Raw genomic sequence first — 70,145 nt, 5'->3', positions numbered from 1 at the left:
CCTGCGTGGGTGGCGCGGGAGTCCTTGCGTCGGCTTGGCGCTGGCGAGGAGGATTCGGTCGTGCCCCTGGGGCCGTCCTTGCTGTTGACTGCAGCAGCACGAACGTGAGGAGCTCTGGGAGGGCTGGCATACCTGGGGTCCCTTGCCTGTTCGGCTGCGACTCGGCACAGATCAGCCACCCGCTTCGTCTGGCTGCGCAGCTCTTCTCCATCGAGGAGGCTCAGTTCTTCCGCAGCGACTTCGGCTGCGAGCATGTTCTTGTCGGGGGTGTTGTAGACGGGTAGCTCCGTGGATGGAGCCGGCGCGTCCGCGCCATCACGGTCGATTTCGGCGCCTAGGCCGCCTCCTCTCCGGCGAATCATGCCGGCTCGGCTGGGGTTGTTTCCGCCTGGCGTGAAGCCATGGGCGCGCTCGTACTCGCGCCGGGTGATCTCCAGTTGGCGCTTGGCAGTATCCAGCTCGTCGGCCTGCTTGAGGAGGAGTTGGCGATGCGCCTCCAGATCCGCCTTGACGGCAGTGGGATCGCCGCCTGCGGTGAGCGGAGAGCTCAGCTTGGCCCGGACTTCTTCCAGCCGGGATGGTGGCGCGGGCTGCTTTGGGCCCGAGCCGGACGCGTGGGGGTCGACGTTGCGCTCGAGGTTGGGGCCGCGAACGCGCGTGGACTTGGTGGGCTGCTCCTCGCCAACCGTCATGACTTGCACGACGCAGGGGCTAGCGAGGGCGCTGCTGGCGCCGGCTCCTGGGGGAGGGCTTGCACAGCGCAACACCTGCCGCGGGTAGCGCGGCGGTGCGACGGTTGCGACGTAGACGTCGTGGCCGCCGAAGGAGATGACGCTGCCACCGGCAGGAAAGGGCCTGTCGGCGAAGCAGCCAGCGTTGTCGCTGACGCAGTCGAGGGAGCCGAATCTCCAGATCAAGCCTGAAGCGACTCGCTTGCCGGTGGTGATGGTGAGGCCCGTCCGGATGAAGACACCGGCCGCAGACGCTGAAGGCCCCACGGTGGGCGCCAAATGTCGTGGTATCGTCACGGCATATGCAATAGGATGGCTAAAGAGAGTGGTTCCTAGATGGTCTCGCGGCGATATCCGGATGCGGGTATGGGGACGAGCGACATGGCGACGTACCCAGGTTCGAGGCCCTCCTGTGGAGGTAACACCTCTACTCCTGCTATGAGTGTATATGATGATGTCACAGTACAATGGTGCTCCTAGAGCTATATTCGGCTTGCCCTGGGAGGCTAAGGTAGACGAAGGTCTCTCTCACAGGGCAGCGCTAAGACTAGAATGAATGAGAAGTGATCGATCCCTTGCATGAGAGGGGGTAGTGCAGCTTATATAAGCGCTGGCACTTTACATAGAAGTCCCTATGACCTACTGGCTGGCCGGCTCCGGCTTCTCGCTCCTTCCCGAGGCGCCGTTGTCAGGAGCCGTTGGGCGTGCAAGCCCTGTCTTGTCGCCTGCCGGAAGTCAGCGGTATGGAGAGGAGGTGTCCCTGTCGCCATCATGACCTGTAGCCGTACGGCGCCATGATGCCTTGTCCGGCGGAGGCACTGTTGCTCTACAGTGCCCTGCCCTTTGCGGAAGGTGAGATCATCGTGGACTTTAGGAGCCGGACCACCTTTCCAATTCCTTCTCCTGCAAGCCTCACCAACCCGGACCATGTCAGGAAGATACAAACCAAGCCGGATATGACAAAGTGAAGCCGGCCCAGCCACAACGCAGTCGGCTGCGGCCAGACCAGCGTGGACTTTGAACCAGCTGGCTCTCAAGGCAGCCGGCCACGGCTCCAGCCGGCTGCTCCTCAGCCGGCCTTTACCGCGGACCGACAGGCCTTGAGCCGGTTGTTCTTAGTCCTTTGCCCTACCCGGGGTCTTCTCCCCGACAATCCGGCATCCCCGGTAGCTGGACATAAAATGAGACGGTATTTAGTTTTGGGAGACGCGACTGAAAAGCGTTTTTCTTTATTTTTTATTGGCCATGACGCGACCTAAGATGCTCTTGCTCTCCACTGTAACTAGTCTTATGTGTGAACGTGCACGTTTTACATAGCCAGCTCCTTTCGTAAAATGCAAGCTGCCACGATTAAAAGATGAACCGGATGTTAGCACATTCTTCTATAGAAATAGAAATTATGTCATGGCACCATACAAAAATATTAATGAATAATTCATGATCATGACTCTTTTTTTTGCGGACTTGCGTGTCAATTGAATAGATAGAAAGAGCAGAAAACCAAAACTGATCCCGGGTGCATATGCACCCGGTATGTATAAAACATATTTCAAAAACATAAAAAATTTAGGAAAAAAATTTAGCATGTAGAGGGACATGTTCTATGTGTGCACATAAAGTTTCACATAAAACCAACAATTTTTATACCCTGTGTAAAAAAGACAAATAATGCCTCGAGAAATAGACTATTTTAGCACCAAAAATTTGTCTTTTTTGCACAGGGTACAAAACATCTTGATTTTTGCTGAGACAACTTTGTGAGCATGTAACATGTCAAGGTATACATGCGGCATTTTTATTTATATTTTTTTGACATTTGTAAATATATTTAATATGTATTTTAAATAAAGGGTGCATATGCACCCGGGTGCAGAAACACCCTGCCCAACCACACTGAAACTGTGCAGTTACAGGTCTGGGATCAATGGCGGGCTACCGACCATTGACTTTACTGCATAACAAAATCGTGTGGTTTCATGAGTGGCAACTGGTAAAATGAGCTTTATTTCCTTCCGAGCACCTCGATGCTAATATGGTACGTCATTATTTGGCTAGCTGGATGTGGAGAATGTTTCCAACAAACGTATGAAGATTAATGTACACATAAATTATGCAAATATTTTAGGGCGGAGTCTATGTTTTCCATATTGTTTGTGTGCATATTTTAATGGCCTGTTGCATTCAAAGGATTTTTGTGGGATTTCAAACCCTTTGGATAATTTCTAAGGAATTACCTAATTAGTAGTATTATGGATTTTATGATTTTCTCCCATGTGCTGCTTCCTGCTCAATTTCTTTTGAGTTTAATCTCTTGGAAACTCATATGGCTCTTGAGTTCCTACGTATTATCTGCAATCTTGTTTTTTTCTTCTATGTTCTGTAAACCTACGAATCAAAGAAAGGCCATAAACACTATGGAAACGGCGTTTCATAAGGTGTCCCGTGTCCGCGAAATGCTTATAATCTGAAAAAAGCTGAACATTCGATATGTATACAGTAGTATATAATACTAATGGTAGTAATAATGAATTACCACAGAGTATATGGTACTAAAGGATTTGACTGCCTACAAACTAGTAACGGTGCGAATCGAACGGCAAATTACATTATTTTTGATGACCTGTCCTCTCCCCTTCCTTCCTCCTTGAAGTACCGTAAGAATGCCCTTTTACTCTGGTAAAATAAAGCAGGGAAAGCAACTTTACTCTTTCTCTCTCTCCCCTCTCTGTCTCTCTCCCCGGGCAGCCCAAACAGCAGCTCGAGCCGCAATGGCGCCTCCCAGCGGCGATGCTTCTCCGGCTGGTCCCGCCGCACTGGACCTGGCCGTCGTGCACATTCTCGAAGCTTCCAGTCTCCCTCCGCTTCCCGAACGGTAACCAATATGCCCTCCTTGGTTCCGATTCCTCGATCAATTCCTTGTATCAAGGCTTTAGGCGAGCGGATCTTTTTGGGTTTCTTGATGCAGCGGCGGCAATGCGGCCCCAAGGAAGGAGGAGTGCGAGAAGAATAAGGATAGGAAGGAGAAGGGTGGGGCACCGAGGATCACCGGTTGGGGGCTTCGCGAGTACAGCAAGATAGGTCAGATGACGCGCCATGATTATTGGTCGCGTATATTTACTAATTAACGGGCGTGGTTCATCGTGCACATCTAGCTTGGCTGTTGGTGGAAACTGTTTCTGGAAGGAACCATTTCTGGATTTGATCTGTAGCTTGATGTTCTTCATAGAGGATGTTTGTGAGTGCGTCTTCAATCTTGGTGAACAGTGCTTTTGGTCTGTCTATGCTGTATTAGGTTGGCAACTTCGTTGAGTTTCCAATCTGTTGAGGGATTTTCCGTGCTAATATTTCTGTGCTTACCATCAATTTACTCCAATTGGGCTAGAAGGTGCAGGGGATGGATGAGGGATTCACAACTTAGTTATAGGTGGGTTGGATGCTTCCCTGAGGATTTGGTCTGAAACTTAGGAAATTTATGTCAGATTTTCAGTATACATCGTTACTTAGCTTGATGCCATGTTGGCATATATAGCATGGTATGTTGGGTGATATAGGCAACGATTGTTACATAACATGTACAAGCATATCTCAGTGTTCACCGCTCATTACGGTTAATTTAGTTCACTCAGGTGATAGGTCAGAGGAAGTTGTGTTGGTAGAAAATTTGTGAGGTCATACATGTATGCTATACCTTGTCTGGGATGTTCTCTGTCATCTTTTATTGCAAGACGATGCATTTTTGTCATAAATGTAAAAAGTTGCTAACCATACTTTGATTTAGTCAGAAACATACACCTGGTACTTTGGTCTACTGATTCTTTGGCTTGATTTTGCAGTTTGTGAGAAAGTTGAAGCCAAAGGAAGAACAACATACAATGAGGTATCCTCCAAACTATGTATACTTCACTGTTTGGCCATAATAAATCACTTTCTAGTGCCACGTTAATATTAATGGAGTATTATCTCATGTCATTGTGCTCTGGATTCCTTCGTATAACCTGTAATCGTTCAGCCAAGATGAAAATGAACTCCACACTGAGGCCATATAAGCTCAGGAGATCTTTCCTGAGCTTATGAGGCGCAAAGAGCAAAACAGTAATCATCCTGCCACTTAAATACTGAAAGCCACATAAGAAAGTACTTCCATTACATTGCTGCCATGCCACTTTTTGATGATACATAACAAGCCTTCCAAAGATTAATGTTTAAGAAGAGATTTTTTCTCCCCCCCTTGGGTTTTCATCTATTACAGGTTGCAGATGAAATTTATTCTGAGCTGAAGTCCATGGAACATATTGGTCAAGGGGTTTGTTCCTCTTATTTTGTATAATATGGACCTCTTTCTTCCCCTTTGGGAAAACTTTTGTGCTAAACGAGAATATGCTTGTCTTTGTAGTTTGATGAGAAAAATATTAGGAGGAGAGTGTATGATGCTTTCAATGTTCTCATTGCACTTCGAGTTATTGCCAAAGAAAAAAAGGAGATAAAGTGGATGGGCCTTTCGAATTACAGAATCGAGAAGATGAAGAAGTTGGAGGTCAGTAGTTGTGCTTAATTTGCAGGTCAGGTGAACATTACCCTTTATGTGATTATGACTTAAGTGCTACCATATTCTGTTTCAAAGGAAGTTCGCAGAGAACTCACAAATAGGGTTAGGAACAAGAAGAGACTCCTCCAGGAAATTGAAAAACAGGTAAAGTTTGTTGCAGTTATCCAGCAAGTTTTCTTTGGTTTTCTGTTCTTGCCTGTTATGACCCGATGACTTTTCTTGTTCATTTGAAGTTTGATGACCTCCAACATATCAAGTCGCGTAATCAGACACTACAGCGCTCAGCAGAGAATGCTAATGGCATCCGCCTTCCTTTCGTATTGGTCAAGGTATTTTTTTCGTTACTCTGCAACCATGGGAGAGTGCTTAACCCAATTACTGCAACTAAGCTGTAACATTTGGCTTTATTTTATTGCCCTTGTATGCTTGATTAATTTGGGTTGTCTCAGATGGCTTGTTTTAAATATTGTTTTTGTTAATCAACCAGCATTCCCATGTTTATAACTGCCAAGCTAACGTAGCAATGTGGATTACTTTAAGTACTAGTGAGTAGTGACTACTTTAGATAGTATAGAATTCCTATGCCATGCTTGGAGTGTCTTTCAGTTAGATATGTAATGGCATTAAAATGCCGTCTTACAGAAAGAAACAAGCAAAAGAAATCTGTACAAGTGAAATTGATGCCATTTATCTTTAAACAGACATCTCGAAAAGCAACGGTGGAAATTGAGATTTCAGAAGACTCAAAGTTTGTCCGTTTCGAATTCAATGGGTATGTCCCTGGTAACTACTATCTTTTCATACTTCTCTCCAGATTAGCAGGTCTAGCTCCTAACCTAAAGTCTGCAACTCTGTTTTCAGTGCACCATTCACATTGCATGATGATCTCTCAATCCTTGAAGGGGTCAGGCGTAAGAAAGAACTGGCATTGGCACCCCTCATTAGAGATTGAAGCATCTGATAAATCAAGTGACGTGTCAGAACTGGCACAGCCAGATTCTTTTGCACAGCTATGTATAGCTATATATATTCTTATGAAAACTTGACCTAGTTTATAGGGCAATCTCTCAGGCTTGAGATTTTAACCTGCAATTTTGTCTCCTTTTTATGCCTAGCAGGTTATTAGGTCTACGGTAGGTGATTCGTATGTGCTGCTATGTATAAACGTTGATAACGGCTTTTTGGTTCTGAAGCTTGCACACAAGCTGCGTTAATTATCCAGATACTTTTTTTTTCCTTGTCAAGTCATTTATTTTTCTAGCAACAGTTAATATGTGAGTGATGCTGAGTGCTCATTTCAGCGCTGCTTCCATGATCAGTCTCATGAAGGCATATGGCCATTGCTTCAACCTCCCCCTGTGCATTTAGGTAAATCAGTAGGAAGATTTTCATGTGTGCTTCCTCAAGACCTTGAGAGGCTCTTGATGTCATGTTGTTGTAGAAGTAGGGTGTTGCATGTTGTATCATCTTGAAGCATTAACACAGTGCCCATTCCCCAAAAAGGAGATGGAAAAGATTATCGCCATTCCATACTTCCTTCTTTGATCTAGCTCACCAGACAATTATGGGAGCTGAAAGAAATGCCTTTTGTCAAGCTGCATTACCTTGTAGGATGAAGTCCTGCATCCATGAAATATTTGGTCCGTGAGCTTCATGAACTGTTTTTTTTGTATGTGTGAGGGGCGAACGGATAAACAGTACTACTCATATTATCTTTACTTTATTTATTTAAGTAGTCAACAATTTCATTGTCCTCTTAACTTTATTTGATTAGCATGGATGATGATAGTTCCTTGGAACTTGGAAGTATTCTCATATCGAAGTCGTTGACGAAGAAAGCTTCATCTGGTTGATATCAGTGTTGCAAGTGGTTCACGATTTCGGGTACTAATTGGACGCCGGAAGTATGTAAATCTTTTCAAGTGTGCACTCCGAGTGGCATCATATTCTGAGGTTAAATCTTTTGGTTCGCTAAAATTTTCATCTTTCTTGCTTTTTTTTGTTTTGGTCTGGTGGTCACTCTTGCAACGCAGAGTGCAAAGCTGGTACACGAGCCCCAAGCCATTTGACCAGGCGATGCTCCAGTTTTTGTGCGTGGTCTTATAGCCAGCGATAGCAACTTGCTCTGCTTTATGGAAGTTTTGTTACCGCTGAAAAAGATCGCTCTATCACTGCCCGAACACAGCTTGCGCATGGCATTTCTTCAGGCCTATTGTTCTGCCTCAGTGAAACTTACTAAGGTAAGTGTCTCTGACGAGCTCGAGGATGGTGGCCATGGCGTGGATGCGGAGGCAGAGGTGGAGTGGCAGCAGCAGAGGTGGTGACACCGGCGTCTACGCTGTACACGCCCGTCCCCAGGGGCAGACGCATGAAGATGGTGACGCCGTGACGGTAGGGCCGGCACGCAAGAGCTCCCGGCTCCAAGGCCCGGACGCGTTGCCACCAGTCCTACAGCAGGCACAGAGCATGGCGGCGACGAAGAACCTCAAGGATGCAGGTGTGGAGATCAGCTGTTATAAAAGCGACAAGCAAATAACGAAAAACGATAAAGGTAAACGCAGCGGAGACATAAGATTTAACGTGAAAAACCCCTTCCAATACAGAAGGGGAAAAAACAACGGGCGTCAGCCATCAAACCTTCACTATATGGGGGAGTGTTTACAAACGCCGTGGGTTATCTTGTGATCTGATCAACCCTAGCCGGCGGCTTATAAGATGTATATATAGGCGATGCAACGATCCGTACCGTACCGCGGGGGCCTGTCGGCCCCCGCACCCCCCTTCGCAGGCGTCCCTGCAGGGCACGGCGTATGGGCTAACTTCAGACTCCGCTATGCTTCGGCCCAAGCCTACCGGCGACGGGCCTCGCTCCGCTCGTCAGAAATTAGTCTCTCTTTAGTATATGAATTTGGATCACAATACAACAGTGGCTACAAGAAAGGATCAACATACGCTGGAGGAGACGATCGGCAGGATTTCGCACCCTCCATGGCGCAGTTAGGGTATCTCCAACGCGGCGACCCATCCCGCGCCCGCGCGTTCATATGGGTTAAATTGGACAAAAACCCGGTCCAGCGCGCGAACTCATCCTAAAAACGGATGGCCGCGCCGTCCGGGGGGATCCAATGCCAGCCCAAATCTGGGCCGCGTTTGCGTGACCGCGGACTCCTATCGCTGGCCGCTCGCGTCCTCCCTTGTCCTCCCCCGGCCCGCCTGTCTGCCTCCCAAAACACAGCCCACTCGCACACATCTCCCACCGCTCCGCCACCACCACAGGACCAGCGATTTGGGAGCGATGTCGATGGCGGCCACCGTCGTCGAGACGCCGGCAAGCGGTGTGGAAGCATAGGAATGGCTGGCACTCATTCTTCGGAATGGCTGGCTCGCACAATGACATCAATGTGCTGCAGCGCTCTCCGGTGTTTGATAGGATAGCGTACGATCAGTCCCCTGATGTGGATTTTGAGATCAATGGCCACCACTACAACAAGGGGTACTACCTTGCTGATGGTATCTATCCACGTTGGGCTACACTCGTGAAGACAATCCGGCGTCCCAACTCAGAGCAGGAGACAAGGTTTGCCAAAGAGCAAGAGGCAGCCCGAAAAGATGTCGAGCGGGCGTCCTCCAAGCTCGTTAGAGCATGGAGTGTGCAAACTCTGTGGGAGGTGATGAACGCTTGTGCAATCATGCATAACATGATTGTTGAGGTAGAGCGGGATGATTCACTGTTTGATAATGAGTGGGATGGCCAGGGAGAGTTGGCTACTCCTCAAGGTGGTCCGGCATCATTCCAGGATATCCTCCATGTGCACCATGAAATTCGGGATCTAGCTGTACACAACCAGCTCCACGCTGATTTGGTCGAGCACATGTGGCAGCATGTTGGCAGCAATGCTGCAAACAACAATAAAGAAAATCCCGAAGAAAATAATACCTAGAGCATTTGTATCATTTTACATTTTTTTGAATAATACTTTGTCATTGAATACGTGGATAATAAACTTATGTAATAAATCTTGAGCATTTAAACTCATTTATATATTTTTTTATGATTATTTATGCTTTTATAGTGAATTTAGAGGCAAATAGCTATTATGGCGCCGCGACCCAAATCGTTGGGCGCACCGCGCGACTCAAACGGACACGCGAACGTAGGGCTCCGTTCGCGTGTCCACGCGATCACCCAACCGACCAAAGTAGATGGCTCAGCGCGTCTATTTGGATCGCAACGTTGGAAATACCCTTATGCCCTGTTTGGTTGCACAGAATTGGCCTTGAAATTAAGGAATCTAGAATTGGGCCTCAAATTCCCCTGTTTGGATGTGCCCAGAATCAGGGCCTGGAAACGGAGCTCCAATTCCACGCGACCCACCCGCGCGAGCGAACCGAGCGTCCCCAGTTTCCGAGCTCTTGACCTCGGAAACTCGCTGAATTCGCGAAGCGGTAGCAGAGCCCTTCTTCCCGACCGCAGTCATCGAGCGACGGAGAGGCTCCCCTCCCGGCGGCGACAGGTACCTCCTCCCGCCCTCCCTCTTCCCTGCGTCTCCCTCCGCCCGCCGTCTTCTTTTCCGGGGCCTCCCTCTTTCCCGTCCTCCCCTTCCCTCCTTCACCCCTTCCCCCTGGCCGCCCCTCCCTGCCATGACCCAACCCTAACCCTAGAACCGCGGCTCGGGAGATGGTTTAACGGCGGCGGGAGGTGGTTCAACAGCGGCGGAAGGTGGGCGAACGACGGGACTAGGGGAGCCCGGTGCCCTCCCCTCTCCTCTGGTTCCGCCACAACTTGTCATATTCATCTGGTTTGTAATTTTGGATTTGCAGATTCTGTGGAGAATAAGAAGTTGTGAGTCCAATTGAAGGTTTGAAATTCGTTTTATATATTGTATATACTCAGATATGTACTTGGGCAATATGCAAATGTGTTGTTCATCATGTGAATGCTTACATGTTAATATGATATGCAATTATGATGAATGTTTGATTTAAAGTAGTGTATGCTATGCATAATTAGATTTCGAATTTTGTGTGCAATGTAGCATCATCATGTCTCACCAAGAGTTGGTTGACTACATTACCGAAGAGAATAAAAGAAGAAAAAGAAAAAGGATAGTATTTACGAAGATGTATTTCGAGGTTTCTATGGTTGCTTTAGCTTATGCTAGTACTCTAAGGGCACCGAGGGACCTCGGAGCCTTCAATGACTATGAGCAGAAGGTTGCACATAGGAAGTATGTATTGGGAAGAACATACAATGGGTCGGAGACAAGATGCTATGATGAGCTACGGTTAACCAAAAGAAATTTTCATAATCTTTATGCTATGTTGCGTGAGAAGTGTGGTCTCAAAGATACCACATTTGTCACAGTAGAAGAAAATGTTGCTATGTTCTTACAAGTTGTTGGCCATGGAACTAAAATGAGAATGATTGGTTATGAGCGGTCTTTAGAGACCACCAGTAGGCACTTCGAATCTGTGTTAGCTGCCATCTTATCTCTAACTGGGGAGTTCATCAAGCTCCCCGAGCCTTCCGTGACCCCTCCGGATGATTACAAATGGAAGTGGTTTCCCGATGCACTTGGCGCTCTAGATGGGTGTCATATTGATGTGTTTGTTAGGGCGGCTGACAAAGGGAGGTATAGGGACCGGAAAAAAGACATCAGCACTAACATGTTAGGTGTGGTTGATTGGAACATGTAGGCAAACAAGGATGCAGCTCCCTACAGGAACAAAGAAGTGAAGAATTGGCAAGCTATCTCTACTATATATTCAAAAGACCATGCCACAGGTGCAGGTGCAAAGACGGGAGGTGAGTGTGCTCAGGTTGGATCCTCATTCAGTTGCTCAAGTTGAGGAGGATGATGAAGAAACTCCCGAGGCGCCTAAGAAGAGGCCACGTACTGCTGATGCGATCATGAGCATGGTGGGAGAGCTGCGATGTACTTTTGAAGATGCGTTGAAGACAACTGTTGCACTTCCGCCACCAAAGGTGACTCCTCCATCTGAAATCCTTGCTGAACTAAAGAAGATACCAACTATGGAAGGTACTGATCTGTTGGTAGCTTATGGGAAGCTCACCGCCAATGAGCGCACGTTTGAATCACTCATGGCACTACCCATGGAGATGAGGAAGCCATGGCTCTTGACCTTGCCTTGATGATTGCTACCGTGTGTGGTTGTTCTTATGTACTGCTCCATGATCTTGTGGTGAACTTTGTTGTTTATGGATTGTCCACTCGTTCTCCTATTTGTAAGATATAATCTACTTACTTTGTGCTATTTGTAAGACATAAACTACCACTTTGTGCTATGTCAGACATATTTATTATCCATGTTTTACAAATTGTTGCAAGTACTTGACACTCTTTTCTATCAAATGGAAGTATTTTCTGGATTATTTAATTCTTATTATGTGCAAAATAATATTTGAAGCGTTCTGATATATACATGTCTATTTTAAGTCATATTACATAGTTAATATTGTTCAAAGTCAAAAAAAACTGTCAATTCCACACAATGTACAACCAAACATGATTTAGAATTCCATTGTAACCTTGATTCTACATGTGAATACCACACACATCCAAACAGCCAATATGGTATTCCATTGAAATGGTTGATTTGGTATTCCATTGCCAATTCAATTCGGAGGCGAATTCTGTGCAACCAAACAGAGCATTAGGATGTTAGGATGGCCCGGACCAGAGCTGACCTCCCTCTTCCTGCTGTTATCGTGTGTGTGTGTGTTACCGAGTCGTTGGGGCGCTTGGTATGAGGACAGCGTGTCCATGTATGAACCTTTTTCATTCTGATCTAGGCAGTGGCCCTTGTGTGTGTTGGTTATGTGTGTAAGACTTATACTCTGCCGTTGTGTGGTTTCATTAAGTTAAAGCCGGGCTCCACTTAAGCCTACCGTCTAAAAAAGTGTCTCTGACGGCTCGCAGTTCAACTGCAGCACTGCCAATACTCATCCTGTCCGACAGTGATTGCTTCGCGAAGGAGAAACCGATCCATACCACGGAGGATAAGCGAAGAGGAGAACCGGGTTGGCGGCCCGCAAGATGTTACCTGGTAAGGCTGACGCCGCAAACCGAAGCAAGCTCAGGCCATCTCTGAACATCTCGTCAGTTGGAGCCTTCCCAATGATCATTTCAAGGAACACTCTCTGCAAAAAAGGCTCCCGTGGGAAGGTTCTCCTGCAGCATGAGTCTGGCCAGGCTGATCAGGTTGCCGGTACCCGTGTTCTTCCTCGATAGGCTTATCGGCCGTATAGCGGTGGCTTTTCTGGCTATAAAACGGTTCTCCGCCAGCTCTAGGTACGAAGGACAAAACTAGCCAACTTCAGCAGGGACTGGATCCAAAGAACTCACTTATAGAAAGGCTTAACCCTTCCATCTTATTGCAACATTCTGCCTGTTATTATCCTGAACGTGGATGTGTTTGCACTTAGTGCAGGTGTGCCTAAACCTAAGGTAGCTGCAGTTAAGAGACGTCCCAAATGCCATTGCCGACAAGCAATCTTTTGTGGATGTTTAAAATGATAAAGAAAGAACCAGGCTGAAACAATCTACAATGTCCTGTATCTAAAACAAATACGGAGTAGTTTGTCCCTCTAGTATCACATTGATAAAGATTTGTAGTATCAGGCCTGCAGCAATACATCATACATGAAGAAATATGTCCTTTCCAGGGTAATAATCGTCCTCTCCAGGGTCGTATTTTAGTAACAACTAATATAGCCGTGAGAGATGCAAGACATCAATAAGAGAACATTTGTACTGATCATACTCTTTGTACACACCATACAACAGGTACATTTCAGTTTAAAGGTTTACAACACTGATGTGAACAAGTCAACAACAGGAATGTAAGAGAAGAAAACCAACTTTTTGTCAAGGCTTCTAGTGCATAGCAAGCACATAAACACAGTACCAAAAGATATAAACAGAATGCTTGACATAGAGAAAACTCGGGAAGCTATTTAGTTCGGTCCATAATATATGCTGTCCAAAAAATTGGAAGACGTGACGAAAACAAAGCTGCTGAAAATTCGTGATGATGATTCTCCCAGAAACTAGGCAGCAGTAGCAGCAGGTTCAGCATTTGGAACATACCAACCACGGAGTATCTCGATCGCCTTCTTCCTCCTTGCCAGCCTGGACTTGCGATGGTCTCCAGTATTCCTGTGCATGGCACCAACCTTCACTGTCTTGTCGATGGCCTTGTATGCCTCGGAAATCATTTTCTCTATTTCAATGATTTCTTCAGGTTGGGCGTCGGCCTTCTTCCTGAGCTTCTCAAGGGCTCTGAAAACCTATCAAATAGCAATATGAAATTTGGTTTCATATAAAAAAAAGCTTAAGTTATTCATTCCTGCATAAAGAATACTACTAAATGTTTGTACAGATGAAACAGTCCTCGTACCCATAACCAGTATTTTACAAGTCCTCAGATTCACAAAAAAACAACATGGAACAAGTACAATTTACATGAATGGGATATACTAAGGAAATTATATTTGGTTGCCTGTTACTTTTTCTCCCTTTTCGGCTGTTTCGTGGGCAATAGCCAATAATACATGCGTAAATCCACCTGTGATATCCTATTGACCAGTTGCTTTTTACAATCAATTTCAGTCCATTTTAGCTTCACATTACATCAAAACCATCTAAAATGACTAAGATGTATTAGAATGCAAGAAATGTTTGTGGTAGAAATCAACACACATTGCACAGTCTCCTAAACTCCAATAATTTCAAAATGTGTTTATCTCCAGTAACATGTGTTTAACTCCCCATTTTCACCGCAGAGTGTCAATAGTCTTTAGAAGCAAAACTTTAAGCAACATGTGTTTATCCGAAGGCAACGATTCCCCATTTTCACCGCACGGTGCAAATAGCAGTAGTGTTTTCAGTGCCAAAATCCTTAAGCATGGAGAAAGGGATGCACCCGCAACTAGGCATTATACTGTATACCTTCTTCATCCGGGTGCGCATCTCAGCCTTGCGGGCATGGTTGCGGATGCGGTGCACGTCATTCTGGCGCTCCCTCTTCTTGACCGAGTCCGGCTGTCTTCCCGTCTTGGGCGGTTCGGCGCACACCACCTCAAGCCCCCTCCTCCTCCACCTTCCCGTAGACGCCGAGTTCCCGAACCCACCTGGCCAAGGCATTGCCAGTCAATGACGAATAAACAGAAACTTTCTTGAGAAAACTGAAGCGGGAGAAGAGAAGTGCTGTACCGATGGGGAAGGCGGCGTAGGAGGTCGAAAGACGGGCCTGCGGGGCGAGGGCGCGGAGGGAGAGGGAGGCGGGCGCCCGGACGGGGGAAGGGAGGGAGGCGGAGAGGGAAGAGAGGGAGAGGAGCGGGGAGGTGGCGGTGGCCATTGCTGAAGACCAGGATTGAGTTCGAGTTGCTGCCCGTGTGCCCGTGCCTTTGTGTTATCTTATCCGCTGGTGGAACTGTGACGACAGCATAAGCCTGAAGGCGGAAAGCATATGTAGTCGCCAACTCCAAGCTAAAACGGGTTCCCAGCTATGAGGTTGTTCATACAACCTTCTTGCATGATGATGCGAGAGAACCATTTTTAATGGAAAATTCAAAATATTTTGTCTCCAACTGCGAATCTGATTTACGATTCGTCTCCCTATTGGCATTTGTTTCGACAAGATTGAACTAGATCATATGATGGTATGTTCCAATGATACATAATTTTAACGGTCAAAGTTGCCATCCGACGATTTAGAAAATTTTCACGGAAGTTAACATGTGGTACTATCTTAGGTAATAGGTTGTAAATTTGTGTTCAAATGACTAGTCACGAAATATTTCAAAGTTTGCCAAATCATAAATTTGTGTTACAAAAGTTTATAAGTCGTGTAACACATGGTGAAAACGGAATCAGGCAGGCCATCTGGGTTACAAAACTTATTTTGAACTTATTAACACCATCCTTCGTACATTTTCTATTCTCTTATTGTGTGCTTATTTTGCACGTGTGATTAGTGATGGGGGTGTTAGAAGCAAGTCGGGTGCAATGACGAACATGGGAAACGGGAGAGAGATGAAAGAAAACAAGGAGAGTGACGAGAGAAATAATAGAAATTAACACTTTGGCTCACTTAACGGTCGCATAGCTCCATAAATAATAATAAATTCAAGGGTTTTTATCATTTCTGCCACTATGACCAACGTGAATCTCAAATTCCCCATTTGACCGATGGAAACCTTAATTTTGCCATTGCTCACTTACAACACTCGTCAGTTTTTCTATTCTATCATGTACACAGTTAGTCTATAATCAGTTTTGCCACTATAATCGACTCGAATCTCAGTTTTGCCAATTAAAACCTCAAATTTTCCACTTCTCCTTTACAACACTCCTTGGTTTTGCTATTCTGCCATCTCCACTATTAGTTTATAACTAATTTTACCATTTCAGGTTTTCCTAACATTTCTCTTTATTTTATATCTAACTAATTGGTGAGACCTAGATGTCATCACTTTTAACAAATCCAAAGCAGTAGTTCACCACACCATGGTGTCTCTAGTTGCCCGCAAAATGCCACGCCATGTTGTCTTCGGCGGTATTTCCCTCCACCTACCAACATGGAACAACAATGGAAAAAAGACCGCATCCACCCTCGAACATGAGGGTGAAGCGAGAGATGAGCCAATTGAAGCAGCAACCCATCGCTCCTTAGTTGTTGCAAGTCCTTCATCAAGATTTTTTTGCAGAACGCCTTTGAATTGTTATCAGAAATTGAGTCATGTCATTAGTCAGTACTTTACAAGGGTAGCAATAGATATTGTGCTAGCATTCTCATTGGCGGTCTCTTACTCGTCAAATTCAGCGTGCCTTTGTAGAAAGAACATTAATTAGAGCAATTCCAATAGTATAGTCAGCTGCTGGCTATAAGCCAAGTGCCATATCATCTATAGCTAACTTAGAGCCAACATATACAATAGTGAGCTATAAAAATGTAGTACTTAATCAATGTGTGGCCCACCTTTCACTCTCACAAAGTGCATAGGAGCACGTGCTAGAGCTGGCTCTTGCATAAGAGCCCACTCTCCTTCTCTCTCCTCCTCTCTCTCCTCCAACTAAGCAATAATATACTATTTTAATCCTTATAGCCAGCTGACTAGGACTTATTGTACTTGCTCTTACCAGCTCTTTGTTTGTAATTCCAAATGTTGAATGTTTGCCCCTTTGATATATTAAATGCATTCCCATCTGCCTCCGCTCTTCAAATGGCAAAATTGATTATAGACTAATGGTGAAGATGATGAAATGGCAAAATTGAGGAGTGTTTTAGCTGAGCAATGGCAAGACTGAGGTTTCCATCGGTCAAATGGCAAATCTAGAGATTCATGTTGGTCATAGTGGTAGGAATGATAAAAAACCTAAATTCAACTCTTCAAAATCTAGAGCAGACTAAAATACTTGCTCTGCATTTTGCACATGGTTTTGGGACAAATCTATGGGTAACTACTCAAATCCAAGGACGTTTGAAAAGTTAGAAGCCCGACACACTAACATGCATGCCTAAAAAGTGAGCATATTCCCAATGAAACGTCGTCTTATAATATGGTTTTCCCCATGTTGTTTTAGTCTATAAGCTCCTCCCCAAAGCCCCACACTCTCATCCCGTTGAGGAAAAAGAAGCCCATGGATCTAGAAGTCATTTGCTTACCTCCTCTATTGTCCCTCTCCTCTCTAATCCCTCTGCATGAGTTGAATCTACTAATATTTGATAGAGAGAGTTGAACTTAAGTTGCTTTTGCTTTGATTTGTTATGTAGGTTTAAGATTCTGTGTTGATTGATTCGAGTGAGAGTCCGGAAGCTTGTTATTCTTGTATGAGACCAAGTCTTAGACGTTCTCGATCGGTGACCTCTTCGTGAATCTTGTGAAGAGGCCCAAGTTGATTTGTGGATTGGTTTTGGATCTCTTGTCTTCTAGATGGAGGAATGCACTATCCATTATGGGAGAGCCTATAGTTTGTTGAGTGAGGCTCTCGGGGAAGAAGGCTAGGTCACTGGTTATCTCTTATTCCCTTTACACATTTCGTAACTCATACTTGCTACTATTGATATATCTTGTGTAGATTTTGTTTTTCTTGCCAAGTTTATCTTTTAACTACAAATATCGTTTAGACATAGGTGTTGGGCAATGAACCAAACATACTCGCAATCTTCACTCGTTCTCCTCATGGGTGTTGGGCCAGATTTAGTCTAGATACACATGTATCTCCTTTTTTAATACCCATATCTCAAAACAACGTGCCCAACCTTTTCTAATACATATCTGGAGTCCTAGAGACACTTTCACTGTTATATCTTTTTTTGTCAACTCAAACACACTTTATTTATTGCATATCAAGGTTACGTCGTGTAACAAAAAAGTACGAATAAAATATGGAGGATCGTCCATCCAAACATATGGCTGGGATCTCCTAGCCCCTATAGCTAGTTCATGGGCTATTACATTTGCATTTCTTGAAACGTGTTCGAAAGAGATTAACAGAATCACATGTATTATGATAGCAATCATCAAAGATCGCCGCTGGCACGCCATGGCTAATAGCCCCGTTATTCACCGTCTCCACCACCTCCAAACAGTCTGACACGATGATTAACTTGTTACAGCCGACATGTTGTGCAAGATCCATACCTTGCTTTAGTGCTTGCGCTGTGGCGTCCACCGCAGGTTAAATCTTTGCGTTGCATGCCTCCACAAAATGGCCTTTGCTGCCATGAATAATGTTAAGATCGACGCGACATGGCCGTATATAATTTTAAAATGAACCTTCTTTTAGTTGGATCTAAAGCTTAGCCCATAATTTGCCCAGCAAGACACACTTGCATCATGGCATTACACATGGGGCCCGTAAGAGCTGCCTACGGAAGCACAAACAATAATCATGATAGTACGATTTCAAGCTCACGTTCTTCTTGGCCAGGCTTTAAATTTTTTGTAGCGGTGCTATTGCTCTACCATGCGTGCAATGCTGAAAGTGTTTTTACATTTCCAGCAATCTCCGGGACGGGGATGCAAATTCTTGCCGACGATATCCACGCAGATATCCGCCCCATACCGCCATCCCCAACTGTCATTGAAGAGAAAACAATGCACCGAAAGCTACCTCGAGCACACGACCTGTACGGCTTCGCTGTCATCAGTGTGAGCTACGGGGTCCTATGCGCGTGCTGTCTCCGGCCCCAGCACCGTCCATGATCGCTATTGGCTCGCGCTAGTCCCAACGGGATTACGGACGACGTGTGTCTCGCACATTCCGCATCCAGAAGCTGCCCGCAGGCCGCAACGTGGTCGACTACTGCCTCAACACGATCCATATCCCAGTTGTTCATTTTTTTTTGAACAAACAAAATCCCAACTGATTCTAATCGCGCTCCCTCCCTCCCCACACAACGCACGTTGATCCGCTTCAGCTTCCAGCTTCCCAGCTCCCAATTCCGCTCGTAGCTTCAGATCTCCGCTCGCGTCCAGCTAGGCGAGCGCGCGTGAGAGAGAGATGAGTGGAGCGGAGGCGCCTCTCATCACCGAGGACGCGCCGGAGCGGGGCGCGCCGTCCTCCGGCAGCCGCCTCGGCGCCGTCGGCGCGCAGGGCTCCAAGAAGTACCGCAGGCGCTCCGACGCGCTAGCCTACGGCGACCGCTACCAGAAGGCGGCCGCTCTCGTCGACCTCGTCGGTTCCCACTCCCCGCTCTCTCTCTCTCTTGCTCGCGCTTCCTTCCTCTGTTGCTCTAATTTTGCTCTGCTTCGTTGAGCTCTGCGCTGTTTGCTCTACACGGTAGCCGGAATTATTGCGCGTTGCTGGTTCGGAGGCTCTTGATATATCTTCTCCTTAGGTCTTGGGTGGTTTGTCGGTGTTAGATTGCTTTGGTGGTGCCGAATTTTGCATACAGGGGACATCACTATCATGCCAATGCCGATATGCAAACGTGTATTCCTGTTCCTAGTTCAGAATCTCACCAGTTCGAAGTTCAGCTATTTGATGTTGTATGATCTGTCTGGTCCACTTGTTTGGCAGTGTACTTCTGTTTCATGGGCGGTATCTGCCAAAATTGTCGGGAGTTGATCTAATTTTTTACCTTATGGAATTTAACATTGTATTATGAACAATGGTGACATGTTTCGACTGAAAAACAAAATACAATGCCATTTTGCCTGAAGCTTTAACCAGTACATACAATGAAATAATGTTTGGTAGTATTTCATAGGCAACCTTAGATTAAGGCCCTTACTGCAGTGACTTCCATATTCTTTTGCAATGCAATCAGGGGAAATTGAATCTTCCCCTGAAAGCTAGGTTGCAGTAAGCAGACTATAATGCACAACCTTTTTTTTTGAAGAATATATGTTGTGGCTTCTTCAGTGGTATGAAACCAACTGTTCAGCTGATTACAATTACTTGGCAGGCAGAAGATGGTGTTGGTATCCCCGAGGATGTCTTGAATGACACAAGGTTCGAGAGGGCTATGGGGTTCTATTTTGTGTATCTCCGGTTCGACTGGGTGTGGTCACTCAACCTATTTGCTTTGATTCTCTTGAATTTTCTCGAGGTTAGTTCTCAGAAAGTGCATTCTGTCTTTTTATTTTGTATGAGTCTCAAGATTAACCATGTATTATTCTAATAGTAAGTAGGCATCTTAAGTGCTGGTAACATTTCTGACTGTGAGTTATTTCGGTTGCATTCCAGAAACCTCTGTGGTGCCGGAAAGATGCTGAACATGCTTGTGATCAAAGGGATCTTTACTTTCTCGGGCAGTTGCCGTACTTCAGCAAAACTGAATCGCTTATCTATGAGGTAAGGCATTACTACCTCCATCCCAAAGAGCTGAAGGCTTATATTATTTTTAGAAAGTCAAACTATGTCAAGTTTGACTAAGCTTTTACCAAAAAATATTAACATGCAAAATACAAAACTAATATCATTAAATAGATAATGAAATATGTTTTCGTATGGTATCTACAAAATATTATATTTGTTGATAGATTGTTCTAAAAGTTTGGTCAAACTCTACTTGGTTTGACTTTTAAAAAAAAAAAAGCCTTAAGCTTTGGGATTGAGGTAGTATTTATGAGGATAGTACTTCTGTGTTGTGTCGAAACCATAATTACAGAAATCCTTGAGCATTATTGTCAACAGTAGATGTTTAAGTTAAGCCCTCAAGTTGCTTTGAGAATTACACTTTTCACTTCGACGGAGAATATTGAAGAAACCTGAAAATTAGTGAAGTAATCTCGGCTGCTAAAAAGTTTGTTCAATTTTTAGATGCTTTGAATAGTTAGTAGCATCAGACAATATGTATTTTAGTGCATCCAGCTGCTTAAATTCAGCTATACTACAATTCTCAATCTCATGTATGGATCTCTACATGATTGTTTTAAATTTCAGGGGATTACACTTGTTATTCTTGCACTGGATATCTTTTGTCCACTTTCTTATGAAGGTCTAAATATTTTCTGGAAAAGCACCATCAATAAGTTGAAGGTAACCATTCTGTCTTTCTGAAAGCGCATAGTTTGGTAATGAATTTCTGCGAATATCAGAACATGGAAAATCTGATTATTCACATGAGTTGTCTTAGTGAATGTAGCTTTTATGCATTGTGAAAGTCTGAAAGATGCATGGCAAAGAAAGGCCAATCGTTTTCTTCTATATGGGCCCAAGTTTAATCAGAACGATAACTGTAAGAACAATGAAAGATTGGAAAATGTTTCAACAAAGTGAGATTGAACATTTTTGGCCTTTCTACCTACGGCTCTACCTAATAATACTGTACAAAACAAGGAAAAAAAATTAAAGGGGTTTCCTGCACTTCGCCTCACCTCTACATGTATTGGCTTTTGGCCCCTTGTTAATGATAGTTGCCCATTACCAACATGATATTAGAGCCAGCTAGGGTCTCTCTGCATGCAACAACTTCGTGCTTTGTCCACCACCCCCGAGGTCGCTAGCTCTCCCAGCCAACGTCGCTAGCTCTTCCGACTGCCATCGCTAGCTAGCTGCATCTTCTACTCGAAATCGAGCTGCTACACAGCCCGGGCCGCTGTTCTTCCTCTACTGATGCCCTGCTGCTCCCTCCTCCAAGTGCAGGAATCGGCCCACAACCCAAGTTGTAGCCGCCATCCGGCTGACTCCACCGCCCCCCGATACAGCCCCAAGCGGACCCCTCTGGATCCCGCGGCCATCTCCTCGTTCTGGCCGCCGCTACCACCGTGGACCCCACGACAGGAACGTCCCCGAGAGCTCCCGTGTCGGCCGCTCGGGCCTTAGCATGGATGCTCGCTTAGTTTCCTGCCTTTTTTGCTCGGGCCTAGGTGGGTCTAAGAGAGTTGACCGAGGAAAAAAAAGAGGTGTACCACCAAGTCGTCCTCTTCGTTGGGCTATGTCCCTATACCTCGCTGCTCGGTGATGTTCGATGGTACCAACTATAGCGAGTTTGTTGCCTTCATGTGCATCCATAGGGCATGGTATTCGACTCTAGGGTGTTCCCTGTGGTGTGGTCTCTTGTCGGCCGTGCCCCATTGCTCTTGTGGCTCCTACCTCGCTCATGCCACGTGTCCTTCTGACTATTGCTTAACTTAACAAGTTGATAAGGATGCAAACAAGACTACCGAGGCTGCTGCAGATGATACTTATGATCAATAGGTACTTGCCTACTCAGATGCTCTTGCCACCTATTGTGATGATCTGGCTGCTTACACTCGTGTGACGAGGATGCTAAGGCTGCGGTAGTTCTCACTTAGTGTTCAACCTTAGTTTGCATATGAGTTTATGGGCCTTAGTACTATCTCTGAGATGTGGTCTCACCTTCGTCAGCGCTATCAGCCATCTGGTGATGCTCTATTTATCTGTGGTACGTCAAGAACATGCTCTTCAGCAAGGTGACTCCACTTTTGATGAGTTATACACACATAGTTCTGCTATTTGGCGACAACTCGAGTCCCTTTGCACCGCTATATGTGGTACTTCAGTACTTGCCCGACTTGAAGTTTTAGTGCATCTATGAGTTCTTGTCTCGATTTTGCCCGAAGTTTGAGCCCCGGCATGCTTAGTTGTTTACTTGCGGCCGTGTTCCTATCTCAGTGGTGCTATCTCTGGGTTGCGGTACCATTTGTGCTCGCTGCTCGAGCTCCTACTCTACAACCTGATGCATTAATGCCCTCTCGTTACATGCCCACGCCATCTGGTAGCGGAGGTCGTTCTTCCCATGGTGGGGGTGACACCGTTCTCGTCCCACCCAGAGTGATTATTTCAAGAAGCAACTGGACATGCGCCATGGTGCGCCCACATCGTCTACTGGAACTCGTTCTTCTTATTCGGTTGCCTCCTTCACCGGGCAGGATATTGTGAGGCTTAAGAGCATGCTTGCTTCTTTTGGCTCATCTTCGGCTGGTAGATGGGATCTGTGACTAGCATTGAGCGCCCACCTTCTACACAGTCAGGTTCATCTTCGTGTGTTCTGGATTCTAGAGCTTCTTTTCTATGTCTTTTGATTCTTTGACTCCGACCCCTCTTCGGTCTCTTGATCTTCCTATCAATGTTCTTGATGGCACTTCTCTTCTAGTTGCTAGTCGCGACACACTTTCTACTTCTTCCTACGTTGTCAGACCATGAATTTGTTTTCCCTGTTTTCCGTTGCTCAGCTTGCTAATTCTGGTTCTGTGTTATCCTTAACGTTGACTCTTGCTCTTTCCAGGATGTGTCATGTTTATCGATGTTTCGTCTCGATAGTGTGTCATGTTTATCGATGACTTCTCTCGCTATACTTGGCTTTACTTTATGACTTGTCGTAGTGAGGTTCTCTCTGTATATAAGCGTTTTGCTGCTATGGTTTACATTCAGGCTTTCATGCATATTCGTGTGTTTCAAGATGACTATGTTGTAGAGTACATCTCCTAGAAATTGCGTGGATTTCTTGTTGAGCAGGGTACTCCCACTCAGTTCTCTTGTACAGGCTCTAATCTCAGAATGGCGTGGCTAAGCGCAAGCATTGACACATGCTTGAGACGGCTTGTGCGATGATGATCGCTGGCTCTCTTCCACCTCACTTTTGGGTTGATGCTGTGTTGGTTTCCACCTATCTCATCAACATTCAATCCTTGACTGCCCTGCAAGGCGGCGCTCCTCTTGAACGCCTTTCTAGTTGTCCTCATGAGTACTCAGCGCTTCGACTGTTTGGTTGCGTTTGCTATGTCCTTCTTGTCCCGCGAGAATGCACCAAGCTAACCTCTCATATTGAGTGTTATTTCGTGGATACAGTAATAATCATAAGGTTTATCGGTGTTGGGATCTAGTTGGTCGTCGGATGCGCATTTCTCGAGCCATGACTTTTGATGAGTCTCATCCATTCTATCTCCTTCCTCCTCATTTTCCGTGGAGGGCATCTCTTTTCTCATGTTCCCGTGCCTCATGTTCCCACTCCTCCGAGCCCCCCATTGCCAATGAAACACCGTCTTCATTTACATGTTCCTCTCTTTTGCCGCCTCACTCTTCACCTTCCTCCCTGATGTCTCCTCCTCTCTCTCGCCTCCGGTGATTCCCCCTCATTCCCCTTTCTATTTCACTATTCTCATCGTCAGCGTGATGCGGGTGTGCCGTCTTCTACGCCCTAACTGACTCATGATCTTCGTGCTTGGCCTTGTCCCCCACCAGATCGCTATTCCCTTGCCTCCTACGGTCTTTCCGCTATCTTTGATCCAACTTCTTATCGGGATGATATTGCTCATGCCGAATAGCAGCTAGCGATGGAAGAGGAGATTGCTACGCTGGAGCGCTGCCACCTGGAATGTAGCCATCACATGTAAGTGGGTCTATAAGATCAAGATCTGTTTTCGAAAGTTCTCTTGAGCGTTACAAAGCTCGTCTTGTTGCTTGCGGCTTTGAGCATGGCTGAGATTATGATGAGACATTTGCTCATGTGGCTCATATAACCACTGTTCGTGCTCTCCTTTATGTCGCTTCTATTCGTCATTGGTCTCTCTCAGCTTGCTGTTCAGAAATGCTTTTCTTAATGGCGAGTTACGTGAGGAGGTTTATATTCGTGCAACACTGGGCACTATTCCTGATTGCACTCTTTACCATCTTTGGCGCTCCCTTTATGGCATTAAGCAAGCCCCTTGTGCCTGGTTTGAGCGTTTCGCCTCCGTGGTGATTGGTGATGGCTTCTCACCTAGCGCACATGATCCAACGCTTTTTGTCCACACTTCTTCTCATGGTTGGATTCTTCTTCCGCTATATCATCATTGGTGACGACTTTGAGTACATCACCTTTTTTAAGGTCCGTCTTCGTGAGCAGTTTCTTATGATTGATCTTGGTCCTCTTTGTAACTTTCTTGTGATTGAGGATTCCACTACCTCCGTTTGCTTATACATCTCCTAGGAGAAGTATATCTAGGACCTTCTTTCTCATGCCGCTCTTGGTGATGAGCGCATTATCGAGACTCTTATGGAGGTCAATGTTCACCTTCATGCCTCTGATGGTGATCCATTGTCTATTCCAATGCGCTATCGTCACTTGGTTGGAAGCTTTGTCTATTTAGCTATCACTCGTCCGGATATCTCCTATCGTGTCCACATTTTGAGTCAGTTCGCCCCTCCTCTCATCTTGGTTCACTATAGTCACCTCCGTGTTCTACGATATCTTCGTGGCACGATCTCTCGCCGCCTCTTCTTTCCCTGTTTCAGCTCCTTAGATGCTACGTGGGATTGCGATCTTTCGGATCGCTGTGCTTATTGTGTGTTTCTTGGTGATTCCCTCATTACTTGGAAGACAAAGAAACAAAGTTGCAAGCTATGGCTCGATTAACGGTAGATGTGACTTGGTTACTGTAGTTAAAGGAGGATTTCGGTGTTTCTACTACCACGCCAACTCCTGTCTTGTCAAACACTACATGTGCTATCAGCATTGCGCGTGATCCGGTGAAGCATGAACTCGCCAAGCACATATGCGTTGATGCCTCCTTTGTGCACACAGGTTCTCGCTCTTCAGTCTGTGCCTTCCAAGTTACACTTGGTGGATTTCTTCATGAAGGCCCACACTAGAGTGCAACATGGGTTCTTTCTCTCCAAACTTAGTATTGTTGATCCAACATGAGTTTGAGGGGGCGTGCTAGAGATGCGTAGCCCTCTTTATTGTATATCCCCATTATATGAGGGGTTTCATGCACTTTGCCTCACCTGTACATGTCTTGGCTTTTGACCCACCGTGAATGATAGTTGCCCATTCCCAACAGTGTGCAGATTTCATAAAGCTATATGTTGGTAAGCTAAGTTAAAAAATTAGTTGCACTTTTCCCTTTTTTGTACATTACTTATATTCTTTGGCATACCACTTCTCACAGTTTAAATCCTTTGAAGTTTTGACTGTGTGTCTTCAAACTTGATTTTTATTTTATTAGATTACCCTGCTGTGTTAGATCTGGAATTTTGCCTACTAGTTTACTATTGTTCACCCAGGTTCCTGCTTTACCTTGTAGATTCTTCTTCTCTTCATCTTAGCATGTGACATACTGGTGTTTGCCTTCAGTGCCCAACCTTTCAGAGTAGCTCCATACATCCGCGTAGCGCTTCTAATCATGACTATCAGGTATGCGTCATTTTATCTGTCACTGTTGGTATCTTATTGAACAGAGTGAGAATGCTCCTAACTAAATACATTGATAAGTAATATGTAATGCAAATATCTAGAGTATAATCATACTGTTCAGAGTACAAGACAGGCCCCACAAGAAATAATACAGAAGGAAAATGCTTCGTATCATCCGGAGGCTCAGCGCGTTCCAGCCTCCGGCTTCACCGCACGCCACGCGTCCGTACAAAGCTCACAGCAGAACCGCACAAGCAAAGTAGGCCCCACCATCAACCTTATCTCCTCCGCAGTTCTCTGACTTCTCTCCCATCCACTCAATTTTGCCATCCCTTTCTCCTACCTCACGAGAGCGGCAAATCCCAGGAACCACCGTCGGGGAGCTCAGCTCCAGGAACCACCGTCGGCCCCTCGTCCCCTCCTCCTCCGCCGACTCCCCATGAACCTCCTACCTTCCCCTCCCGTGCTCCTCCTACCGCCCTCACCTGCTCGCGCGGCTTCCGACGAGCTCAACTGCGCTGTCGGCCGCCGATGAGGATGCCGTTGCCAAGGAGTCGTGGGAAGCTGTGCCACGCGGTGCTGCAAGACCACGCCGCCGGTGCTGCTACAGCAGGCCAACGCTTCTTTTTGAGCGGCAGTCATACTTGCTGCACAGGGTGGCGGTGCCACGGCGGCGGAGCTGCAAAGGCCCGCCGACGGAGCTGCAAAGGCCCGCCGGTGGAGCTGCAAAGAGCCGCCACCGGTGCTGCAAAGGCCCACCGCTGGAGCTGCAAAGGACCACCGGTGGAGCTGCAAAGGGCGGCGGCGGAGCTGCAAAGGGCCGCCGGCGGAGCTGCAAATCCCCACTGCATGTGCTGCAAAGGGTCGGCGGCGGAGCTGCGAAGGCCAATGGTGGATGCTGCAAAGGCCCGCAGCCGGAGCTGCAAAGGCCATGCGCGGCTGCTACCAGCGAGGGGCAACGGTGCTGCAAGCGCGAGCGGCGGTGCGACCAGCCGTGGCAGTGGTGCTGCCGGCGGTGCGACCAGCCGTGGCAGTGGTGCTGCCGGCGGTGCTGCCATAGGAGGAGGAGGGCGCTTCCATCTGTGGGAGGCGGTGCTACGAGGAGGAAGCGCATATGCTGCAAGGAGAGGCGGCGATGCGTCCCACCGGAGTTCACGCGTCGCCGGCGAGATCCCTCGGCGTACTTGTTTCTAGGTGTGCTGGGAGGATGGTGGGCCAAGCGGTGCGACTCTGCGTGATGTTTTTGTTTTGGTTTTTTCACTTTTTTTCCTCCGTGGAGAACAGAAGAGGTGCACGTGGGGTGGTGGTCCTGGAGGGACACGTGTCGGACGGGGGACTCGGAGGTTCGGGAGGAAATAATCCTCCGGAGGATCCTCAGCACTGTCCAATACAGAAATATGATGCCCAACACAGTCTTGTTAAGTTGGTGCTACGTTTATTCTTTATCCAATGTTTGATAACAAATAGATATATGATTGTGAGGTAAGATATATGCTGATTTTATCTAAGAAAGGTAATATTTTATGTGTTTGACAGATAGATTAACATAATCTTCTGTCTGCAATAGGGAATTGCGAATGTGTGCTATTACACTGTACGGCCTTATTGGGACATACCTTAATGTTTTGGTAAGGTTTATTATATGTACTCAAACTCCACATGCATATGCATTGTAAGACATAGAAGGATTACAAGTTTACTCCAGAACAAGTCATTAGATTTTTTTCCATGAACTCACGAGGATTTTGTTAGGTATCATCAATTGTACGGAGTAAGAGGTACGTGGCACATGTAGTTCAATTGTGCGAGGGCACCAACTGATAAATAGGATGGGATGGGTCATTTATTGTACAACTTTTCCTGTATTTCTTTGCGCTCTACACTAGAAAATTCGATACGTAACTATACTTATTATAGTCCCAGCAGCTAGAATGATCCTCTCTTATGTCAATTTATATACCACACAACAGCTTGTGTGCTTCTGCATGTTCACATTAATGTTTGTATTGTATTGTCTATTCACTTTTGATGTATCGCTTTGGGTCATCTATGTTATGTAGGCCCTCTCTCTGTTGTTCCTCTTATTTGCAAGCTGGCTAGCTTATGTAACGTTTGAGGACACTCTACAAGGAAAGACCATTTTTTCATCATACGGCGAAACACTGTATCAAATGTTTGTCCTCTTCACCACCTCTAATAATCCTGACGTTTGGGTCCCTGCTTACAAGTAAGATGGCTATCACTATTTCTGTTGTGTTTATGATAATTGCAGTCCACCCGAATACAAGTTCACCTTAACACATTTGGAGCAGGATATCTCGCTGGTATTCTCTATTTTTTATTGTCTACGTGCTTCTGGGAGTTTATTTCCTGACAAACTTGATTCTTGCTGTCATCTATGATAGCTTTAAGGAGCAGGTACATTCGTTACCTGTGTCCAAATTTTCTCTTCATACTTGCTATATTCTTTACATCGGAATTCTAGCATGTTCTTTTGGCTAGAAGTAAATTTACATCACTAACATGTCATCATTTGGTGAAACAGTTTGGGAAGCAACTTGTTCAAATGGACTCTATAAGGAAAAGTATATTAGAGAAGGCATTTGGTCTTATCGACACTGCCGTGAGTGTTCTGTTATATTTTCCTGGCCACTGATGTACTATCCTTTAGTAACTGTATTTTGGTAAACATTTATATATCCCCTCTGTTTGAAATCAGTTGACTTAGATTTGTCTAGATTCGCATGTATCTAGACGCATTTTAGTGTGTAGATACATCTAGACGAATCTGCTGCAACTAATTTGGAACGGAGGGAGTACTTTTACTTTAGAATGGTTGGTAGTGTTCATGTAACCTTTCACCAGAATATAGTTCAGTCACTTCACTTGTCAGTTGGGAGAATCGCAACGCTAGAGAATCTGCACAAGGGTAATAAGGTTAATCTTTTCGGGTTGAATGATACAATGATGAAATCATGTTAGTGAGGAAGGAGGAGGGGCATCCTGAGCCTTGTCAGCCTCCTGCTGCCCACTAGGACGGCGGCTTGGTCGGTTCCACCCAATTGTGTTTTCTCTAGTTTTTCTATTTTGAAAAAATCCCAAACTTTTAAAAGATGTTTTTGGATCGAGTTGAATACAAATATTCTTCTGCAAAAGAATTGGATAGAGAAAAGACTATTGTGTGGAGTAAAATGCATCAGCGGTACCACAACCTGGAGAGCGAATTTGATATGGTCATCGATCTTAGGAATACGACACGTACAATCATTAAATACGGCACAATGTTTGTCTAGATCACTGACTGACCGTATAAAACTGTATTTGTATCATGGTAGTGCGTTGACCATTCTCCAGCGTTGATTCTTTTCAAAAAAGCCCCTTAATAAAATAAATATTTGGTAGATGCCTCCAGACCCCACCTGGCAGCCCCTTCATCTAATCTCCTGCCTCCATCAACTATCATGTTCCATCCCCTTCCTCGATTGGCCGGCTGGGATGCACAGCTGTCTCTCCTTGTCCCCTACCCTGCCAGTCCACCGCCATCACCCATCACCAAGCCTGCACCGCCACCACACTTCCGCATCCAGACGCTTTTCGTTGCCTAGAGAGCGGTGCAGGACCACTTCTCACCCCGCAACACCATTGTGGTGTGGGCAGAGGCAGCGCCGCGCTGAAGTCGCAAAAAGAGATGGTAGCGCCTCGGCCGCAGAAGAACTAGCATCCTCCCTTGTTCTCGGATTTCTGACACGGAGATGGAGGTAACCAAAGCATCACCTACGGGTCGGAGTGATGGATTGGCTGCCGCTCACCCTCCGCCCCTCCAGGATCGCCAGAGGTTTACCTGCCCGTCTTTGGCCACACCACTGTCACTCTTGGCGCTCCCGTAGCTCGATGGAGTGAACACGCGTTCTAGACAGGCTGAGGAGCAGCCGATTAGCACGGTGGCGAGGCGGTCAGACCAGGCAGAGGACAAAGAGGCGGCTGCTCGATCTGCTCGCAGCGAGTGTGGTAAGGCGGGGTACCTTCCATCCGTCAGTTGCGAGGCGCGGTTGCGAGACAGTGGCCGAGGACAAGGTCCAGACATCTCGCTTTCCCTCCAGCGCCAGAATTTGGTCGGGGTCGGGGTAGGGATCGAGCTGGAGCTCCCGCCGGCGCCTGGAAGCTTTCCCTCCCAACGGCCTCTATCTCTTGCCGCTGGCACTGCCCAACAATCTCCACCACATCTCGCTTCTGCAGCCATGGTTCGTGTCACCGCCGCAGCACAGTCGCTGCAGCATCCCCGTTCTTCGCTAGCGCCCAGCCAGCCTCACTGCCGCCGGATGGGCTCCTGCGCCGCCGCTTGAAGGGGCCCTGCGCCGCCCATCGGCCTCTTGTGAGCTAGCTAGCTTCCTAGACAGCACACAACTAAGACGGAGGAGCACGTCGCCGACGCCGGCGTCCACTACGTGTCGCGGGCTGAGCTCGGCCATGAGCTGGGTCGCCCACGACTCTATGGCGTCCATCCTTAGCCAAGCAACGTCCATGGGGCAACTCTTCACCAACACCGGAGCGGTGGAGCAGAGGAGCGACGACGGCGGCGGGTCGGGGCTCGTGGGGAGAGTGAACCTTATCTCTTTCTTTGTACATTTTGCATTTTAGCCTAGCTGTTTTGTTATCCGAAAATAGTCCCGTTTGAACGCTATGAGGCTGACAGAGAGTCTATGACTTACCACGTCAACAAATACCACTCTGGTTACGGTGATGTAGTGACCTAGATGATCCACCACACGTATTTAGGTACCGTATGTTAGGTATTTCAAAGATGGCTGACTGTACCAATTTTAGGTGTCAAGTATAAGTACCATGGTTGCATTTTACTCTTTTGTGTGGATGTTCCAATAGTTTCACATTTGGTGCTCCTATCATCCAAAAGAAAAATTCTCAATTGTTTCCTCCTAGGAGGCAGATTACAGGCTATGAAGCAAATACATCAGTGCACATCCCAACTGGATGGCAAAACGTCCCGTAAGCCCTGGGCACCTGCCCTAGCCCATACACTTCCTTTATGTTCTGCAGCAGGAGCGGCATGTAGGGCTGGGTTCCTTCGAAGATGCAAGCGTTTCTGTGCTTCCAGACCATCCAGGGGATTAGCAGGGCCGCAAATGCAAGGCCTTTGCGAAGCGGCATTGGTGTGTCTTGTCGAGCACGGCGCCACCAGTCCATAAGAGTGGGCTCGTGGTCTGGTGCCCTGGCAGTCATCCTGAGCCAGGCAAGCACCTTGTGCTAGACCTGCCAGGCGAAGGAGCACTCCAGCATGAGGTGGCGCATGGATTCGGGCGCCTGGTCGCAAAGGAGGCATCTAGGACGATGAGGAAGGCCATGCCGGGCTAGGTTTCCGCAGTCCAACACCTATCCAGGTTTGCGAGCCAATGGAAGAACTTTATCTTCGCCGGTGCCCATGTCTTCCATATCAGCTTCCAAGAACAACAAGGTGTCGCCCCGTGGAAGGTTCAAGGTAACATGAGTTAGCCGTGTAGGTGCCAGAGGCAGTCCATTTCCAAAGAAGCTGGTCGGCCTAGGCGCTGAGCGTGGTGTCTTGGATCATGTGCCAAAGCAGCAAGTAGTGCCCAATCTCATGGATGCCAAGCAGCCCTTGAATATCCCTTGCCCAACTGTTCCCTAAGCCATCGACGATCGTCCTGGCTTTGCAACGCCGCTTGGGGATGCAAGCGTACAGACGTGGCGCAAGCTACTTGATTGCCCTGCCATTGATCCATCGATCCTCCCAGAACAGCGCCCGCTGCCCGTTCCCATTGCACATGGTGGTGGAGGCGAAGAATAGCGCGTGCTCGTCAGCCGAGAACTGGATGTCAAGGCCACTCCAGGCATGGCTATCATCCGTGCGGGAGAGCCATAGCCAGCGCAGCCTCAAGGCTGTTGGAATAGCAACTAGTATTCACAGAGGGCGATAGGCCAGTACATGTACATGTGTGACAATGTGCAGATAAGCCCCTCATACACTGGGGAATAACAGAAAAGGGACTATACAACTCTAACACCCCCCGCAAACTCATGGTGGGTCAACAACACTGAGTTTGGAGAGAAAGAAACCATGCTGTGCTCTAGTCTAGGCCTTCGTGAAGAAGTCAGCAAGCTGAAGCTCTGAAGGCACATAATGAAGAGCCATAACCTGATGGTGCACAGCATGACGCACATAGAAGGCATCAACACCGATGTGTTGGTGAGCTCGTGCTTCACCGGATCACGCGCAATGCTGATGGCACCAGTACTGTCCGATAAGAGCGGAGTCGGAGCATCGGCGAAACACCAAAGTCCGCAAGTAACCGGCGTAACCAAGTCACCTCGGCGTCAAGAGAGCCATCGCTCGCAACTTAGCCTCAACACTCGAACGAGAGATCGCAACCTGCTTCTTGGTCTTCCAAGCAATGAGAGAGCCACCAAGAAAGACACAGTAGGCAGAGAGACTTGCGATCCTCTGGATCACTAGCCCAGGTAGCATCTGAGTAGGTCTGGAGCTGTAAGGAGCTGGTGTGAGGAAAGAAAAGCCGACGGGAGATAGTGCCACGAAGATAGCGAAGGACACGAAGAAGATGACTATAGTGGACACTAGTGGGAGCAGCCATGAACTGACTCAGAATGTGGACTGGGTAGGAGATGTCAGGACGTGTGACAGCAAGGTAGACAAGACTCCCAACCAAGTGACGATAGCGAGTCAGGTCCGGAAGAGGATCACCATCAGTGGAACGGAGGCGGACATTGAGCTCCATAGGAGTCTCGACAATGCGCTCATCACCAAGAGCGGCACGAGTGAGAAGGTCCTGAATATACTTCTCCTGGGAGATATAGAAGCCATCGGAGGTAGAGGAAACCTCAAGCCCAAGAAAGTAGCGGAGAGGACCAAGATCAGTCATGAGAAACTGATCGCGAAGACGGGCCTTGACAAAGGCAATGTACTTAGGGTCGTCGCCTGTGATGATCATGTCATCAACATAAAGAAGAAGCAGAGTCCAACCACGAGAGGATGTGTGGACAAAGAGCGCAGGGTCATGTGCACTAGGGACGAAACCAGCAGCGGTGACCATAGAGGTAAAACGCTGAAACCAGGCGCGAGGGGCTTGCTTAAGGCCATAGAGAGAGAGCGCCGGAGACGACAGACCATGCCATCGGGAACAGAGTATCCAAGAGGTGGCTGCATGTATACCTCCTCAGTCAACTCATCGTTAAGAAAAGCATTCTGCACATCAAGCTGACAGGCAGACCAGTGACGAACAGAAGCAACAGCAAGAAGAGTACGAACAGTGGTCATGTGAGCCACTGGAGCAAAGGTCTCGTCATAGTCACGGCCATGCTCCTGCTGAAAGCCGTGAGCGACAAGTCGAGCCTTGTAGCGCTCAAGAGAACCATCAGAGCGAGTCTTGATCTTGTAGACCCACTTGCAGGTGATGGGACGAACAGAGGAAGGAGGAGTGACAACATCCCAAGTACTAGTACGCTCAAGAGCAGCAATCTCCTGAGCCATCGCTAGCTGCTATTCGGGATGAGCAAGGGCATCCCGATAAGAGGTCGGCTCAAGGGCAACAGAAAGACCATAGTGAGTGGGAGAATAGCGATCACGAGGAGGACGAGGACGAGCACGAAGATGATGAGTCGGCTCGGACTGAGAGGGCATCGCATCAGAGGTAGAGGGCATGTCAGGAGAAGCAGCATCATCCTCACGGGGAAGACGGGAGTAGTGAAAAGGGTATGGAGGGACCGTAGTCGAGGAAGGTGACATGGGAGAGGAAGGTGTGGAGGGTGGGGACGGTGGTGAGGGAGGAGAGGGAGGTCTGGCGGGTGGAGAAGGAGAAGGTGGTGAGAGACTCGGCGGAGCAGGGACCGGAGGCACAGGAAGAGGTGAGTCAGGGAACATAAGGAAAGAGATATCATCCACCGAGAAGGAAGAGGAGGAGGGACGCGGGTAGAAAGGACGGGACTCATCAAAGGTGACATCCCGAGATATGCGCATCCGACGAGCAATAGGATCCCAACACTTATATCCCTTATACTCAGGGCTGTAGCCAAGGAAGACACACTCAACAGATTGAGCAGTCAGCTTGGTACGTTCGCGTGGGGCAATAAGAACATAGCAAACGCAACCAAAAAGACGAATGGTCGAGTAATCAGGAGTGTGACCAGTAAGACGCTCAAGAGGAATACCACCCTGCAAGGCTGTGGAGGGCTGAAGGTTGATGAGATAGGTGGAAATAGACACAGCATCAGCCCAGAAGTGAGGAGGAAGAGAGGCAGCGATCATCATCGCACGGGCCGTCTCAAGCAGGTGGCAATGCTGGGAAAATATCACTTTTCTCACACCTCATATGGCTAGTGTGGGTTGTACCCTGTGGGTCCTTTTGCCTTCTTTTTCCATGATTGTCCATAACACCTAAACATAACATATGTAAAAGACAAGGGAAACATAATAAAATCCTAATAAAACTACAAAATATGTGATGCTCATATGGAAGTGAACATGAACTCGTAAGTATGCAAAATAGGCATAAGTGTATCTAGCTGGAGCATGAAATGAGTGACAATATGAGTAATAGTATACTTTAAAACCTCATTAAAATAGTGCTAAATTTCGACCTATCAATGACACGCACCGGACTCGAAGAATCAACGGCGCGTTCCGTCGGCGTTGCAGCGGGGACGCGCACTGGACCCTAGGGATCGGCGATGCGCGCCATCGCTGTTTCAGCAGGGGCACGATGCGGGGGAGGGGCCGGCGGCACAGCCGTGGCGGGGGCGCGCGGTTGGGGCGGGGGCGGAGGAGTCGCGACCGCGGTGGTTCGGCGGCGCTGGGGAGGGGCTTCGTCCTGGAGCAGCTAGCGGGCCCGAGCATGGTCGTAGGCGCGCTGCTCTGGCATGCAGTCCCTGCTACTGTGGCCAGAGAGGAGGCAACGGCGGCACCGGACATCATTGGTGCTGTCGCGAACGGCATGTCCGGGCTCAAGGCACCTGAAACATCCTTCCATCTCTGGGGATGGGCTGCGGCAGTCCGCTGGCTCCCTGGGGGCGGCGAGACGTTGATGGTGCCGGCGCCGTGGATGCTGCCAGCCATCGACATCGGCCCGGCGCGGCATGTCTGTGCGAGCGAGCGGGGGACCGATGTGAGTTGATGCCGGTGCGCGGCAGGCTGCGGGAGGGGCGGTCTCTGGCGGAGGAGGGCGAGGCGATGGTGGCGGCGTCAGCACGGCGCGAGGCGGCGAGCGAGCCACCTCGTTGTAGCTGCGCGAGCTGCCGCCAGAGGAACTGTCGTTGGAGAGCCAGAGGTCGACATGACGCCGGGGAGGGGCTTGGGCTTGAGGCTGGGGAGGATTTGGGTGGAGGGCTACCGGCGGGGGCTTGTCGTCGGCAGTGGGGCTAGAGGTCTGTTTCACTAATTTGACGAAAGTGTTATATCAGTTCATATCTTTTATTTTACTAATTTGAGGAAAATGTTCTAGCATTGAAAAAACAAGTGTGTTGAGCCTACCTCTCGTTGAAATCATGTCAGTGCCTGGAACAATACCGAGTCACTTGCGAAAAAAATAGACATGGAAGGAAAACAAGCTACTATGACAACTAAATTTTAAAGCTACCATGAAAAGTAAATTTGTCGAATGCAGGTCTTGTTTCATGCACTAACTATATACTAGTCAAAAGTCTAAACTTATGATGAAAGATGGGTGATATATTGATTCACCATTTACAGTTTCACACTGCAGGACTATCAAGTCATGTTTTGTTCATTCATGTGTTATATTTCAAGTTTGTAGTTGATCTTACCTATTTGTGTACATCAGGGTCAGGGTTACCTCGACAGGGAGCAGTGCATATCATTACTTAATGAGCTGAACAAGTACAGGTAACCAATGTACCCCAATGTATTACACTATATGTCTATCAAAGCACCTTCTTACATTACAAAGTTCACCAGTGAGTCTTTTTTGACTATCTCTGGTGTGGGTAGTCCATCCATTCGTTTCCCAAATAGAACTAAAGTCACTATGATCAACACATGTAGTGCATCATAACTATTTCTAATTATCTTGGAGAACATTCAAATAATCTTGAAACTTAAATCTGTTGGGGTGTTGATCGGATGTCGATCATCGATTAAGTAAAAGGGCGTGCTCATCGACTGTGTCGCTAGGCTTCACAAGTGTCAAGATTTTTAATTATTTTTTAGTATGGTCACAACTCACACGGGAGGTGAGAGCCATGGTGTGCCTCTTTAGGCTCTTGGTCTTGTACAACCTTCAATACTCTTGCCGGTGAGAAGTAAGGGCAATGTAGTGTATTTGGGTCTATAGAGATCTAAAAGGGTGGCAGGTGCCTTGGGTCCAAGGTCCACCACGGTCTTCTCTCTCCAATGATGGGCTTTGGTGTCTCTGCCTCTCCTTGACTACCTTTGACCTTTTCTTTTCTATTTCTCTTGTTCTTCTGGCACTTGTTTTCCTGTATCGTGTGAGATAGGACCCTCCCTGGTTCGAGCCAATTTTCTCCCTTGCAACAAAACCTATTAGCTAAGTGTTAAAAAAACTTGAGAGAACAGCCGAAAAGTGGCAAAGGAGCTTGATCGTCCGAACCGGGGAAGACAAGTCAACACTAGTAGAGAGGTAGGCTCAAGAGGCCTATACGTGAACGCACTAGCCAACACAACCAAAAGTGCAAACTGGGGAAGACAAGTCAACACGTGTAGAGAGGTATGGTTCAAGAGGCCTATATGTGGACACTAAGGGGCAACAACAATTTTAGGATAAATTGCGCAAGCCAGGATTCGAACTTGTGACCTTAGGCTTTGATACCATGTCAAACTTCATGCACTAGCCAACGCAACCAAAAGTCCTAACTGATGGAAAGTGCTAGGTAATCCACCTATACACTTCAACAGATCCAACTCGTATCCAACGCAAATTAACTCCATGCCACGTGAAATAATTCTATGGAACCTGGTCCACATTCACCTGTGTGGACCAACTCCAACAATTGACAGATCCAACTCGTATCCAAAGCAAATTAACTTATGTCAATTGTTGGAGTTGGTCCACGGAGGTGAATTTGTGGACCAGGTCCGACAGAATTATTTTCCCCAGCCACAGGGTATCCGAAGCCTTTTGTTCAAGCTAGCTCCTTGTATTGAGAAATCATCATATTCTTTTCTTGCTAGCTCATGTATCACATATGTCTATCTCACTTCTGTAGGTCCTTACCTAAAACCTCAAGGGAAGATTTTGAATTAATATTTACTGAGCTCGATCGTAGTGGTGATTTCAAGGTATGTGCTCTTCTTATTTTCAGCTGTCATTTTAGTCTTGTGGCGTGAGCCAGTACATAATATTGTTTAGTGTTGTGCTAAGAAAAGTATGCCTTAATCATAATGTTGTTTAGTATTGTACTCCGCCCTCTAGGGCCTGAACCTCTTTCTACCTTTTGAATACATTGTGACACAAGCCTTTTTCATTTTCTAGCAAAAATAATGTTGTTTGCTCCAGCTAGATGAAAATATACAAGAGCTGATACATAAATGTATCTGGTATCTGGATTTAGAATTTTTGCTGGGCTTCCTAATTTTTCTTTTCAAATGTTCGAACTTTGGACAACATTTGCAAGGAACTGAGCCTAGCTTAGTAGGTGGCGCAGGTGTGGGTGTACACCCTCACTCCCAGGTTCAATTCCTCTTCAACCTGAATTTTGGGTGCCTGTTCTTCTGTCGATGAAATGTTTCCTAGTTCCTCTTGGGCAATTTAGTTTTTTGGATAATCATTCTGACAATATGCTCTCTCCCGACTCCTGATAAAAAGTCTTTGTAAACCTTACAAAGAATGGCGTGTGGGTTGGCCAATCAAGACCGCTGCTGGACCACAGATTGCCTGGCCCGTCAAGGATTGCAGCATCACTCTGCTTGCCTCTGCTGGACCACAGATTGCCTGGCCCGTCAAGGATTGCAGCATCACTCTGCTTGCCTCTTCTGTGGACAGGCACCTGAGACGCACCTGATCCTCGCATGCCCCTTCTCCACACAAGTGTGGCACGAGGTACTGTCCTGGCTCAGGTTTACCTGTACATCCCCGGATCAGGAAGGATCGCTCATAGAATGGTGGAGCTAGGCTAAGCAGGCCACTCCAAAGACTTTACGCAAAGGCCTGGGTTCAATGATGCTTCTCATGCCCTGGATGGTATGGAAGCAAAGGAATGGCTGTCTTCGATGGTGCCCGGACATCAATCAATTCTCTGGCCTCCCGGATTAAAGACCAAGCAAAGCTTTGGGCCAGAGCCAGCACCACAGGCCTTGGGGTAGTCTTGCCGTCGACCTGGGACGTGCACTAAGTAAAATCAGTTCTAACACCCGCTTCCTAGGAAGCTTGTGACAAACTCTCTGTCTTTTCAATGAGATGAAAAAAACCTTACAAAGAATGGCCATAATAAATCAGTGCTGGTAGAGTGCTAGTGATGCACTGGTCTGGTACTGTTGCGCTTTTTTCCCACTTCTACCATTTATTGAACAGAAATTTGTCTCAGTGAGCTACTTTTTTTTTTTTGAGAATCAGTATATTAAAGCTAGCAAGCCGCCTCATTAAAAACCTTCCAGTCCCCCTAGGTACCCTGGTAAGGAAAAGAGTGCGTCAGAAACTTGCAGCCGCCATTCACACACCATTACAATCAGCCTGTAGGCTGTGAACTAAGAAAGCAGGTGGCTCCCCATGAAAACAACCCATCTTGGATACTTGCAAATTTTGCACAAGAATGAGCTGCCTGGTTAGCCTCGCGACGAGCATGCCATAAGCTAAAAACTGTGAAAAACACACTCAGCTCACTAATCTCATCTAAAACATTCTTGACCATAGAACGATCAGTCGCTCTATTGTGCCAAAGATGAACCAGATTTTCAGAGTCCACTTCAAAGACAACTCTACTAAACCCTCTGCCCCTTGCATAAGTAACAGCATCTCGTAGTGCAAGAGTCTCAATGATCAGAGGATCAGAAATACCACGGTACGTTTTACCCATGGCACCCCTATATAACAAACCCTCACGAGCAACTACACCAGTTGCAGCCAAGTTATCGCTGGCATTGAACGCCCCATCTGAATTTATTTTCACAAAACCATCTGGAGGTCTCTGCCATTTAGCAACCGGCCTAATAGGCTTAGGATTCTCCCTTGGAAACTCTAAAGTCTGCAAGGTCTCCTTCACCAACTCAATCGACTTAGCTGGATTATAGCCAGCTTCACCGTGAGTAAGATTATTCCTTGATGACCAAATTGAGTACATCACTGAAATTATAATAGCTCTCTCCTTTTGATTGAAAGTTTTCTCACAAAGTTAACGGGTGTAGCCTTGGAAGCTTAATCAAAAGAAGTCCCTTAGCCGCCTCCCAGAATAACTTTGCATGACTACACTCAATCAGTGCGTGCATCACATCTTCAGATTCAGCCTTACACAGAGCACAGGTTCTATTCTCCATTATATGTCGCCGTGACAAAGTCCTATAATCAGGTAAAATACCTTGAAGAACTCGCCACCAAAAGACACGCACCTTTGGTACTACTGGAAGTTTCCACAGCCTTTTCCACACATCAACATAATTGTCAGATGAAGACGACACAGAAGCCCCATCAGAGGATGCATACGACGCAACGCCAGAACAGATGCTATTAATCTGGAAATTAACCTCTGCAAGAATTTGATGATATTACATATCAGTGTAAACACTTCTAATCTATTTATCTTTTTTCCAGGTTACCCCCGAAGAATTTGATGACCTATGCAATACTATTGCGATAAAATTTCAGAAAGAACCACCAGTATGTTCGAATTACTTTGATGTTCATAATTCTTTACCTTTTCTATGTTGTGAAAATTATACCTTTTGCTGTCAGTTTTTAATTTGATATTTTAGTAGAAATTCTAGCGCTGTAATTTTCAGAATGTCGTTTAGACTTATATAATCTGATTGCCGTTCAAATATATCAACGGCCGAGGTTTGAAAGGTTTGATCGGCAAATACATGTGTATTTTTTACCAGAAATAGCATACTTTGAAGTTTAAATATATTCATTTTATTGATTCGTCGTACACATGGTTGCAGCCTTCTTATCTGGAAAAGTTTCCATTCTACCAATCGCCACTATGTGAAAGTCTAAAATCTTTTGTGCGGAGCCGCCAGTTTGATTACATTATTATATTTGTTCTTCTGATGAACTTAGTGGCTGTCATTATTGAAACAACGGTATGAAATCACTATTTCTTATAGTTCATCTTCTATATTTTACAGTATTTTGTATAAATATTTGTGTTTTATAACTGCTATACATGGCGGATATGAAACGATGATTTGACCAATAAATATTTTATATGATCTACAGCGGGCATGCATCTAATTGGTAAAACAGTAAGATTTTGGATTCTTACAATGTATGTACCAAAGTTTTGTGAAAAAATCAGTCAAATTTTGTCCAATACAGTAAATTTTTTTTTTCTTCACATTAGCCATGAGGGAAGGGTTTGCAGCACTGTTCAGTAATAACAGTGTATGAATTTTATGAATAAAGTATTTGTGATTGAACTGAGGAACTTATGAGCCAGAAGCTTGATGTTTTAACAGTGGTATTCATTAACAGTTGGCATGAGCTATCTTAGTTATAAGTTTTTTTGTTGTTGTTTTGTAATTGAAAAAAATCTTACTTCCATGTGCCAGAACCATGAGTTGGTTACGAGATCTTATGGGTTTCACCTCTAGCCTACCCCAACTTGTTTGGGAATAAAGGCTTTGTTGTTGTTGTTGGGAGTCCAAGTCATGAGGCAGATTAATATTAGAAGAAAATTATGAAGTAGCTATATTTCTTTATTTTTTGTTGTCCCCTCTCGTGTGCATGTTTGCTGCTAAGCAATAGCTGGATGGCAGCATAACTGTTAGCTACCCACCTTCCATTTACAATAAAAGATGAAACTATTAAACATGCAATTGCAAACTCTCACTAAGAAACCAGTGCAATCTCTTGAATAGTTAATCTGATCTTTGCAGCTTGATATAGAAAACAGCTCCTCACAGGAATTGTGGCAGGAAGTTGAGTTTTTTCTTGGTAAGCTTCTGTGGTGAACACTGTTTCAACTGTTCCTTTTAAGCAGTATTATAGTTCTCTGATCAATTATTACCTAACATTGTCTCCATTGGGTAAATATATCATGCCCTAGAAAGCGTTCAGCCAAACATTTGTGACATTGACTGTTAATATACCCAAATTGGTTAGGTGATATTGGTTTTTCATGATCATTTTTCTTTGATATACTGATATGTTGATTCCTGGAGAATTTATATACTGATGTGTTGATTGAAATAATATTTTGCAGGATGGATTTATGTAGCCGAGATGGGACTGAAAATATTTTCATTTGGATTTGGTGCTTATTGGATGGAAGGCCAAAACAAGTTTGATTTTGTGCTTACTTGGACTATATGTAAGTTTATCACACTTTTCTCGTGATATGAGTTTAAATAGAAGATTTTATCGTTCTCTTCCATCGATATATTTTTATCTTACATGGTCTAGGAAAACATCTGCTCTTAGAAATAGTTTGGTTCAATCGAAATTTTTCATTTTGACGACTCTACAGGATTCATAAAAAGAAAAGAAAGCTGCATCTAGTAATGGTGTACATGAATACATGATTATGGGAAACACATGATGCAGCACAATTATTTTGTCTCATCAGGATCAAGTAATTATCAACTTAGGTATCCATATTTACTATCCAAAGAAATATGTTGGATGCTTCTTGTCAAATTTAAGCTTTTGTCTATCCTGGAGTCATATCTTCCTTCATGCTATCACCGAGAAAAAGTTACCATTGCTTGATTTGACTACTGTATTTCATAACTTGTAAGAACTTCTGAATGGAAGCTAGTATTTATTGCATTATATTTTTGTCAAAAGAAACTTCTGGAGTATCTAACGTATGATTTCTTTGTAGTTATTGGAGAGACTCTAACTTTTGCCTTCCCTTCAAAGCTTTCTTTTCTTTCAAATGGAGAATGGTAATTTCACTATTTTCGATGCATTACTTCCCAATTTTTTCGGTCATCTCTGTTAGACAAATGTACCATGTATTCCTATTGGGCCAAAGGGCCAGAATAATAGAATATACACAGAATACCCCCCCCCCCCCCCCCCCCCCGCCCCCAAAAAAATCATGGTGGGGACTTTCGAAAGAAAATACCTGTGCTGACCTGGAGTTTGTGCCTTCATGAAGAAGTCTGGTACTTGAAGCTCGGAAGGCATGAACTGGAGAGCCGAAACCTAGTCCTGCACTTGCGCTGTCATGTAAGAAACATCCACACCTATTTGTTCGGTGACCTCATGCTTTACAAGATCTCGAGCAATGCTGAGCGTGTCAGTGCTATTTAGTTAGAGGAGTCGGTGCAGTAGTACAAACAAAAATCATCAAGAAGACACCTCAACCAAGTGAAGTGACCTGTCAAGGTTGCCATAGCCCTCAACTCAGTCTCAGCACTCAGAACTGAAAACTGCTGCTTGTTTCTTTGTCTTCCAGGCAATAATCACAAGCCTAGGTTGCATCGGATTGCGCCTGGAGCTGCAAAGAACTCATAGGAAAGAAGAGGCTGTGAAAGGAGGTTCCACAAGATACTGCAGAATCTGATGGAGGTGGATGTAGTATACTTCACCTGGGAGAGAAAGATGCCTGATGGTATTGACTGGGTTCATCAAGACTCAAGAGGCGTACCATCAGTGGGCCAAAGGTGATCTCGAAGCACGAACAAGGACATCCTTAGTAATACTTCTCCTGGGCAAAAGGTGTCCCCCAAGAATTTATCACTAAGACGCTTCTTCACAAAATCAATGAATGGAGAGTCATCACCGATGATGATCATGTCATAAACATATATAAGAAGAAGGGTCCAGGAGGAGAATTGTGAACAAAGAGAGCACGGTCGTGATCACTGGCTTTGAAGCCAGCATCGATGACGACGGAGGAGAAGCACTCAAACCAGGCACAAGGAGCTTGCTTGAGCCCATAGAGAGAACACTGCAGACCACAAACCATGATAGGAGGAGCAGGCAGCAGAGTACCCTAGATACGGCTTCTTGCAGACCTCCTCACATACTTCACCATCGATAAAGACATTCTTCACATCGAACTTAGAGACGAACCACTGGCGAACAGAGGCAACGACCAGTAAGATCAGAATGGGAGTCATGCGAGCATCTGGAGCAAAAGTATGGTCAAAGTCACGGCCATACTCCTGCTGAAAACCACGAGCAACAAGCCGACCCTAGTAGCACTGAAGGGAGCCGTTCGAGCGAGTATTGACCCTGTAAACCCCAATTGCATGTGATGGGAGTGATACCAACTGGTGAAGGTCCAAGACCCCAATTCTCAGTGCTCTTTAGGCAAGCAAGCTCCTCTGCTGTTGCTTGCTGCCACTCCTGATGAACGACTGCCTCTTGTTAGGTGGTTGGTTCTAAAGGAGCTGCTACGTAATGGTCAATTCTGCATAGCACTCCGGTCACGAATGGCGTATTCAGGAGCGAGAGACTGATGATTATAATGCAACAGGAACAGGCGAAATCTAAAAGAGCTGAGTGGCTCCCCCCTCGAAGAACTGGAGGTGACTGTGGCAGTGGTGAAGGTGGAATCAAACCTCCAAGATGGGTACCAAAGGATACTGATGGGGGTGACAGTGGTGGTAGTGAAGTCGGCAAACGTCAGGAAAGAGATCGACTAAAGATTGGACGTACTATTGTTGGTGGGGGAGCTAGGATAAGGACGGCTCATCAAAGGTGACATCCTGATGGGTTCCCATCCGTCGAGCAAATAGTGTCATAGCAGCAATAGCTGTTATGCGTAGTGTTATATCCAAGAAATTTACACTCAACTGACTGATAGGGCAATTTGGTGCGGGGCAGAAGAAGAATCTAGTAGACACAATGAAAACACCAAAGATGATAGTAACCAAGAGGCATACTGAAAAGGCACTTGAAATGGGTGCAGCCGTGAAGGACTGAAGAGGGTTGTCGGTTGATGAGAAAAACAACCGTGGCAGCTTCGGACAAAAGATGAGGTGGAAGGTGAGCTGAAGTCATGAGAGCTGGAGTTCTTAGCTAAATGGACAAGAGAATTATTGAAGAGTACTCTGCTTGGCCAGAAAATGATGACGTGCAGTCGAAATGTACTCACCAGCAGAATCAACACGAAAAACTCGGATAAGAGAGTCAAATTGAGTGCAAACCATAGTAACAAATTATTGATGTATAGAGAGAAATTGACTACAAGAGGAGATAATATAGATCCATGTAAGTCTCGAGCAATCATCAATCAACATCACAGTGAACAAGATCAAAAGGACATTGAGACTCTATACCACTAGATGGAGGCCGGCTGATCTCCCTAGCCGCCCCTCCACCCTAGCCGCCCCTCCACTCTAGCCGGCGGCCACCCTCTCTCCCGGCGCCGGTGCCCATCCTCCACAACCGACCCCTCTCCTCTCTCCCCATCCGATCTTCGCCCCGGGTCGTCTCGCCTGAGGCGGCTCCGGGCGACGACCCAAATCCTACAGAGGCCGGCCGATCTCCCTCCTCCTGGCCGCTGCCGCCTCGGGGTCGGCGGTGGCGGCCGCGTCCGGCTGCCAAAGGCAGGGGGCGATGGTGCCGCCCATGGATTCCCCTTCGCGCGGAGGCGGGGACCTTCAGGGGTGGCGACGGTGGACGGAGGGTCTGGTGGTGGTGGCCTTTGCCTACATCACCCGGATCATGGCGGGGGACGCGGTGGTGTGGCGGATCTTGGTGGGGAGAAAGGGCGGCAGCGGGATCAGGCAGCGGTGGCTAGGTACATGGTCGCGAGGCGGCGGCATTGAGGCTCGGCCAGGCTTTCCTGGCGGGCAGCAGCCGTCCGTCTCCGCGTCGTGGGCGTGCGTAGCCGCTATCCCGACGGCTGCTGGCCTCCACCGGCCGGGTTGGAGGAGGAAGATGGACCGTGGTTCCCAGCCATGGCGGCGGCGTGGGGGCCGGCCGTTCCGGCTTTCATGGTGGTGGTCCTAGGGTTCTTCTTTCACGAAGAGATGAGTTCCGGAAGGCTCCGACAGCGAATGTAACAGTGCATCTTTTGCCTGGAGTTCACATGATCGGGTGGTATTCGGTCGCGCGCACCCATGCTTTTATTCTGACCGTTTGGTTCCGGAAGGAGCGGCGTTGAAGCTCTGTTCTGTGTTGACATCAAGAGACTTTCGGTCCATGGTGAAGTCAGAAGCAGAGAATATCATGAATGATTGGGGGATTAGCTAAAGAAGGTTCAAGTCTTCGCGATATTTAGGAGCTTGCTTGGTGTTCCGGGATTCGCAACAGTGGTATGAAAGTGGGGGCGACAGCACATGTGAAGTTCAGAGTCCTACCTTTCAGGGTGAAAACCCAAGGTCTGGCCTTAACTGGTTGTGCCTGGCAATGACCTTGTTAGAGGCATTGTTTTGAGAGCGGGGACTATCTCCAGAGTGAAAACCTAAGATCTTTGATCGGGCGACGACGGTGCTGGTGCACTGTTCCCTTTTTGGAGGCATCGCTTTTGGAGAGTCGGTATTTCAGGTGTTGTCTTGGTGGTGGATGTACTGCTGTTACTAAGCCTGGGATACAGTGGCGTGACTTTTATTTCTTAGTTTTCTTTTTTCTCTTTTTTGGCTGTGTGCACCCGTACTGTCATTAGGGTGGTGCGTTGTTGCAGAGGCTGGGTGTAATTGGTATCTTTTGATATTAATATATTTCCTTTATCGAAAAAGATGGATAGGGTAGTTGCAGCCGTTTGCCAAGCTTGCAGCCTGTACAATGTAGAGCAGTGTCTCCAGAAACAGAACCTAAGACATCACTTCCTACAAGACTAGATAACCTAGAACCTGAGAGATGACCTAATGATGCTGCCACTGGACAAAAGAGGCGGTGGAGCTGGTTGACTTGTTGTCCGAGGGAGTGGAAGGAAGGCACAACCAATCAAGTTCCCATACACCCCGAGTCATGGCGCCTAGGACTAGTCCCTACAGAAGCCTTGTGCATCGGTCCTGAACACGGAGAGGAGTATCAGGACTAAGATAAGTGAGGCAGGTATAGTTCGGTGCCATGTGAAGAGAAGCACCAGATTCTAGTAGCATGGAGATGCTAATACCTGGAGGAGGTGGTGTTGTGGAACTAGAAGCACTGGCATCAGGCTCGTGTGCTATGGAAGGGGCAGAGGCTGCCAGACGATGAAACAACGCAACAACCATCTGCTTAGTGAGGGAGATATGCTGGGGGCCTTGACTGCAAAGAATCACTAGAGCCTTGCTGACCTCCCTTCCTTCTTTGACTATTCCTGTTTCTTCTTGTAGCAGTTCTGAGAAGTGTGTCCTGGGTTGCGGCAGTAGCTACAGTAAATACCAAAAGGTGTGCCACCATCCATTGATGTGGGTGGGGTGAGGCGGGCACTAGGGTGGGAGACAAGACTTGAGCAGCCAGAACAGAAGTGGACTGCAACTAAATCACCATTCCCCATTGAACCAATGATTGAGAACCGCTCGACTAGTAGAGACTAGATGCTAGACTAGTCTATGAGTCGGTACTTGCCTTCAAACTGAAAACTTTGGCTAGTCGTGAATACAGCAAGTACATGAGTTAGTACCCGGGAGACTCAGCTCAACTTGTCACGTGAACTCATAATTATTGCCTCGAAGGTGAGTCTCCTCAGCATGAAGCTTCCAAAAGTGACGGTCAAGGGTGACTCATCGCCAACCATTAATGGGAAGCCTCAGATTCAGGATGAAGGCACATTTAGAACTCGTAGAGACAGGTCATTGGTCTGTTCTTGTTGGAGCTCACAGGAACGACAAGTGTGTTATAGACATCAGTGCTCTGAGAGTTACTGCTGACGCCACAATGTGGGTATGTGATGAAAGAAGTTCTCCACAGTGGCATCGCCAGTTGCAGCGACAGAAGCTCATTGAGAATGGCAAGGAACGTTGCCTCGTTGGGAGGCTCATACTCTTGCCTAAGACGAGCCTGCATTAGCTGGGAGGTAGCGGGATATGCCGATGTTCACCCAAAGATCAACATCAATGCTGGTGACAATGATGGCCTTAGTCTGAGCATTGTCATGCAACCAAATGATGTAGGCATCCAGGTCTGCCTGGAGGCCTCCAACTCTGTGTCCTCCAAGCGCCATCAGTGCCATTCAGTGGGATGATAGGCTCAAATGGCGGCAAAGTGGAGCAAGATGGACATGATGGTTGCCATTCAGAAAGCCCCGCAGCTACTGACCAGCGATGTAAACTTGCATATGCAACACATATTCTGGGAAGTTGGTGCCTTTGAAGTTGACTGTCGGTCATGGAATTCAAAACTTGCCTGCATGGTGGGACACCATGGGATGCCATAGGGATCTGGAGCCGAGTAAGCTGGGGAGCAGCACGAGATGCTTCTGACTTCTGAGCAGCAGGACAAGCTGCTGGCTTGGGAGCAACAGGATGTGCTGCATGGTCTTAGTTCTATGTCAGACCAGAGGTTGCCAAGACAGGGAAGATGCCAGCCAAGTTGATGTCATTGAGCACAGTGTCGCCGTGGTGACCGTCTGGAGCAGCTAGCTCAAGGGGATGGAGAAGGGCGTCCGGGGTGGCGAGCACGGTAGCGCGGCATGCAGCACAGGCTGCACTTCAGCAGCAGAGGCCGCGAGCTGCAGGGGCAGAGATGAACGCGGCACTGCACAGGCAGAAGAGGCAGTGGAAGCAGCAGGCGGTGAAGAGAGTTCCCTTGCGTGCACTGGCAGCTCGATGTGGAACCACAAGGACGATGGGGGGGGGGGGGGGGGGGGGGGGGTCCAGGGAGAGATGGGCAGAGGGAAGGGTGAGGTAAGGGGCCATGTCGGTTGGGAAGTGACGGCTGTAACCCTAGCCCTCACCTTGCTCTGGATACCATGCTAGACAAGTGAACCTTGTATTTCTATTGGGCCAATTGACTGGAATACACACAAGTACATACAAAGGAGGAGCTACACGGCTAACTATTACACTTGGTGAAGTCGTCATAAATATAGACCAATCTTTCTAGTACCTTTAATTCTCTTCTGGAACCAAAATGAATGACCTTCATGTGCAACATTATTAGAACTGGCATTGAGGTCAAAATCAAGCGGTAAACTGCATGCTATATGAAAAGGCCCACAAGGCTAGAACCAGGCCAACTAAACAAACTACAGTATTGTTTTTAATATGATGGTTATTTCGGTAGTGTGTAGTTTGATTCCATCATTACAGAAAACTGCAACCATAAATATACCATGCGGAGCTATATGAAATGATGTCCTGAGTACCTGATTGAATTATTTAAAATAAAATGTTTCGAGGAGATATACATCTGAAAGAATCTTAGAATTTCTTGTTTTCTCAGTCTTAACAATTTTCCCATCAGATATGTAACTTGTTTTCCTTTGATGTTTGCCTAACAGGATTCGGTATCTTCTCCTTGGAAGAGTGTTGCGTTTAACAAGAATTTTGCTGCAAGTTCAACGTTTCAGAGCATTTGTTGCAACATTCCTTACTCTGATGTCTAGTTTGATGCCATACTTGGGGATTGTATTCTGTGTTCTTTGCATGTACTGCTCAATTGGTTTGCAGGTTGGAATTCTTGCATACTCAGTTGATTGAGTTGATGATTCATTTTTTCCTTTGGACGATTATCTGCGACATACAACAGTCTGATTAGTTAGGCCAGTGATCGCTATTTTTTCTTTGTTCACAGCTTATCCATGTACTAATTAACTTCTGCTCTTTGAGTTCAATTTATCCCAATCTGAACTGGGCAAATTAACTGTCGAGTTACCACACTTTGGACATCTGACTTACTATTTGTCAACTGATAGTTTAGTATCTTCCATTTGCAGATTTTTGGGGGCATTGTGTATGCAGGAAACCCGATACTCGAAGAAACTGACCTCTTCAATAATGAGTATCCTTTTTTGTTCTTGATTCTCTGTCGGGATTCCACTGGGAATTGTGTATGCACCTACTACCCATACTGTCTTGGATTGGTAAAATAATGTCAGTCTAAAAAGGGATGTTCCCATACAAATTTACATGAAACAACAATTTGATGCTAATGGCACACCAAAGAACCATTTTTTCTTTCAAAAAGGAAGTTAAACCCCTGGCCACCAAAGAACCATTATACGAGGAAATAATACATTTGTAAAAAAAATAGCAAGCCAAAATGGACGGGAAAGTATGGTAATCGTAACTGCCAGGTTACCGGCTAGTCCGCTGTTGACCTTGCTATGGTAACCTTTTGAATCCCTATTTTCTTAGCCTTGGTCATGGCCCACATAACTACTATACTGAACCTAAACCATGTTTTCGAAATCTACTTATTTCACATAAGTTTTGCATTTTTGGCCTTGACATATTCAGCTATCTCCTTTTTAACTTCAATGACTATCCAAGTGGTATGGTAACTCTCTTCAATTTGTTAGTGATGGGCAATTGGCAAGTATGGATGGAGGTAAGAATATTGCTCTTTCTTAAAATGAGCAAACATGGTCAGGATTGTGCCTAATGCCTTAAACAAGCTTTAGAAGACCTCTGTTAATTTACGGAACAAATCTTTGTATTTGCTAACCTGTGTTTCTTTATCCTTCTTTCTCATACTTTCAGAGCTACAGGCAACTGACTGGAAGTTCTTGGAGCCTGATTTATTTTGTCAGCTTTTACCTTATATCAATATTACTGCTGCTTAATCTGGTAAGATCTTGAACTTTCACTTTTTTGTTCATCCAACTCATGACACAATTATGAGAATTTCAATGGCATGCTTTGACCTTTGTTGAGAAGTGGATACTTCATAGAATTGTAGCTTGTTATTTAATCTTATTAGATGTTTAGTTACTGATTATATAAACTGTGCATTGTTCTCAGATTGTAGCATTTGTGTTGGAGGCATTTTTTGCCGAGATGGAACTGGAGAAAGTTGGAGAGACTGATATCCAGGTCAGATATTTATGCTACTACGTATCTGGATTGAGATGGCTGATATTCTTAGTATACTTTCCATCCCCTGCAGAATCCTACAACTGGAGGAACAAGAAGATCCCGGTCTATGCGGTAATCCACATCATTATTATTTTCTGTTATATAATAACATACTGTGGCAGCTTTGCAGCCTTACCATTTACTTGTTGGAGTGCTAGGTCAAAGGGTAACACAGTTGATATTCTTCTGCACCATATGCTGTGCAACGAATGAAGGATCTCAAAACTCTTGAGCAATATTCCATCCTCATGGTACTACCCTGCTTCTCACTCAGAACTTCTATGTAGTTGTCATAAAACTATTGACTTCATGAAGTTAGATGTTCATATGTGACTCCATATTAGATGCTAATAAATCATTTTTACTCTGTATTATTATTTGTTTGTTGCCTTTTTATTCAGTAGATTACTGGATAGGTACCGGGCATTAGTTCACCCACGTCATTTGCATAATTACATTGTCAATGTTGCGCTCATAAGCTGATTATGATTTAGTAATTTTTAAAACTAGCCTTATTTTTTCACTTTGGTTCTGCAAGGATGGAAGCAAGCAAATGTAGGAATGATTTCCTGATGGAGAAGGTACATAATTATTACCGTCAGTATTTCCCGAGCAATTGAGTGATTTTTTGTCTGTAACAAGGCGATAAATTTTGGAGTAGTATTGGAAATGAACTCTTGTGCCATTCACTGTCCAGAAACACATCGTATTTGTACTGGCCAGTATTATACTGTAATACTGTTGTCTCGGTAGATTTCTCTGTACTCCCTACTTCAGTCAAGATACCTGACAGTTTATTATTTTCTGATCTTTGACCATGTCAAACAAGGAGCGAGAAAAGAGGAGTACAAGCATCAACCCAAAGTGTAATTAGCGACTCTTATATCTTCTAAAACAAAAGCAATACCGAAAATCAGTAAGATGCTACAGGACTGTGGCAGATTTTTCTGTACTTGTTACTATTTCAGTTGAAACACTGCACATTTCTGGTCTATCTAGCATATATCTCCTATCCCAAAATTTCGAAATAACCCCCTTTGCCATGTCTTCACATTCCTCCATTTTTTTTGTATGGAACCGTTTCTCCAGATTCCATTGGAAACAAAACATTTGTCGGGCCTCTTCACTTTATGGGAACAAAGTTTCGTTCTCCTCCTATATGTCCTGTTCCCCTTCTCCCTTTTTTTCGTACTTCCTACGTGTATTGTCTTGCAAGTTACATTTATGTCCTGTTCATCGTGGAAAATGGAAGGAGAGATTGTGCCATTGTGTGGCTACATGTGTCTGACAGCTGGAAGATGAAGTAGTCGGCGAAGCTTGATAGTGATAGAATGGCCAATGATTCATATTACAATTACAGTTTAGAATCATGTCCCTGGGTTTCAAAGTGTCCAAGGTCAGCCCTTGGGGCTCTCTTTAATGCCATGATTTAGCATCTTGATTTGAGGGAAATTACTCGGTCTGGTAGGAAACTTGGCAGCCACAACCTGGGTAAAATAGCAATGCGAAATGCAGGACGGGAAATTGGCGCGAATTGTTTTTAAATAATACAAAAAAAATTATAATTTCCGAAAATATCACACGTTTTGAATCATTTTCAGATGTGTGACTCGGTCGGTTTTCAGTCGACCGATCGGCCTACCGGAGACAATTTAAGCTGTCGACCAGGTAGTTCTCCTGCGCAGTGAAATCGGTCAGCTAGGTGCCGATCGGCCAGCTAGCAACCGACCACCTCTAATTTGTACAACGGTTCGGCTAACGTGGTGCAGTGCAGCGGCAGCGCAGCAGCTAGGACCCCAGCTTTCTGCAAAAGATAAGAGTGAGGCGCGTGGGCAGTGGGCAGCCACTCTCCATTTTAATTAGCTTTCACCTTCATGCACACATGCAAGGGTTACTAATTTCAGCTAGCTGTATGCATGTACATCACTATTCTATTCTATTTTCCTTTTTCCTCAACTAAATCAGCTAGCTAGCTCTACCTAGCTTAGCTAGTAGGGTGAATGGATGCTATTTTAATTAGGGCATCTTCCAACGCGGTGACGTGCCGTGCGTTTGTGTCCGACGGGCCGAAAAATGTGTCTGGTATCACCTCTAGCGGGGCGTCACATAGTGACCGGGGCATCCGCGGCGACGCATATCTGGCCTAAATATGCGCCTCGGATGCGTCGCGGCGGACGCTGCACGGACGCGCAAAGTGTCCGCTCGCGTCTGGCGGATGTTTCGTTGCCCCGCTTGGCAGTGACCCCGCCTCGATGCGTCTTCTGCCTCCGACCTATATAAGCAGAGGCGTGCATCTCATCTCCTCCCACACTAAACCCTAGCCGCTGCACAATCTCCACTGTAGCACCGCTGCCGCTCAACCTCCACCTTTGCCACCATGAGCAGCGCCGGCCGCGCCTCCACCTCCACCTTCCCCGGCCTCGAGCTCCGACGATGACAGCATCGACGACCTCCTCGACCCGGTCAGGGACGCCAAGACCCTGGCTAAAGCGGAGAAGGAAGCAGAGGATGTGCAGGCGGCCCACGCGGCGTTCGATGTCGAGATGGGACGCCGCAGGGTGGCGCCCGCCGCAGCCGCAGAGGACGACGACTCCTACATCTCATGGTCTTCCGATGACCCTGATGCGCCTATCCCGGAGGAGAAGGCGGCGGAGCAGAGGGTGTCATGGGCATACCCTTCGGGTACCCATTATTAGTATACCTGGCTCGGCCAATATGGAGAAGGCCCAAGAAGGCAACCCGAAGAAGTAGTCGACTAGGACTCTTGTAAAACCCTAGGCTGGTTGCATATATAAAGCCAGCCAGGGCACCCGATAGGGAAAGGACAGATAGAAAACATAGCTCCGCCTACAGCGCCCCCTGTAAACATACTTGTGATCATATACTAGATTGCTAGCAGCACGTAGGGATCCTCCACCGAAATATAAGGGTAGATTGAAACAATGCTTCGACTACTCTGCTCGTTCGACCACGCCCGCCATTGCGCACTCGTCGCACCTAGGGGCTCGCCCGTCACGAATCCGACACCGCGGAATCAACACACTCGGGTGCTCCCCGTCGCGGATCCACTACATCGATTGCGTCCTCTTCATCATCGACTGCGTCCACCGCATCGACTACTTTCGGCCAGGCGCCGTGCAACTACATCGACTGTGTCCACCGCACGACCTCCTTTCACGTCGGCTTCGCCATAGCTGATAAAAAAGCTAAGTGTCCCTCTTTAAAGATTCAATTATTATTTACTTCCGTTACACGCGAATACTTAGGGGTTGCACCATTACATCATTACAGCAAATTCACCCAACACACGTGGCTGCGCCATTACACCGTTACCGCAAATACACCAGTGGATTTATTTTCTTCGGCTCTGGATATATCTTCCCCGGCTCAGTAGATTTATTTTCTTCGGCTCCCGGAACCTCCATCGTCGCTCTTCTCCGAAACCCAAGTCTACAATCCGTAGGCATTGGCGAGGTGATCCCTCGTCACCAAGCCCTAGCGGCCGCACGGCAGGCGTCTGAGAAGCAGACAAGGGAGGGACGCAACGACGGGGTTGGGTCGTCGGGTAGCAAGTAGTCTAGGTTTCTACAACTACAACGACGGGGTTGGGTTGTCGGGAGGCGAACCACGACTAAAGACCTGAGCCCAGCACGCTCGGTGCCCAGCTGGTGGACAGGGGGAGCTTTAGTCGCGGTTGGCCAGGGGGTCTTTAGTCGTGCTTAATTGATCCCGGTTGCGCAACCGCGACTAATGGTAGTTGCGAACCGGGACTAAAGCCTCTTTTTCTACCAGTGAACTAAACAATAATATATTATTTTAATTCTTATAGGTAGCTGGCGTCCGCGAATTTTTTTTAAATAATACGAATTTTTTATTTAATTCCAGGAATAGCGCGCGATTTGGCGGGAGATGGTGGCGGAAAGAAGTGGCGGGAAGGGTGGCGGGATAAATTTGGCGGGAGATGGTGGCGGGAAGAAGTGGCGGGAAGGGTGGCGGCAAAGGGCGGGAGGGAAATACGGCGGTGTGAACGGGAGCGGGAGAAGATATGGCGGGAAAATAATGGGGAGAAGTGCCAGCAGATATCCTCGTAATAAACCTAAACTAAATCCATGCAGGGGTGGGTCTGTAGGCAGCCGATCGGTCGGTAGGTGGCCAACCAATTGGTCAGCTATCGACCAATTACTTTCCGACTTGTAATCGGCCGGCTACTGACCGATCGGTCAGTAGCTGACCGACCAGGTCACACTTTCGCAATTTTTTGAAATCGCGCGCTATTCCTAGAATTAAATAAAAAATTCGTATTATTTAAAAAAAATCGCCGGAAATTGGCACTGCTGCCTACCGTTGTGAGGCTGGTGCCAAAACAAATGTATACAATTTTTAGCCGAAGCATCCCGGTATGGCAATGCCAAATAAGCCGAGCTAATAAAATGTGCGGTTGGGTTTGTGGAAACTTGAAATTTGACGCTGGTGGCAAGTGGGTTTGGAAAGAGAAATGAGAATATTGTCATTGCACAGATCCTGCATATCTTGCTCGAGTGATGCGGTGGCCAATCAGCGAAGATGGCATACACGCAACATGGCCAACTGGTGAGGATTATGCGTGCATTCATGTCTTCTTAAAACGTCGATTGCATCCTTATCCAGCAAAATGTGGAGGAGCATATGGACGAGACATGAAACTGTTGAGATATATATCCTTGTATATCCGGATGTGTATCTTCTGTAGTTATGTATAGCGATACATATCTTTGTATTTATTATTGGGCCCGCCTCCTTCCTTGTATAGTCGAGGACGTGGCCTATATATCTAACGCCATATGCACCCAATTAATACATTGTGAGTTACATCCCTCTCTACATGGTATCAGACACCTACCGTTCCTAACCTAGCCGCCGCGCCCCTTACTCCCCGCGCGCGCCGCCCCACCCTCCAACCCTAGCGTCGCCGCCCTTGTGCCGCCGCTGCGTGTGCCCCTCCTCACGCCGCGTCGCCGCCGCACCTGCAGCCGCCGCCGCGCCTCCCTCCCCAACCCCGCGCCGTCGCCATCCCCCGCGCGCGCGTCATCATGTCGTCGGTCTCCAACGACATCAACCCCTTCGCCTACAACCCATGGACGGGGCTCATCCACGCCTACAACATGCCGGTACCGCGCCCGCCGACTCACCAGGTGCACTTTACCGCGACACCGCCCTACGCCCCGGTCTTCACCGCCACGCCGCCGTCCTACGCCCCGGCCTACCACGCCGCGCCCGCACCTGGCTCTTACGCCGGTGGCGGCAACTGGTTTATGGACACGGGCGCCTCGTCTCACATGGCCGCTCACCCGGGTAACCTTTCCCATTCCTTTCCCACTTCCACCGAGTCTCGCATCATTGTCGGTAACGGCGCCGGTCTTCCTATTTCTCACATTGGTTCTGCTAATTTTCCATCTACTTCTAAACCGCTGTCTCTCAATAATGTCCTTGTGTCTCCCCAGCTTATTCATAATTTAGTCTCTGTTAAAACTCTTTCTCGTGACAACTCTGTGATTGTTGAATTTGATGCTTTTGGTTTTTCTGTTAAGGACGCCCGCACCCGGATGGTTCTCCATCGATGTGAGAGCCCCGACGATTTGTATCCGGTGATGTCGCCTTCCACCCCCGATGCCGCACCTCGTGCTCTCTCCGCAGGCGTTGATCTTTGGCATGCTCGTCTTGGACATCCCAGTGCCAACACGCTTCACCAAATAATGAGGGGTTTTTCGTTTTCATCTACTAAACAGTCTTCACATAGTTGTGAAGTGTGTCGTCTTGGTAAACACGTTCGTCTTCCTTTTAGTCAGTCTTCCACTGTTGCGTCTATTCCTTTTGAGTTAATTCATAGTGATGTATGGACCTCTCCAATCCCGAGTAATTCTGGTCTTCTTTATTACCTAGTTATTCTTGATGATTTTTCTCATTTTGTGTGGACGTTTCCCCTCCGTAAAAAGTCCGATGTCGCCACCACTCTCACAGCCTTCTACGCCTATGTTTCCACCCAGTTCGGTCGCCCCATCCACGCCCTACAAACTGACAACGGAAAAGAGTTTGACAATGTCGCCGTCCGCACCCTACTCTCCTCTCACGGCACTATTTTCCGTCTAACCTGTCCATACACGTCCCAACAAAACGGCCGTGCCGAGCGTATCCTCCGCACCCTCAACGACTGCGTCCGCACACTCCTATTCCACAGCCATGTTCCCCCCACCTTTTGGCCTGACGCCTTAGCCACCGCCACCCTCCTTGTCAACCTTCGTCCGTGTCGTCCCCGTTGGAACTATGCACCTCATCACCTCCTTTACGGTTCCCCTCTATCCTACGACGGTCTTCGGATTTTCAGTTGTCGTTGTTATCCTAGTATCGCCGCCACCACTCCTCATAAACTCGCCCCTCGTTCCGTTCCGTTTGTTTTCCTCGGTTACCCGGCTAACACCAAAGGCTACCGCTGCTATGATCCGGTTTCTCACCGCGTCATCACTTCCCGGCACGTATACTTTGATGAGCATTGCTTTCCTTTTGCACAAAGACAGGTGGTCGCCACTCCTTCGACTACTGATGGTCCCCGGCGTCGACCCCCTGCAGGTCCGCCGGCTGCAGTGCCCTCGAGCTCGGACTCGGGCACTGCCTCGTCGTTCTCCGCCGCGCCCTTGAGCTCTGTCTCGGGCGCTGCCTCGCCACCCTCTGGGTCACCCTCGAGCCATGTCTCGGGTGACCCCACGCCGACACCCGCGCCGACACCTGCGCCGACGCCCGCCTCGACGCTGCCTGCGTCGCCCTCGAGCCTCAGCTCGGGCGCCGCGCCGTCTTCGCCGGGCGACGCCCCTTCGCCGGGTTCATCCGCCTCGACGCCACTTGTGTCGCCCTCGAGCCTCAGCTCAGGTGCCGCACCGTCCTCGCCGGGCGACGCCTCGCCTCCGGCTCCGCCGTCGCCACCTCCGCCGCCGGCCACGGGGCCCCTCACGCGCGCCCGTGCAGGGATTCGCGTCCCGAGCACACGGTACCCCTCGGACGAGTACGTCTGCACTGCGTCGACTTCCGCGCCTTCAGCATCCACGCCATCGCCCCTGCCCGCCTCTGCCCGGGCTGCTCTCCGCGACCCGCGGTGGCTTGCGGCCATGCAGGACGAGTTCGACGCCCTGCAGCGGAACCAGACATGGACGCTTGTTCCCCGACCCCCTCACGCCAACATCATCACCGGGAAGTGGGTCTTCAAGCACAAGTTCCATCCGGACGGTACTGTCGACCGTCACAAGGCGCGGTGGGTGGTTCGTGGCTTTCGCCAGCGTGCCGGCGTCGACTTCACTGACACCTTCGCCCCGGTTGTCAAGCCCGGGACGATCCACACCGTCCTTCAGCTCGCGGTCTCCCGTGCGTGGCCCGTGCACCAGATGGACGTCTCCAACGCCTTTCTTCACGGCCATCTCGAGGAGCAGGTCTTCTGCCAGCAGCCCACGGGTTTCATCGACAGCGCCCACCCCGACCATGTGTGCCTGCTCTCGCGCTCATTATACGGGCTCAAGCAGGCCCCACGCGCCTGGTACCAGCGCATCGCAGCGTTTCTTCACCAACTCGGCTTCCGCTCCACCCGCTCTGATGCCTCGCTGTTTGTGTACCACAATGGTGCCACCACCGCGTACTTGCTGCTCTACGTCGACGACATCATCTTGACGGCCAGCTCCACGGACCTCCTGCGACAAATCACCGAGCGTCTTCGCGCTGAGTTTGCCCTCAAGGACTTGGGGCCCCTGCACTACTTCCTCGGCATCGAGGTCGTACGTCGCACCGACGGCTTCTTACTTCATCAGCGCAAGTACGCCCACGAGCTCATGGACCGCGCCGGTATGCTTAATTGCAAACCCGCGGCCACGCCTGTCGACACGAAGTCCAAGCTCTCCGCCACGGATGGTTCGTTGGCCACGGATGCGTCATTTTATCGCTCCATCGTCGGTGCCCTGCAGTACCTCACCTTGACCCGCCCCGAGCTGCAGTATGCTGTCCAGCAGGTGTGCCTTCACATGCATGCTCCGCGGGATCCTCATTGGGCTGCGGTCAAGCGGATCCTCCGCTACATTCGTGGCACCATGGACTTCGGCCTCTCCCTCCACGCCTCCACCGCCACGGACATCGTCGCCTACTCGGGCGCCGATTGGGCAGGCTGCCCCGACACGCGTCGCTCCACGTCTGGCTACTGCGTCTACTTTCGGACCTTCGCTCATCTCCTGGTCGTCTAAGCGACAACCCACGGTCTCTCGCTCCAGCGCCGAAGCGGAGTACCGGGCTGTTGCTAACGCGGTTGCCGAGGTCTCTTGGCTGCGGCAACTCCTCGTTGAGCTCTCCTGTCCTGTTGCCAAAGCCACCGTGGTCTATTGCGACAATGTTTCCGCCGTCTACCTCTCCGCCAACCCGGTCCACCATCGCCGCACCAAGCATATTGAGCTGGACATCCACTTTGTTCGGGAACAGGTGGCCCTTGGACACATTCGAGTACTTCATGTGCCCACCTCCCAACAATTTGCGGATATCATGACCAAGGGTCTCCCTACGGCATCATTTGAAGAGTTTCGGTCCAGTCTATGCGTTCGACCAGGCGACGCTTCAACTGCGGGGGGGTGTTGAGATATATATCCTTGTATATCCGGATGTGTATCTTCTGTAGTTATGTATAGCGATACATATCTTTGTATTGATTATTGGGCCCGCCTCCTTCCTTGTATAGTCGAGGACGTGGCCTATATATGTAACGCCATATACACCCAATCAATACATTGTGAGTTGCATCCCTCTCTACAGAAACAATACAATATGTGGAGGTACATTTTATTTGCTGAAGAGGAACGACCCTGTTTTAAGTTAGAGCCTAGAGGTTAAAGAGTAGCGACCAACTCGTATCCACCTGATCTCCTCCTCTGAGATGGAAGCGACGCGGCGCCTGCAAGCCGCTGCTGCAAGAACACCAACACGGCTAGCAATGCTGCTCCGCATGGTATGACGATGTCCCACGCAACACCGAAGAGGTCGCTGCGAGGGCTGGCGTATATGTCGGAGGGGTTTATGCTTGGCTCGTAGATCTTGGCCCTGACTACATCATACACGTGAGGCATCACGCGGGTCATGGTGCACCCTATGTAAAACCATGGCGAGAGCGCTCGAACTCTTGAAGCTGCCAAGGACGCGTTCAGAATCACCTGAGGGAGCAGGAAGCCGTCTAGTATCAGTCCTGCGTATGACACGAGGTACTCCCAGTCCCAGATCGTGGCTGGCTCTTCGCCGACGCGAACGACCCGAATGACTTGTGTGTCCTCGCTTCCGGCATGGGCGTTGATCACGTGGATGGTCGCGGCCAGGATTCCTCCGAGCAGGTACAACGGTAGGCATATCTGCAGCACAATCCTCTCCGACACGATGACGGGTGACGACGGTATGGTTTGGTCGGCTGATCTCTGGCGGCCGGACCACGCCAGCTGTAGGAGGCGCAGCTGCAGAACGAAGGCGACGAGAATAGGCGCTCTCAGCATCGCCTCGTTCATCTCAAGCGACCCGCCCATCGGGTAGGCAAAGTACCGACTCCTCCTGCTCTTGAACATGGCCTCAAAGTTGAGCAGGAGAGGAGTGAGGTACCCCAATGCGAGGATGGCGAGCATGGCGATGGATGTTCCCGCGGCCGCCTCGGGGTTCTTCTTGGTGTGGAGGATCTGCAAGACGGCGAAGACGCACGACAGCGTCGCGGAAGCCACCAGCATGATGCTCTCCAGGTCCATCCTCGAAATTTCCGCCGACACTTGGTCGGAGTACATCCCATACAGAGTAATGTCGATCTTCTCGAAGAAAAGAGGATCGGTCTTCTCTCTGAGGCTGTTGAATACTCCTTTGCCGTGCCCTCCCCTGGCTTCAAGGGAGGCAAACTGCACTGTCACAAGTATCTGACAATCGGTCGAACCGTTGCGCTCTCGGCAACCGATCATGAACAGGAGGCCCCTCTTTGGATCATAGACACCCTCTGCTAGGATTCGCCGTTCTTGGAGGTGAACTGAGTAATTTAGCACATTCCCAGGACGCACCCAGTTGTCAGGTGGAGCATTGTGGTGTATGTCGTAGCTCACGCTCATCAGAGGATCCTGCTCCGCCTCAACAAGCTGCGAGAAAGAATCGTCGGCGGCCAGCCTATCGCCGGACACCATCGCCGAACCAAGTGTGACTGGGAAGGCTTGTCCGTGCCCGTCGCCCTGCTGCTGGTAGAAGTCGAACACAAAGTCACGGTAAGTATAGTTACCCGGGAAGGAGTGAGACTCCTTGATCTTCTCCGTTTCTATTTTCAGACGATAATGCTTCTTGGCCTCCTCAAGCATTGTGTCGTTGTAGCTGTACTTCACATCTGAGAGGTCACTGCTTCTGTGGTTGTCGGAGTCGTCGATGCTCGACACTGTTATCGCACCGCTCATAAGTTCGGCATCATCGTTGTTGCCCGTCGATTTCCAAAGCTTCCCAGACACGAGGCTCCGGCTCCGCATCGTCCACACGGCCGGGAACCAGAAGCTCATCCTGATCCCACACTCGTGCTCTTGCACCGTCAGAACAGATGGAGCCAAGGACGAGCGCACCACCCGGCACACCCGGAGGCAGAGCACGCCACGATCCCGGTCCCAGCGCCCCTCGGCCACCACCGCCTCCTCGTCGACCACGAAGCGGCCTCGACGGTAGTAGTACCCGCGCCTCTCGGGCCCAGTATCGTTGGAGAACCCCACGTACGCGCGCACAGTGCCGTCTGTGTTGCACCGCACCTGGTTGACGTGCATCCGCCGCAGGAGGGCGGCACCGCTTTGCTCCTGCAGCATGTACGAGGTCACGAGATGTTCTTTCAGGTGAGCACACCAGGTGGAGTTGATGCTGCCGAGCGCTTGGAGCGAGCCCCTTGTCTGCTGCTTCGGTGTGTCGCAGGCCACACCCTCTGATCCGTACTTGTAGTCGTCGCCCTCGGCGTACGCGAGGAGGTGGATGATGCCCAAGTCAGCATGCCCCTCTAGTGTGCCGGTTACGAAGGGGTCGGTGAGTGTGGGAGGACTGGGGACGTGGAGGCGGAGGGCGATATCCTTGTAGAGCTTGAGAGATCCGTCGGCAGCGAGCTCGGTGCCCGTTCCGACCATGCAAAGCTGGAGCGAGGCGGAGGAGTAGTAGCCGTCGAGGAAGAAGGAGATGGACCTGGACCTGAACCTGCCGATAGTGTAATTATCATAGTGGTAATTATGGCTGCGTCGATCGCCCTGGTATGGTTCTCCGTGGGGGCCTTTGATGGTGAGGGTGGCGGTGAGGTGGGCAAGAGCCGGGTCGCTGGTGCGGGAGGCGCCGTGGGGGAAAACGGAAAATGAGCGATATATTCTGTTGTAGAGGTCATCGCCGGTGGAGAAGAGACTGTCTGCTCCTCCAGAGAAGTAACCGGCGGATATCTGGAAGGAGCGGGTGAGTGAAAGGACGTCGTCGTCCTCGGTGTGGCTGTCAGAGGCGTGTTTCAGGGAGGGGCAGAGGGAGGAGTAGGAGGAGGCGGTGAGAGCGGCGGAGATGGTGCTGGTGGACACGAGGAGAAGGAAGCAGAAGTGGTAACTGTCGAGGTTGTTCAGTGATGGTGGCGCCATTTCTTGGCTGGTGGAGCTTGTTAGCTTGCTGGGAGCTCTGAGCTCTGGAAGGAGGAAGACGAAGGATGCGCCTGCGATGGGTTTATAGTTTATAATGGTAGTATAGCTGGGTGGAGTGAAATGAGTGAATGGTAACTGCTCAAGTTGGAATTGCTCGACTTCTCTTGGACCATTGGTGGCTGTCCCATCTAGACTGCATCTATATGTCATTTTCACGGAGGAAAATGGAACGAAACACTATCTTGTGGTCATCACTAGTAGTGTCTTCATCAGGGAAGATCAACGCAGTCAGCAGTGAGTATAATGGCCAATAGACTTATCCTGTCATGTTATTCAAAGTAAACGGTCAACGCTCAACAATTTCGATCGTTTTCCTGGACTGAACTCCGCGGACTCTTGGAGCCCTGCTAGGTAGTGTGTATGCGATTTAATTAGCGGAGGAACCAACAAAGCGTCCCAGCGCTACAGATTACTCCAGTTCAGAAATAATTATTGTGTAATCCGAGAAAAGCTTTGTCAGGAGATTCCCGGTACCTCTGTGCATGCCGGAGCACAATGCGGATTGTTCACATATGTATTATTGAAGTCTATCAAAATATATAGCCTAACCATTTCTATGAATTTTAATTTCTGGTTGAGTTGACTAGTGCATTAATTTAATATAATAGTGTATCCAAAAAATAATTTTAATATAATAATAGTGGAACCAATAGATCTCAAGTTTTAAACTTGACAAACACACTATTAAATATGAGATAGTTGCAGCCGATAGCTTGTTTGGGTGAAGAAGGATGATAGTGACGAGGGGGGCAGCGGTAATGGTATTGATGAAGATGCTATGGATGCTAGGATGGATGATAGTGACGAGGGGGACAGCGGTAATGGTATTGATGAAGATGCTATGGATGATAGGATGTGACCTTCGGAGGACACCATTCCGTAGATTCAGCTCAGAAGTTTTGGCACCGGGGGCTTTGTAGGAACGTGGACAACTAGCTTTGCGGTTACTCTTTTCAACTCCAACCCGCAAACTTCTCTTGTCAAAGTGGTTGTGGCCAAGCTTCAGGTCATTAGTCCCGGTCTAGAGAGACAGTCTCCACCGCCTCGGTCAGAAGGCTTTGTCTTTGGCCACACCACAACCTTCCTCTCAAATGCAGGGTGCACCTTCGATCTCGGCTTTCTCGACTTCGGGTACGCATGCTAGTGGGCATTATGCGCCGCGTTGCGCGTCGGCTACACCACCTTCTCGTGCATCTCCTACACCAACACAGGAGGCCAGTGGTGCGTGGTGCCTCGCCCATGCTTCCTCGACTCGTGGGGCAGCTGCTCATGCGGCTATGGTGGAGCAGCAGCCCCCACGTGTGGAGAGGGAGCAGCGCGCGGCGGACATGGCAGCCGACCAAGCTGCCGCTGACCTGCTGCTACCGGAGCCTGGGCCAGCCGGGGGTGGCAGCGCAACCTGCTGCACCGCTTTTTGCAAGCCCGGCCACCGAGGGCGCGACATCCTCCTCGGCGCCATGGTTGGCTAGGCCGGCTGCAGGTGCTACTGCAGCATGGGTTGCTCACGGGGGAGGGGGCTGCACCCACCCTTCCGTCCCCAGCGGATTTTGCGGCCTCGACAACCGCACACTACGCTGCGGCGGATGGTGGAGCTGCATCAATAGCCCATGGAGGGAGATCTTCACCGACGCTACCCCCTCTCGTGGATAAAGATGTGGCTCTAGGGACTCCGACAACGCAGCCGCGTACGGACGCGGGCGTGGGATTGTCTTCGGAGGACGCTACGGCGCCGCTAGCGACCAATGGCTGTAGGGAGGGTCTACATCGCCTACCTCCCCTAAAGCTGCTCACGTCCCCACTGGCCTCCAGAGAAAGCTAGTGGTGCCACCGCTGGTGGCAACTGCCACTCCTTTCAAGCGGAGTGCACGCGACGGCGTTGGTCTTGACGGGGTTGTAGCGTCGGATGAAGATTCCTTAGCTAAGGCTATGAGACGCAAAGCGGCAGCGAATCTCAACTTCGCATGTATTAATAAGAGTTCTAAGTCATTTTTAATCTTCCCAACACCGCTGCAAATCTAAATAACGTGGGGGTTTCGTTGGGCAAGTCTGTGAATGCTATTTCTGTTTCGTCTAGTGCTCTTAGACGTATGAAAATTGATAGAATCAAGTTGACTCCTACGAATTTGAGCACGTCCGATACGTTCGTTTCTGATGAGGATGATGAAAAAGTGTATTCCGTCTCAGACGGACAGCTTCTCACGCATCTTGTTGGAGAGGTATAGGAGGTTGGTCTGGATTACATGGCGTTGGGTTCATGTATTGAACTGGAAGCAGCGGAGCGTAAATCCAGAGCTTCTTCTATTAAACGAATGATTGGCCTAGTGACATAGGCATACCTGTCAGGCATGTCGAATAAGTACCCTTGGTATATGGAAATGCGGGAAGCCCATGGACTCGAAACTTTGAAGGCCTAGAAGGTTGCAGGCTTTCGGGTTAGGAAAATAGAGTTGTAATAGGAAACTTGTATTAATATAGGAAAGGTCCAACATGACCCGACAATTTGTAACTTGTACGATACGAAAGAGCCTCGACTTCACCTCCTATATAAAGGGGAAGTCGAGGTAGAAAGAAGGGATCGAATCATTGTAACCCTAGCCACCGTAATATTGAGTTGATCGCCTTTGTTCGGCTGAACCTTCAAGATTTACTTTTCCTCTACTTGTTATGAAACCCTAAGTCTACAATCCGTAGGAATTGACAAGTTAATCCCTTGTCAATTGGCGCCGTCTGTGGGAATTGGAGGTCGCAAGGTCCTGATCTCGAGGGCATCGTCAACATCATCGACGATAGCAAGCAACACAATGGAAGGTGGTAAACGAGTCCAACCTGATCTCGTCGATTTTATTCCTCACGATCCTTCCTGCATGCATGCATATGCTCATCTGGAGGAATCGACGGAGATGACGCTCGGGAGCTTCCGCTTCCTCATCAAGAAAGAAGGATCGCACCGTTTTTCGGCACCGATTTTGTCAGGACTGTTGGCGGCCGAATCCGATTTCTCGGGATCATCAACAGCTGACGAATCAGGCGATGAAGAAGCTTCACAGCCACGCTGCACCAAGCCCGCCGATGGCAGGGCACTCTAGGATCTGTTCGGTGGCATGACATTCGGGTCGTTCACGAAAACCGATCTATCTCAAGAAAGCGACTCGGAGAGCTTCACTAGCTTCGACTCCGCCTACACCAACAACTCTATCGATAGCAAGGTCTTCACCGATCTATCTGATGATGTCACCTGTCCTGAGTCTGATGGAGGCGCAACATATCATCAAATCTGCGTAATCACGGGAGCAGGTCGTGAAGCTGACGAGGAATCTGACGCAGATCTCACGCATGCAACAGGAGGAAAATATACCGGGCCTGAACCACGAGAAAAAGTGCGGCTGCCGCAGGAAGAATGGGACAGAGCTACAAGGGCCATGGACGGTACGGAGCCGATGACTACACAAGTTTCGCCGGAAGCACTACATGCATATCAATATAAAATTAGTTGTTCCAGACGTGAGTTAGAAAAATTACAGCAAACACTCGATGCAAGAAAGGCTGCAGCAGATGCTTCCAGCAAGCGAAGAGCTAACTTGAGTCAAAACTCGAGAAATTCGGCAAACAATGATGGAGGTCATCGGGGAAGAGCAAGGTCTCGATTGACAGGTATACCCGATGGTGAACAGGACAACCTAATCCAAAACCTCGACATGTCCTTCATGTTGATAGATACGAGAGGGAACATAATCCCAAAAACGCCAGAGGCAGGATATATGGCGACACATGCATTCATATGTCATCCAGGCCATCCCAGGAGACCCTCGATCATCATTGAATCAGATGGCTATGGCCGGAGTTGGCGTTATAGGTGCGGCGATAGCAGGGAGAGAGATAGCACCACAACCTGAAAGTGCTCCACGCCGAAACAACCCAAGACAAAATAGTCCTTGAAGAACTACGGTAGCAACTCGAGATGCTCCAAGAGAAGGTGCAGGCGAGGAACACATGCGACGCGAGGAACACAGTGGCCCAAGCTCGCGTCGATAGAGCGCACGAGGAAAGAGGACAATAAAACAGAACCCGAGAAAACCGGCAGACAACCGAGTATAGTGATGAGGATCTCTGCGGGTTACCATGCTTCACTCGAAGAGTTCGCGAAACTCGGGTACCTTCTAGCTTCAAGTTACCCGATAGCTATAAAAAGTTTGACGGGGTGCAAGACGCAGAGGATTGGCTGGTTGATTACCTGGAGATAGTGAAATTAATGGGTGGCACGAGAGCAACGGCTATGCAAAGCATCCAAGTTCACCTTAGCGGAGCCGCAAGACCCTGAATGAGGAAAATACCGGAATGATCCATAGATAGCTGAGAAACTTTCAAAGATTTGTTCGTGAAGAATTTCAGATCTACCTGCAAGAAACCAGCGTCAATAGAGCAGCTAAGGACCCGCAAACAGAAAACAGACGAGACGATGAGAGCATATATCCAGCGCTGGAGTATCATTAAAAACTCGGCTGAGCACGTGTCTGATGAGAGGGCAATCGACGCGTTCATCACAGAAATCCGCAGAAGGGACCTAATCGAAGAATTAGGGAGATCTAACCCAAGGATGGTAGCGGAGCTCATGGAGATAGCAAATCGTTGGGCCGACGGCGAAGACGCTGTTCATAACAAACGACAGAGGTCACCCGAAGAAGATCGCAACAGAAACGGCAATCAAAATAGGCGACATATTCGCAATTTTGCGGAATACGACAGTCCCGACCAAGTATCGACTGGCTTCCGAGGAAACAATGGTGGAAATCAGCGTGATCATTACCACAGGAGCAACGAGCAACGAGGTGATCACAGATTCGCACCAAGCTCCAGCAGGCAAAATAATCGACCCAGGTTTCCGCGGCCATACAACGTATCACCCGAAGATCTTTTGAATGGCCCGTGCCAGATGTATTTTTATGTCGACTCTGACAGAAGAAGACAGTCGGGTCACCTCCAGAAGGACTGTCGAACTTTTCAAGCTTTGCAAAGGGCGACAGAGAGCACGCAAGCGAAGGCAGTAAGGAGAGGATACACGCAAAGAATAAGGAGCGAGGTGCACGTGCCATTGCCACCACCACCCGCAATTACCAGTGCGAATCAGCATCAGCTGCAGATTGCGGGGGCCTCTAACAATAACGATGACTTCACCCCTTCAAAGGGAGCGGTGTCGATGATCCAGAAGGGCAGGTCGTCGAATAGGTCGCAGAAGCTAATTTTGCGACAGGTAAATATGGCAACGTTGGCACCCCCGCCAACCATAGAATACCTGAATTGGTCGGGTCAGCCAATAGGATTCTCCATAGAGGATCATCTAAACCAAGTACCGCGGCCAGTGCACTCAGCAACGGTGTTACCAGCAGTAATCGAAGGATACGACGTGTCTCGCATATTCATTGATGGAGGAAGCAGCATAAATCTCATATACGCTGATACATTAAGGAAGATGAACATCTCATTGGCTAACTTGTCGCAGACAAAAACGCGTTTTCATGGCATCACACCCGAGAAACCAACATATCCTTTGGTCAAAATAGAACTCGATGTACAATTTGGCACCAAAGAAAATTTCTAAAAGGAAAAGCTCTTTTAGGACGACCAACATATGCTAGATTCATGGCAGTGCCACACTACACATATCTACTGTGGAGGATCCCTATACCTAAGGGCCCAATAACGGTTAAGGGTAGTTTTGCTCTGTCTGACAAGTGCGACAGACTTCCACAAACTCTCCGAGTCCTTTGGCATGCAAGCTGAGTATGAAGCAACAAAGCTAACCACAAACCACGACGGCATGCCAGACGGAGGTAGACCCTTGCAAGAGCAAGCTTTTGACACCTCCAAGGACTCCAAAGAAGTTCAGATCCACCCAACAGATCCTAGAAATACGACATACATCGCTACCAACATGGATAGCGCATAGGAAAGCGCGCTCGTTGAGTTCCTCCGTCAGCGCTAGGAAATCTTCGCATGGTGTACAGCTGACATGCCAGGAGTACCCAGTGAACTTGCCGAGCACGCCCTCAATCTAGACCCAAGAGATAGACCAATTCGACAACCTTTGCGGCGTTTCTCCGAGCCAAACCGCATAACTATGTTATCTAAAATCCATCGACTCGAGGAAGCTGGTTTCATCAAAGAACTGAAGACCGAAGCCACTTGGGTTGCCAACCCAGTTTTGGTCCTGAAGAAAAATACAGAAGTCCTTCACATGTGCGTCGATTTCACGTGTCTCAACAAACATTGTCCAAAGGATCACTTTCCCCTCCGTAGGAACGATCAAATTATCGACTCCACGGCAGGTTGCGAACGTCTTTCCTTCCTGGACGCGTATTCTGGTTACAATCAGATACGCCTAAAAGAAGAAGATGAAGTCAAAACAGCTTTTATAACCTTTTATGGTGTGTTTTGCTACAGAATAATGCCTTTCAGGTTGAAAAACGCAGGAGCCACATATTAGAGGATGATGCAGAAGTGCCTCAACACACAGATTGGAAAGAACGTCCAAGTGTACATGGATGACGTTGTCATCACAACAAAACAAGGGTCATCCCTCATCGATGATCTGCGGGAAACCTTCAACAATCTCGACAAGTTCCGTCTCAAGCTGAACCCGACGAAATGTTCCTTTGGTGTTCCTGCGGGAGAACTTCTCGGATACTTGGTGTCAGCTAGAGGAATCAAAGCCAATCCAGAGAAAATACAAGCTATTCTGACGATAAGAAAACCAACCAAGCTTAAGGAGATACAATAGCTAACTGGGCGAGTAGTAGCCTTGAGCAGATTCGTCACAAGATTGGGAGAAAAAGCATTTCCCTTTTACGCGCTCGTCAAGCAAGTAGAAAAGTTCGAGTGGAACAAGGAAGCAGACAAAACTTTTGAACATCCGAAGCGCACAATTTCGACACCAGCAGTATTGGTGGCGCCATGAGACAAGGAGCCTTTGCTGCTATACATTGCGGCCACACCTCAGGTGGTCAGCATAGTTCTCGTGGTAGAGCGGGAAGAAGAGGGAAAAATTTACAGAGTCCAGTGGCCAGTATATTTTCTTAGCGAAGTTTTGTCACCATCCAAGCAATGCTACGCGCAGTATTAGAAGCTGGCATATGGAGTATTTATGTCAGCAAGGAAGTTAAGGCACTATTTTTTGGCACACCCGATAATAGTGGTCAATGAGGCGCCTCTCTCGAACATTTTGATCAATCTAGAAGCTACAGGACGTGTCTCCCTTTGGGGAATTGAACTTTCCCCTCGAGACATCACATATGAAAAAAAAGCAATCAAGTCACAAAATTTGCCGGACTTTGTGGCAGAGTGGATGGAACTCCAAAACACAGGACCCCCGGTTTTGTCGAGAACTTGGCATATGAACTTTGATGGATCCAAGAGATTAGAAGGAGCTGGAGCAGGCGTAGTACTTGTCTCACCGCAAGGTGACAAGATGAAGTATATACTGCGAATGACCTTCCCAACGCATCGAAAAACGAAGCAGAATATGAAGCTTTTATTCACGGGATGAAGATGGCAAAAACGTGTGGCGATACTCGCCTCAAATCTTCGGCGACTCTCAATTGGTCGCACAACAGGTGATAAAAAGTGTGATGTTGTCAACGACAGCATGATATCATACAAAGAGGTATACAATGAACTCGAGAAAGCCTTCGTACGTTGCAAAGTAAATCATGTTAGCAGGCTTAGTAATGACGAAGCCGATGTTTTGGCAAACATCGGATCGCAATGTCTGCCCATACCACTTGGAGTTTTTTGGGAGGAAATAAGCGAGAGATCAACCAAGGAAAAGAAAACAACAGTGTTGAAGCAGCCAAAGAAAAAGGATAAACCCAAGAAAGGCTCGGAGGCTGCAGCAGCCCCAGAATCACATGTTTCTAATGAAGAGGAAGAGCCAGAAGAGGTCATGATGATACAAATCCCTTGGATGCAAACATACTTGGCGTACATCACGAAGAAAGAAATACCCGAAGACCCGGTGGAGGCACAAATAGTTATCCGACGATATAAGGCGTTTACTGTTGTTAAGGGAGAACTATAGAAACGAAGCATATCAGGTGTACTGCAGAGGTGTGTCACACCCGAAGAAGGACGAACTATGTTAAAGGATATACACGGAGGGATATGTGGCCAACGCGCAAGTAACCGAGCAATTTCAGCCAAGGCCTTTCGAGCTGGATTTTACTTGTTAACAGCCATAGAGGATGCGAAGGAAATTATACGCACTTGTGAAGCTTGTCAAATATTCGCGTCTAAACTTCATTCTCCAGCCGCAGAATTAATGGCAATACCTTTGGCGTGGCCCTTTTCCCAATGAGGATTAGATATGGTGGGAAAACTGCACAAATCTTGGCCAGGAGAACATGTCTACTTGCTAGTAGCAGTCGACAAATTTACCAAGTGGATTGAAGCAATCCCAGTAACTTCGGCGGATGCAA

General features: G+C 47.9%; 4 protein-coding genes and 1 long non-coding RNA gene across 6 annotated transcripts; 3 read left to right on the top strand and 2 right to left on the bottom strand.

The window, feature by feature from the left end:
• Positions 1-3,413: 3,413 nt before the first annotated feature.
• LOC127343334 (transcription factor-like protein DPB) lies at positions 3,414-6,513 on the top strand. The gene is made up of 9 exons (XM_051369450.2): positions 3,414-3,603; positions 3,697-3,809; positions 4,565-4,608; positions 4,981-5,034; positions 5,125-5,265; positions 5,353-5,421; positions 5,511-5,606; positions 5,979-6,049; positions 6,139-6,513. The coding sequence occupies exons 1-9, from the start codon at positions 3,500-3,502 to the stop codon at positions 6,227-6,229; spliced, it is 783 nt and encodes a 260-aa protein (XP_051225410.1). The 5' UTR covers positions 3,414-3,499; the 3' UTR covers positions 6,230-6,513.
• A 6,698-nt stretch (positions 6,514-13,211) lies between these two features.
• LOC127343333 (small ribosomal subunit protein bS20c) lies at positions 13,212-14,716 on the bottom strand. Its single transcript, XM_051369448.2, has 3 exons — positions 14,514-14,716; positions 14,250-14,431; positions 13,212-13,588 (listed from the first exon to the last, which is right to left on the bottom strand). The coding sequence occupies exons 1-3, from the start codon at positions 14,656-14,658 to the stop codon at positions 13,349-13,351; spliced, it is 567 nt and encodes a 188-aa protein (XP_051225408.1). The 5' UTR covers positions 14,659-14,716; the 3' UTR covers positions 13,212-13,348.
• A 3,957-nt stretch (positions 14,717-18,673) lies between these two features.
• Positions 18,674-50,921, top strand: LOC127343331 (two pore calcium channel protein 1). 2 transcript variants are annotated; one of them, XR_007877173.2, is made up of 25 exons: positions 18,674-18,983; positions 19,717-19,860; positions 19,998-20,105; positions 20,697-20,792; positions 25,784-25,893; positions 27,461-27,521; positions 27,954-28,120; positions 28,206-28,311; positions 28,439-28,516; positions 35,718-35,779; positions 37,120-37,192; positions 39,657-39,722; positions 40,007-40,147; positions 40,943-41,000; positions 41,269-41,376; positions 41,890-41,953; positions 48,394-48,562; positions 48,829-48,893; positions 49,352-49,442; positions 49,595-49,681; positions 49,856-49,927; positions 50,001-50,041; positions 50,128-50,220; positions 50,508-50,550; positions 50,799-50,921. XR_007877173.2 is itself a non-coding variant. In XM_051369446.2 (24 exons), exons 1-23 carry the CDS (start codon positions 18,810-18,812, stop codon positions 50,180-50,182), a joined length of 2,196 nt encoding a protein of 731 aa, XP_051225406.1. In that variant the 5' UTR covers positions 18,674-18,809; the 3' UTR covers positions 50,183-50,220; positions 50,508-50,921. The 2 variants fall into 2 exon arrangements, 1 of the variants encoding a protein (XP_051225406.1); XM_051369446.2 differs by having other exon boundaries at positions 50,508-50,921.
• Positions 42,081-43,795, top strand: LOC139838543 (uncharacterized). Its single transcript, XR_011755721.1, has 2 exons — positions 42,081-42,239; positions 42,469-43,795. It is a non-coding gene; the product is annotated as an uncharacterized lncRNA (long non-coding RNA).
• Positions 50,922-58,646: 7,725 nt separating the features above from the next.
• On the bottom strand, positions 58,647-61,753 carry LOC127343330 (uncharacterized). Its single transcript, XM_051369445.2, has one exon. The coding sequence runs from the start codon at positions 61,615-61,617 to the stop codon at positions 58,855-58,857; it is 2,763 nt and encodes a 920-aa protein (XP_051225405.1). The 5' UTR covers positions 61,618-61,753; the 3' UTR covers positions 58,647-58,854.
• Positions 61,754-70,145: the final 8,392 nt, after the last annotated feature.

This window comes from Lolium perenne, chromosome 3 (genome assembly GCF_019359855.2).
Source record: "Lolium perenne isolate Kyuss_39 chromosome 3, Kyuss_2.0, whole genome shotgun sequence".
In the NCBI taxonomy this organism is placed as follows: domain Eukaryota; kingdom Viridiplantae; phylum Streptophyta; class Magnoliopsida; order Poales; family Poaceae; genus Lolium; species Lolium perenne.
The sequence above is the reverse complement of the archived record's forward strand: the minus strand, read 5'-3'. Positions and strand labels throughout refer to the sequence as shown.

What these genes read in the sequence shown, in the direction of transcription:
- LOC127343334 (XM_051369450.2), top strand. Translation starts at nt 3,500, where the DNA reads ATGGCGCCTCCCAGCGGCGATGCTTCTCCGGCTGGTCCCGCCGCACTG. An exon ending in CTCCCTCCGCTTCCCGAACG is followed by an intron (nt 3,604 to 3,696) that starts GTAACCAATATG and finishes TTCTTGATGCAG; the next exon opens with CGGCGGCAATGCGGCCCCAA. An exon ending in GTCCGTTTCGAATTCAATGG is followed by an intron (nt 6,050 to 6,138) that starts GTATGTCCCTGG and finishes CTCTGTTTTCAG; the next exon opens with TGCACCATTCACATTGCATG.
- LOC127343333 (XM_051369448.2), bottom strand. Translation starts at nt 14,658, where the DNA reads ATGGCCACCGCCACCTCCCCGCTCCTCTCCCTCTCTTCCCTCTCCGCC. An exon ending in CTACGCCGCCTTCCCCATCG is followed by an intron (nt 14,432 to 14,513) that starts GTACAGCACTTC and finishes TGCCTTGGCCAG; the next exon opens with GTGGGTTCGGGAACTCGGCG. An exon ending in TGCGCACCCGGATGAAGAAG is followed by an intron (nt 13,589 to 14,249) that starts GTATACAGTATA and finishes GCTATTTGATAG; the next exon opens with GTTTTCAGAGCCCTTGAGAA.
- LOC127343331 (XM_051369446.2), top strand. Translation starts at nt 18,810, where the DNA reads ATGAGTGGAGCGGAGGCGCCTCTCATCACCGAGGACGCGCCGGAGCGG. An exon ending in CTTCTAATCATGACTATCAG is followed by an intron (nt 25,894 to 27,460) that starts GTATGCGTCATT and finishes TGTCTGCAATAG; the next exon opens with GGAATTGCGAATGTGTGCTA. An exon ending in AATTTCAGAAAGAACCACCA is followed by an intron (nt 39,723 to 40,006) that starts GTATGTTCGAAT and finishes ACATGGTTGCAG; the next exon opens with CCTTCTTATCTGGAAAAGTT.
- LOC127343330 (XM_051369445.2), bottom strand. Translation starts at nt 61,617, where the DNA reads ATGGCGCCACCATCACTGAACAACCTCGACAGTTACCACTTCTGCTTC.